Below are 72,089 nucleotides of genomic sequence, written 5' to 3'. Positions count from 1 at the left end.
AAAAAGAACCTGCAGCCACCAATAACAAGCATTGTATTCTGTTAAGGTCTAGGTATTTGTAATGTTTCAATCTTTTTTCGTGTGTGGAAATTGAAGTTTGAAGTGTCGTCAGATAAATAATGGATTATGGTCTTGGACTCTAAAGTAGCTTTACATAATATTCTATCTATTGGAATTTGGCTTTTGGATTGGTCTAGAAGTCATTGTATAACTCAATGATATTTTTTTCATATCATTGTTGTTATAGTAGACGGTGTAATGACAATAGAGTGGTCCAATTCAAGTGGGGGGAAGTAGTGGCTAGGTTATGTTTTGTTTTGTTCTTGGAAGTAAAAAACTTAAAAATGAATGAACGGTCGAGATCTACTCAAGTGGATAGTGAGAGAAGTATATATTTTCGGAATAAATTGGCAATAATATCGGAAATTTCGGATCGGATCGGATTTTAGAATTATATCTAAATCCGATCCAATTTTTTTTTCGGAATTTTCGGAAATCGGAAAATCGGCCCATGAAAACTACACCTAGAGCCAGACCAATTTCGGGTCGGATTTCGGAAAAATCGGAAATTCGGCAAAAAGAGACACCCCTAGGCTGGGTGGTGCTTACTCTTTTATTTCATATTACATTTTTTTTGGTTCCTTTAGTGATGTCCTCAAGAAATGCATATCTTGAAATAGGTGTAGGCAGTCACATTTTGTATACTTACTCACTTTTACATTTTGGTATCAGATATGGGATAATTTTTTCAAGGGCTGTCAGTATACTGGGAGAGAGCTTCTTGCTGCTGGAGCCATTGGCGTCAAAGATTTGGAAGCATGGCAATATTCGAAGAGCAACATAGTTAACATTGGAATTCCTGCATATACATTTTTACGGTGCTTTTTTCACTCAATCGAGTGTGGGTCAACCGGATTTCTCATGCGTAAGTATAGTTTTTTGTTGACTATACATATCATTTTTGCATCAAATTTTAGTGTTGTCCTTATACTGAGTTGTGAATCTCTTCCTGAGTATGTACTGTGTAGTACTTGAGCTTGGTTATTGAGGTCATTCATTCTAACGGGATTCATTCAACAACTTCTGGATTGTCTCGAATGAAAAATTAAAATCAGTTGGACTATCTTTTAAATTTTGTATCTTCCTGTAATGAACTGCTAAATAGTCATTAGCGACAGGGGAATACACCATACAGTTAGGATTTTCGACTGTCTTTGTTGTTGTTCAGAGTATTTTTGCTCTCCAGTTGGTACAATTAATGTGTGTTCTCACCATTTCTTCCTATTCGAAGAGTCGCCCGTTACTGGTGAGTCAATCGCCAAGTTATATATTGTGTTTGCCTGGTTTTGCTGATATGCCAATTACTAGATTTTGATAAAGTGGTGTGCAAAGGGTCATTGTGTTTGTTGAAAAAAATAAGTGATCATAGTAGAATGTTACAACAAGAAGGATAGAGCGGTTTGTAGTTACCACTCTTGTACATAAATCCACAAATCTGTAATAAGTGAGGCTCTCTAGGTCTACTTTGTTTTCAAGATCACAATTCTTCCTCATATATCTACCTGCTATTGCTTATTGGAATGTAACCCTTTTATGTTACATCAGGTGACAATGTTGAACTGACTAGTGTGAATCGGCCAGAGGGAAGGGTTTTTGACTGGCTTTTTGAGCCCATGTCGGTCATGAAAGAGCAGATTAAGAGTCTGCATTTGAAAGAGACAAAGGAACTATATCTGTACAAATTGTGTCTCTATTGTGGTAATGAAGAAAGAGTTAATGCTTGGAACAATGGTGGAGTTCCACCAGTTGATGAGATCAAAAGTGCTCAGTTGCATAGCATTAGTAGAAGGTATTGCAATATCTCTCTTATTTTAAGCCGAGTGGCATATGTGGTTTAGGGCTGTCTGTATTCTTAATCTGTCTTGTATTTTTCATTTCAGGTTGCAAGGCTTTTGTTCAATGCTTTCTAGATTGCCAAGCTTCAGGCGCCGGTTCCATGAAGTGGTAAAAGCATTAGTGCAAGAAGAAAAAAAGAGGGTGGATGCTGGAACCGCTGACCGTATAGGAGCAGCTGTGTAGCATTCTAATCCTTATTCATTAGATTTTTAAGTAAATTTTCTTTTCTATATTTATAGAAAAAATCTGTAATGCGAATGGTCTTCCTTCTTCCCTGTAGAAGGAAAAAACCATGAAAAAACTCTCCATTTGGTGTGTTTTGTTGGATCTTTTATGTAGGCACATGAATTTGGTTATAGGCAGAAATGTTTAAGGAGCCAGAGTGTTATACTGTTTCAGAGATCAGATAGACTCGGGATTCAGCAAACACAAGAGCAACTCATGTATCTGACCCAATAGTTTTGAAGTGAGGATGATTTTATATCGAATAGGTTATAGATTTATAGATGACTGTTGTAGTATCTTTAAAATCACTGCAGAAAATCTTTGAATTTGTCAATTGTTTGAATCTGACAATTGTTTTAGTTTATTTCATACAGCATGTTGCAGATGGAAATTTGAAGAATAATTGTCTCCATCTATGTATTGCACCTATTTATTCGTCTATTTATTGAGAGTTTGGAGTTTAGGGTATGGTATTACAGAAGCTGATGCAGTAAAGGCGCTGTTAATAACATAATATTCTCAATCGAGTTTAAGGATTGGTCAATAACATGTTTACTGTTAAAAGGGAGATGAGAAAAAAACCAAAACTTTGTTAATTTTTTAGTGTGCTTATTTGAGTACACCGTGGAGGCAGTTATGGTCTACAATTGGAGTGTGGACTAGATATTGTGACAGTGGACAGTTCTGTGTCTGTCTCACATTCACATGGCTGCTGATTACGCGAGGGTTGATCGGAAGATAATTTAAACAAATATTACTTATCCCCTTGTTGTCTGCAATCTTGCCAACACCCGTCTTTCTCAGTTCAGCAAGAAAATGGAAGCTCCTCCTGGAGTTGGTCGTTACAAAGCTTACTACCTCTTCTTAATCTCAGCTTTCATTCTTCTCTTTGTTCTTGGTTTCGTTAAAGGTACCTTCACACACTCTTCTCTCTCTCTTTCTTGATTTTTTCACTGTTTTATCTAACTTATTTTTTATACTCGTGCAGCTGCAATATTCAGCCCTTTTGTATTTCTAGTGATAGCTTTTGGTGATACTGGTGTTATCATTGGACTATGACCTTTGCATCTTTTCTGGATTGCTTGCTGCATTTCCAAGCATCATCTTTTTATGTTTCCCCTTTTATTTAAACTCTTTGTCGCGTGGAATGCTGGATGCTTTATAAATTGATTTTTGACAGATCATTTTTGAAGACCCTTTTGATTCTAACATTGCCCATGCCAATATCATTGTGGACAGTGGTGGCTTTAATTAGTAGGGACTTGTTTGGCTTGTTATGGAGACTTTCAGGGCTATTAGCAAGCGAGGTGTTAGGAAAAAATTGCTTGGTTGTTTTGCGGTTAGTAATTTTCTCTATTCTTGTTTCCATATCATGATATTCAATTTATTGACTGCTTTGTTTTGGTAATGGCTGTCCTTGATATGAAAGCAAATTTTGAAAATAATATGTTGGCTCAGCAGCTGTCAGGGACAAGAATGAGATGCAGCGGTTCCAGAAAGCACTGAGTCAATGTCTTCATGTTTTTGGGTGGTCTGCTGCAATGGAAGCATTTCCATTTCTTCAGTGGATTAATTACGGAGGGTACAAGGGAGCCATGAAATCTACGGCTAGAGATGTGGACTATGTGTTCAGAAGTTGGGTGCAGGAGCATCGACGGAGAAAGCTTTCTGCAGATGTTGGGGATCATGATGATTTTATTGATGTGATGATATCAAGTTTAATAGGTATGGAGTTCCCTGGCTACGACCACGATACCATCATCAAGGCTATGCTATGTGGCAGGTAAGCATTGCTAAACCGAACAATTGTAGACATATGTAGTGAAGTTTTGCAGATGATGGAATTACTATTGCAGTTAAGCCAATGTCCTGATCATTCAATTTCAATACAATGCTGTTATGTAGAATTATGAGTTCGGTAACTGAGCAAACTGTGCAAACCGTTTACAAGTTTCTCATCAGCATTATTGTTACTGTTCAGTCTTATCTTAGTACGGCAAGAAAGTTTGGTAACTGAGTAAACAGTACAAATCATTTACAAGTTTCTTATTATTAGCATTATTGTTACTATTCTTTCTTATCTTAGTACGACAAGAAAGTTATCTGGAGATTTTCAGTCATGGATTATTCAGTTCACTTATTGAGTTTCAGATTTTATGTAGGCTATGGTTCTAGGTGGTACGGACACAACCATGATCACCCTAACTTGGGCCCTAGCCTTGCTGCTGAATAATCGCCATGCGCTAAGAAAAGCTCAGCATGAGTTGGATGCTCAGGTTGGCAAAGAAGATCAACATGTTAATGAATGAGCTATTCATAATCTGGTTTACCTTCAAGCCATTGTAAAGGAAACTTGAAGGTTATATGCCCCTGTTCCACTGTCAGTACTTCATGAGTCCATGGAAGACTGCACAATAGGAGGTTACAGAATTCCGTCAGGCACAACTGTGATTGTGAATCTTTGGAAGCTGCCGAGAGACCCACAAGTTTGGTCAGATCCTTTGGAGTTTCAGCCAGAGAGATTTATCATGAGTCACATGGATGTAGAAGTACTAAGAGGTCAGGATTTTGAATTGATACCTTTTGGCTCAGGAAGAAGGTCCTGTCCTGGGATTTCATTTGCTCTCCAGGTTCTACATTTGACGCTGGCTCGTCTACTTTTTGCATTTGATTTGGCAACACCTTTGAATACTCCGGTTGATATGACTGAGACTGTTGGAGCTACCACATCCAAGGCAAGCCCATTAGAAGTCGTCCTCACTCCATGCCTCTCTTCCAAGCTCTATGAATGAGACAATGACCACTCTGAAGAGGAGCTTATCAGATGTACTAGTTCCTGCTAATTATATTTGTGTGATGATTTTTCATAATCTAGAAACACAAGTATTTTGTTGATGATCAAAGAACAATGAGAAATATTGGATCAAGAAGAAGAAGAAATATAGAAGATGATGAGTTGAACTATGTTTTTTAATGGCTGTCTACGTATCCTCTGAAGAAGAATCAAACTCAAAACGTAGTTCAACTATTTAATTTATAAGAACAGATTAGGTTTTCCATAATTACTTGTGAATTAAATAATTAGTGTTTAACTATAAAACGATCTCTTGTTAAGTCTTATCCAGACTCTTCTAAAAGCTCATGTTTCCTAAGTCAATAACGCTCTTTTATTGACTTACACCAAGGAAACATGTTCAAGTTCGGATCCGGTGTTGGAGTTCCGAGCTTAGTAGATCCGGATTTGGTGTTCCTAATAAGGAGTTGGTTCTCCGAGCCTATAACTCCAACTAGTTTCGAACCTCCAGCCGAGCCTACTACTCCAACTAGTTCCGAACCTCCAGTTCTCCGAGTCTACTACAATCTCTTCTTCTTATTTTACTTTCGAACTTAGGAAGTGAGTTAGTCAGGATTTGGACTTAAAGTGTGTTATGGTACTGATGCCTCTTTTTTTTTCTTCCGTGGGTGATAATTCAAACCCTCAAGGACAAAGGGTAAAAAAGTAGACGCTTGTCACGTGCGCAATCATATAAAAAGCAACGAGCAATATACCTCTATCTGCTCCTTGAAAATTATATACAAAATTGGCCATTATCGCAGTTCAAAGAACAAGTCTGGACATACGATGACCACGACTCGGACTGATCTTATAATAACCTAGACTTGAACATATAAGGACTTTTCCAAATCATCATGACTGAGACTTGGATAGATAAACTCCATCTATATAGCACACATATTTTATCTTGACACGTAAACAAACTCAAAATAGTTAGAATATTTATAAGTTTTGGATTAGGTTAATTTTTTGTAGATTTAATTTCATAACTATTCTAAACATTGTCACAAATAATAAAAAAAATTAAAAATTTCTAAACTTGCCAAATATAGTATCAAAAATGGTGAAAATAAACGGTTTATAATTAGCCAAATTTTGTAAATTGTTAACTACTTTTGGCAAGTTTGAAATTTTTTGATTTTTTTGATTATTTGTGTTAGAGACTTTAACTCTTTTTTTTTACGACCCGGACTTGTGTAGATCCGGACCAAGCCTCATAATTATGGCCCAAAATATCGCCGAGATATCCGATATCTCGCCGATATATCTCGGTAAATTGGTACACCGATATCGATATTTCCGATATATATCCATCGAATATTGAATCCCTTTTTTCCGAGATATATCGGAATTTCCGATATGAAATTTTATATCGCCGATATAATCGATATTTCCGATATAATCGATATATATCGGTTATTTTGACCATTTTTTAAATATAAATCCGATATTTTGAATATATTTGACCATATTTTAAATATATATCCGATATTATAAATAGTTTGGACTGGTCTCTAAAAAAACCGATATTTCCTATATATCCGATATTTCTGATATATCTTGGTTTTTGGATACACCGATATATTAACCGATATCGATATTTTGGGCCTTGCTCATAATAACCCGGACCTGAGCACATGCCGCACAAGATCCGGACTTTAGATTAAAAAGGAAATCACTAAATCGGCACATGTGATGTGACCCAGAACTAATTCTCTTTGTTTTCATTTTTGTACGTCCGGACATGGGCTCATATCCCATAAGCCCATAACTGTTCACTAGGAGTGGGGACAAGTCTGATTTCTTATAACAGCCAGTATTAGTAAAGAAATTGGTTTACTTCCCTTATATAGTTATACCCTTCTCTTTGTTAGTCCCACCATTCCAAATTCCTTATACTTGTTGAAGCCTAACTTAATACATCCTTTCCTGAATTCGTTTCCTGTGTCTATTTGGATAGCTATTTTTAATTGTTAACACTATATAATTCTTTTGTGAGCGTCCGTTACCACCTCAGATCTATAGTTTGCCCTATTGACAATTTCTCAAAAAGTAAATTTGATATTATCAAATTTTGAGCGCCCATCCATTGCAAATATTCTTGCTGCCGTCCACTTAAATTTTAAGGTGTTTGCTTATTTGTTTTCGAAAGTAACTTGTTTCCGCACTATCGATTAATTCCGATGAAGAGAAAACATTGAACTTGAACATTGGCTCCAACAACTTATTTTGTTTAAAGATTCAATTTATCTTTCTCTTGGAAACCACTATTAATGGGTTGTTGAAGCATTTGGTCGTCACTCAACACATCTTGTTTACTAATCAACGCTTTTCTCCTTGCATTAGATTGTCCTTCTTCAAGTTTGTACTAGAGGAAATTGAAGCATTGAGTGACAATAGCCATGTCATCCTCTTCAAGAACTTAAATAAATAGTCAGTTCCGGTCTTGACAATTGACTGCACCATAGTACAAAATATCAGGATATGGGTATTTATCGATATTCAATTTATGGATATGTATCGTGGATATATCCCCCTCTTTGGGGATATTTGACATTGTTCCACATGCAAATATCACCAATCGATAAATATCGTGGATATTGTGGATATTTCTTGATATATCATGATACATTATTTATATTTATTTGAAATATAATGGTAAATATTAAATAAAATTGTTATATATACAAAATATCGCCAAATATCACAAAATATCCTAAATATCATAAATATCGCAAATATTATTATAATCGATATTTGAAGTATATATCTCTAAACATATCATTGATATTTAAATATTTTTTTGAAATATGGATAGATATCCCCAAATATCGCGATATATCGGGATATTTTGTACTATGGGTTTCACCAATCCGTTTTGACTTTTTCAATTGTCGAGGCAGTTCCGGATACGTCAAGTTACAATGCAATTCGGATAGGCCGGGTATTGTAGTTGACAATGTAGTTTCGGATTCTTCCATCCACAAAGCAGTTTCGGGTTTGTTACTTGAGAGAGCAGTACTGAACTTGGACTTCCGGTGTTCCTTATTAGCTAGGAAGTTGAAATTCCGAACGTGGAGTTCCAGACTAGCTAGGAACTGGAGTTCCAAATTTGGACAAGTTCCGAACTTGGAGTTACTAACTAGCTAGGAAGTGGAGTTCCGAACTTAGACAAATTTCGAACGTGGAGTTCTAGGCAAGCTAGGAAGTGGTGTTCCGAACTTGAACAAGTTTCGAACGTGGAGTTCCTGACTAGCTAGGAAGTGAAATTCCGAACTTGGACAAGTTTCGAACGTGGAGTTCTTAACTAGCTAGGAAATGGAGTTTCAAATGTGGAGTTCCTGACTAGTTAAGAAGTGGAGTTCCGAAGTTGGACAAGTTCCGAACGTGAAGTTCTAGACTAGCTAAGAAGTGGAGTTTCGAACTTGGACAAATTCCGAACGTGAAGTTCCAGACTAGCTAAGAAGTGGTGTTATTTTCTCCTTATTTGCATAAATATGTATACACATATGCCCCACTTTTCTCTCCAATGACGGTCGCACATTCAACCATTAAAGGAAAATGACAAAAGTGTCGAATTATATTTTATGCAAATTCGTATTGTAAAGGTTAGAAAAACAAGGTTTTGTAGGAAAATAGGGTTTGCCCCTATGTCAATTCCTGTAAATACCTTTAGTTTTGTTAAGAAACAAAACTTTGTAGGAACGTAGGGTGTGTCCCTGTATTATTTCATGTAAAGTTCTTAGATGATCTGGTATCTAATGCATAAACCGACACTTATAAGCATAAGACATTAGAACTGCTCTTAGGAGGATAAAATCCAAGCTAAGTTAAACTTTCTCCATTACACGAAGAACAACACATGAGATCTTTCACTCATCATCCTGAGAAAGTTTTCTAAAGGTTCTAATACAACTTTAGCTAACAGATGGGATCTCTCACCCAACATCCAAAAAGTATCACAATAGAAAATTATAAAAGAAATAATGCTTTGAAAAGAAAAATATAACTTTTATAGAAAATTGATTGGCATAGATCATGCCCCCAGTATAGTGGAAGCAGATTCAAATATGTGAAAATTTTGTCTTAGAAGCTAAGAGTAATGTAACATTATTTGGAAACAATACATGTTAGCATCGAGATTCACCGCTGGAGGATCTTTCATCAACATCTTGTTCCTGGTTAACTTCAAAGATGTCCTCATAAGGATGAGTTAAAGTGGTAAAGTCCCTATCCGGTGGGGGTAATTTACTACTTTTCGAACGTGTCACCAGTATTCTGTCTCTTGGACTTATCATTACAAGAATTCTTATCGAATGACTTTTGCTCCGACTATGGTCCGTCGGACTTCTTATCATTATAATGATTAGTAGAGCTCATACCGGTTGGAGCGGAGGTGACACTGGTTATCACTCTTTTGTGAGAAGATTCTAAATCCAATTGGTCCTCTTCTAGTTCGACATACTTGTCAATCCTAGCCTGCAACTCTGTCATGTTTCCATGCTTCTTTTTCTTCAAGGATGTGTATAGACCAGAAACAAGATCTAATCCCTTCCTAAAGGCCACTATGGCGAGGGTCTCATCGACGTTGTCAACATGCAATTGAACCTCGTTGAATCTTTTGGAGAAATCCCTGATACGCTCATCTTTCTGAATCTTCATGTCAAACAGAGCATCAACGGTCTTAGTGTAAGGCCAGTTGCAACTGAATTTCGCAATGAAATTGATGGATAGCGCTTTAAACTCGTGAATGCTGCCCCTGGGTAGCTTCGTGTACTAGATGAGTGTCGAGTCTGTCAAACTTGAAGAAAAATACTGGCACAAATAATGATCTTCCTTAGAAAGACCCACCATTGCGTGACGACAACCGAGCACATGAGAGACTGGATCTCCTTTGCCATTAAATTTAGAGAAATTCGGTGGTTTATAATCATGGGGGATGTATTTGCTTATAACATGCCGTGAAAAAGGAGTTCCAATGTCTCCCTTGATTGCTGACTGAACGACTGACTCATTAATCTTGGTTGGTTTTGAACCTCGCAGTTCCTCCAGTATTTGTGCCTTGAGATGTGAAAGAGTAGTTGGTTCATGAGTTGGAGTTCTCTCATTGTTGTACCTCGGACTTGGACTCTCGTAGTTCTCATATCGATGATGACGCGGTTCAGGTTCCCAAGATCGAGTGGAGGAGTTTGCAAAACTGGATCGGCAAACTGAGGGATTTCGAGGCAATGAAGGTTCCCTTGGAACTGAAAGTCTTTGTCGTACCGAGGGTGACCGTGAGAGTTGTGGATTTCGGGCAAACACATTCGGACGACGTCCATCCCTAGTACCTCGAGAACTTGAATACCAAGAGAAGTCATTTCCGTGTGGACTCGAGTGTCGGATTGGATCCAATTCTAGATTATAATCCGAATCTGGTTGGTCGCTATGGTACCCAACGAAGTAAGGGATATGGGGCACATGGACGTAACCCTCACCATGGTTGGGACTTGGTGGCCGGAACTGCCCCTTGATTTCCATTAGCAGGCAACAACACTCTTGGAGGTGAACGACCCTCCTTCGTGCGGTAATAGTATTGGAAAAAACACAAACGAGCCTCCTATCGACCACGTTCGGCCATCACAACATCCATGATGGCTTGGTTGGTTATGGTAGATTGGGGAGTATCGTTGTTAGGCTTATCTTCCTCACGCCCCTGTCCAAAACGACGATCTCCTCTACGACCAAATTGTCCTTTGATCAGTAACATGTGGGTTATTGATATCATTATTCCCCTCATTATCTTGATTTGCATTGGCTATTATAGTAACCATTATTTTGAATCAATGTGAAGAAAAGAAATTTTTTTTAAGAACAAAAAACCTAAGAAAATTTGGTGGGTAGGAGAACCTAGAACCGAAAATTTCGACCAAGAAATCAAATCAATTCTGTATGGGTCCCCACAGACGACGCCAATTGTGTGATGATTTTTCCTAATCTAGAAACACAAGTATTTTGTTGATGATTGATTAGCTCCCAAATGTGCGTTTTATTACCCGTATATTGCTGCATTACAGTCCCTCTTACGCTTAACGAAAAGACAGCTCATAGCTTTCACTGTCTTTTTCAGGTTAAAGAGTATTTCAGAAAAACAACGTCTTAGCACCAAAAGGAGCCTTAATCACGCTTATTATGAAAACCAGTAGTTGATATGGAAAAGTGTTAAAAAAGTCAAACTCAATCGGTCAAAGTGTCACACCCCAAATTTCCAAACAATAAAAAAACACTGATATTCAATCATCTGGAAACCCAGGATGAAACGAAAACCTAATACCCTGTTATCAAACATGATATAAAAAAAACTGAAATCAAATGAAAACAAAAGGAACAACTCTTCATTCACAAATAAAAATATTACAATCATTTCAACTTGGAAGACAAGTTAGTTCCGTTTTCTTAAAACGGCATGTAGTTTCTTCCCAAGTAAGATTTCAATCCTAATATACATTTCCAAGAAACTCATATAACAGTACTCATCATCCCCATTTTTCCAAATTAACTCACAATATAAATACCACTTACCTTCCACTTATTAAATGCACTTATGATATCTTATTTAAATATGAGTTTGATAAACTTTACATTTACATGCCAGCACGTCGTCTTAAGCTAGGATATTTACATCCCTGCATACAAGATTAACGGATCCTACCCTCCTGCAAAAACAGAGTTAGACATCACAATAAAAGGATTTATCTCAACCAGTTAAATTTCCATTCATAATCAAAACTTCATTTAAGACATTGAAGTCTAATTAATACCACATAGTTCATCCCGCATATTAGGAAATACCATTTATCATTACACTAACAGGTCATTCATGATACATTCAATGAATACCTGATTGGGTCATTCTCGCTACATTCAAGGAATACTTGCCATATTCAAAGAATACCCCTCATAACACCAACAGGTCATTTATGACACATTCAATGAATACCTTGGGTCATTCCCGCTACATTCAAGGAATACCCATCATAACACCAATAGATCATTCATGACATATTCAATGAATATATTTTTAAACAACCACTATCCCGTATATCACGTACCTAATTTAATACTAATATTGTACACATATAGTTATTACTAAAACTAATATATAATATATAATATGGTGGCTGCATCTTTACATAAGGTTGCCTACGTATCCAATCTTTCAAGATTAAAATCAAGCCTTATGTAGCTCTTAACAAATAAATATCAATATTCTTATATGTACCTTTAAAGAAAACAATAATTTATACTATATAGAATCACATACAATAAGTTTCAAATACTCCCACAATCATATATGTAAAGTTTCATACCCAGAGATGCACTATGAACCTTTAAATCCAAAAAACTCAAAAATGGATATTTCTCTACTTTTGATTCTCCAAAAACGATCTTATGAATCATGTCGGTTCCAAATAAAACCAGTTTAAAAGTAGGCTACAAATACTATATAAAACACCCAAAAAAAGATTTAAGAAACTCTTAGTTCATTACTAGACATATTTCCCAAAACAGGTTCATGCACCTAAAGGTAACACAACAGTTTTCTAGCCAACTTATCAATGCTATAGTTTTTTCTACATTCAACCAAATGACATGTAACTTAATTATTTAGAAATTAAGGTTTGTAGAATTACTTTTTCATGTATAACTCGAAGTCTCAACCTCAGCCCATCTAAAAGAAAACTTAAGTCGAAAACGGTAGAAATCCTAATTTTTAACAAATTAGATTTCTAATGGACTATTTTCTGAATGACACAACTCTTTCCACAGATATCCAAATGTATCAAGGCTTTTTGCGTTAAAAAGCTAACACATAGAACTTACTTTCTTATGTTTTACAAAAATATTCAATCGCATTCTAAATGTACGAAAACGAGGCTCGAACACAGTGCATAGAAACTGATTTCTGACACACTGTTTTCTGTTAGTCAAACTTCCAGACCTCATAATTAATTCCACGGGCCTCGGAATGTGATGAGGCCAATTGGAATAGAAAGAAGACTTTCAGATCTTATTTTCTTATGTTTTCATAAAAATATAGTTCAAACTATAACTAAATCAAAATTGAGTTCGAAATCAGACCAGCGACAACACTCTGTATTTAATCATGAAATAGAGAAAAAATATATTCATGTATCTCAGTCAAACATCTCCACTTTTGACCACATATCCTTCAATTGAATAGTAATTTACTTCACCTGTAGCTATATCACTAGATTTTGAACCCGGGCATACGCCCGGGATCTATTAAGTATTTTGTGTGCTGAAAAGGCTTTACAAAATGTTTCACACAAAATTTCGAATAAGAATATATTTTTATTGAAAATAAACTGAAATCGTTAATGACCAGCGATTATGATGCATAAATACTTGGAAAGTGAATAGGCTATCCGGCAAATTTTAGAATCAGAATATATTTTTATTGAAAATAAACCGAAATACGTTAATGAGCAGCGATTATGGTACATAAGTACTTTAAAACTAATGGGTCAAATTGAGATAGCCTCTTCATTTTGTGGTTTAGAATATTAATCTGTAATTTTCAAATAAAATTATTTTAAACTTGATCTAGCTTGTATAATAGTTTTATTAGATTTATGGTGATTTAGCGGTAAATCATCACCGTTTAGCTTACGTATTAATGTGTACAAATCACTAAAACAGATTGATTGTTTTCATATCCTCAAAGAATACACTACTCCCACTTAAAAAGATTTATCACATGAGCGTGTCCTACGAATGGGTGTCGTTATATTAAATTATTCTAAAAAATATTAGCAACTATGTATAGCTATGAGATATGAAAATTATATTAATTACTCATTTAAATTTCTTGCACCACTCTCTATAAAAAGAAAACATCAAACCTTGATAAAACTCATCCACTTCTTTTTATTGTTAGGTTTAATAATAGAAATTTGATTGAAGTTTTGTGAGAATGCTCAATGTGGCGAAGATAATATTGAAGCTACTTACGTGAAAAAAAAAAAAAAAAAAAGGGCACTCCTTGTCACATGCCCCATTCTTCTCATCCACACTACATTCACTTTTGTGCATATCTTAGAAGATACACGTGGTCTAACTACCCTGTGACACCTCGATCTATATCTTTTACATATTCGAATTGGTGCCTATTTATAACAAGGATAGACACCTCAAAAATCTAACTTCCCTTTTTTCAATTTTTTTTTCTTCACCACTCCATCTTTAATGGCCCTCACTCGAAGTTTCGTGCCCGAGCAAAATTTTATGGAAAATTTCCAAAATGGTCTTTTTCATTCCTTTTTTGACACAGAAATATTACGTCGAGGATGGTACCCTCTTTTACATCATAAGAAGACATTTTATTCCAGAGAATTGGTCTTGTTGTTCTATAAAAGCGGTTATTTCCAAAACGGGCAATTCTTTGTCCGTGCTAACGGATGCGAGCGTGAATTGACTATGGAAATCATCTCTGAGGTACTTCAAATTCCTATTACAAACCAAGGAGTACACCTTCAGGATTCACCTTTCGACAATATCAGACATCTGATGTTTGCAACTATCCTTTACGGCGAATACAACCAAAAAAACCGTATTGTTTATCAGTGATCTTTGCAAAAGAACCAATTATCTGTGATCCAATGGGTAGCTCATAATGTGCTCGGCACGTCTAAGACTTCGAAATAACCAAACCCCTCCTCCATCTACTATGGGTCTTATAGAGTAACTGCAATGATTTTTGCATTATTAAATTTCTCTGGAACGCAATCGCACATGCCAGGAAAAAGGCAGCTCCTTTACCAACCATTGTGACACTTATCATGATATGTTGGGGTTTTTCTAGTACTTCTCCTCATACACCTCTTCGAACAGCTAATATTCTTACCATTCACTCAGTATGTAGGAACGGATTCTAGAACCCCGACGTTGCAAAGAACCATGTCGGTCGCGAGAAACCGGCGAAGATTGTTCGCCGACAACATCTTCACTGAAAATGCATTATCTGGCGTATTTAATCCCATGGAAGGCCGCCGTTTAATTCAACAAGGACTGATGACATTATTCAAACGTCAGAACATTATCATCACCAGTCTTCTTGAATTTCAGGACCTGTGGACAATAAACGAAGAGGAACAAGCTTGCACAGCCACAACCAGTTCTTGGCAAATCACACTCTCATAATGGAGAACCACGCCGAGATTTACCAGACAGAAAGCAAAATGTTGCAACGGGCATTTGTAACGGATTAATGGCATAGAAAATCTTATAAATGGATCCCTCCCACAAAAGGATCCTCGCTGTTACTTGGGCCCATGACACCATTTAAATTTTGCAATTTTATGTTCTTTGTCATTTTCTTTTTAGTTTTTAATTATAGTGAAATTTTCCTATGGTAATTTGTTTTTACTTAATCATTCTCATCTTATTCTAATATTTATTAATATTTGTCTACAGGTGGCATTTTTCTTTGTACGTCTTCTACTATGGCAGCCCTAAAGATAATTCCAGAACAATCCTTCCATTCGTTGCTGAATTCTCCTGCGTATGGACATCTCTTCAGAGATTTCATCACATGAGTTGGTTGGAACTCCCTTATTCTACACCCGGAGCAAACGTATTCCCCAAGTTTGGCAACTTATTTTTACGATCACATGGAAGATCTACCTGCTATACAGGGTTTCCCTTTGAATGGATTTACAATCCGTATTGGTAACACCCGACACTCTTTTTACGAGCCAACAGTTGTTATGGCTCTAGACCTTCCTCCTCTTCAGCCAAACCTCCTATTCAATACATGATAGAGAATGACTTTAATGACTATTCTAGGGAAGATTTTGCTGCCCGGTATGGCGATGACATTGCCTACGTCGATGAACGCGATGCGAAGGCTGGCGATGGCGGGACTTCACTATTCCACTAGCCGATTATGACCATGAATGTTGGAGCGCCATGTTATTTATTCTTCTAAACATCATGGGGGATTGACATTTTTTCCTTTGCATCAAAGTCGACTTGTAAGACATTCCATGCCTTGGCCCAAAGAACATACCGCCTTTGACATTACAAACCTAGTAATTGAGAATCTTAAAGAGGGCTCGGTCTTTTCGGCAAAGACTATATCACCCCGCCGATTCTGCATGCGGGGATAGTGAGGGCGTACTTCCCGCTTTTTGTAGCCACCTTCGGATTTGGGTAAAGGTCAACTCTATGTGTCCAACAAACAAGATAATTCATTCTTTGTGATTTAGGACATGGCGACGCCCTGCAAGGTATCTAAAGAAAGTTCGTTCTTTCCCTAATGATGATAAAATGATAGCTCATTTGGACAATGCAAAGAAGATGAAGTGGAGTGAAGTCTGGAAAGCTATGATAGATTGGCGTGATGCAAAGGAATGACATTTCTACAGAGACGAAGCAAGGATGGACCATCCCCTAGTTCAAGGTTGGGGCAATGTAAGTTGATGCATGTACATATTTGTTTTATGTTTTGATGTGAAATAAATAAATAACCTAACAATGTGCTACTCTAACAGTGTGCTTCTACTTTTATGATGTATAATATATAGTGTGTTACAATAAATTTCTGTGGAAGATGTCAGCTATATTTTTGCTCAAGCCTCTCAGGTATACTCTTTCTTCCTCTTAACACTTTGAGGACACAACGTTTGACTGTTTGGGGGTGGTGAGAACCTGTCGCAAAAATTAGGTAGGTATAGTTGTATATAGTTTACTTGATGTCTAAATAAACGTATTTAGTGACAAATTCTCGTTTCCCTTTCTATGATGAAAAATATTTAGAAATCTCACCCTAGCATCAGAATTAGGACTTGTTCTTAGAAACTTAATTTATCATTATGCAATAGTTTTACATCTTTTCATTAGCATTCATGCTTGACTATCATTAAATGTGTACGTGATAAGTTTTCGGGACCCACGGTTAGACAACTTAGTTTCTATATCCTGTAAGAATCTAACCAAAAGCATCAAAATGTGTGATATATGAGTAATGACACAGAGGAGTAGTTCTTATGAATAGAGAAGTTCACACGTCTACCTACTTGATCACTACCCAAATCTTAGGCGAGAATTTAGGCCTTATTTGGATCGATATAGCCAAAAATTCACACCTGTAAAAAAAAAATTACCGCTAATCACTCCACTGAACCTTTCATTAATCCTTTCCACTTTACCAAAAAATCATTACCCATCTATTAACCACAAATAAATAAGCTTACCTAGATGATGAGTATGAGAAATAGGATGAAGTCGCGAGAAAAATGAAGATAAAAATCTTGTCACAAATCAAAATGGAGTTACTGTCTTAGAAGAAAAGAAAAAAAAAAAAAATAGAAATATGTTTCAAAAATCAAAAGAAATATCAAGGTTAGAATTCCAAAAATCAAATAAAAGGGAATACAAAAGCTTGAAAAATCCAAGTATGGAAACCCATGTTAGAAAGAAAGAAAGAAAATAAGGATTCTCTAGTATAAATATCTCGAAGACCTTATTCTCTCATACTTATCATTTTTGAATTTTCCATTCCAGTTTCTTCTACACTACCTCCTAAGCCCCATAACACCTAATAAAGACCTCTAGCTCAATTAGGAGTAGGATAGTGTGATAATAAGTAGTAGTCGTGACTTCTCGACCTCGGCTCCTCTGACTGTCATTGAGTATGTGAGGAAACGTGTATCCACTGCACACTAGAGATAGCAAAACTTGAGTGGAAAAATAAGAGAGAAATTGTGTTTCGACACATACCTGTGAGAACCTATTTAAGGACGCTATCCAAAGGATCGAAGCGGCCCCTTTCGTACATTTCATTATAAGATCACTGCATGCATGCTCATATATAGATGTTTTGATTATTGTATGTATATTAACTTGAAATTCGAAAGAATTAAATCCTTGTTTCCCTCGCTAATGAGATGTCTAGATACCTGAGATTAATTAAAGAAACAAGCCTTTATTCTTGAAGTCGTTGTAGTATAAACGAAGTTTGTGAATATCTTCTCGGAAAACTCTCACGAGGCTATAACTCGTCCACTAGGGAATTCCTAGTGGTTCAAGGCCTTGTTGCATACGGTCAATGCAACCGCACTCTGTGAAATGAAATTTAGCTTAGGACAATACATTTTTGACCACTTATCATTTTAATGTCTCTTCTTTGCTTGAGGACAAGCAAAATGCTGTTTGGGGGTGGTGTGATAAACACCCAAAACTGTAATATTAAACCCAGAGAGACATAGCATTTTGGTCATTTATGTGTTTAATAATCATGTAATAATTATATTTTCGTACTTTTGTAGGTTTCCGCATTTAAAATGAATATAATGATAAAATATATATGTATCGAAGTACGGGAATACTGGAATATTTGAAGTTTCCCACTCAACCCCAGTGAAGCCCAACAAAGCCTGACTAGAGCCAAAGTTTCCAAAAGAACAAAACTAGTGCAGAACGGGTCCACATATAAAGAAGCAACAAACTTCCGAAGCTCACATATGATAAATCTAGATGCCGACGTTGGCTAGTGAAACTGCCATAGCAACCTGGGCGACGAACTCTATGCAAAGACAGAAAGTAGTAAAAACGCCAAAATCAGTGCCGCCACTGGACACACTAAGAGGACCCACTCTACGGGCCCAAAAGGCATAACGAGTCAGCATAGGCAGGTGGCAAGTGATGGTCTTAATTTGGTGCCACCTTGCAATAGGAGAAGACACGTACCAATTCAAAACAGGTGGTTTGAATTGAAATTGGCTAAAAGACAAAACACAAAAGGACAAAACATTAAATGAAAGTTTTGTTTTGTAACAAAACTTTGGATCAAATTAATTCACATGGAGACAAAACTTGGAGACAAAACTTTGTTATGTCTCAAAGTTATGTCTCAAAACTTTGTAACAAAACATTATTCAAAGTTTTGAATGTCTCAATTAGCAAACAGACGAAACCCAATTAAAGGCTTCACGAGAGATCAGCCTATATATATGTAAGGGGGGTCTTCATTATTTGGTCTTCAGCATTTTCATGCTTTAGCATCCGCTTAGCAGTTAGTTAGTTTTATTTCAACACTTACATTTCGTCATTTTCATTCCAGCAGTGTAAATACTGTAAGTCATTTTACCCTTAATAACAGTCATTTCTTTTCTAGTTTAATTCCTGTCTTGCATTTATTTACTTAATGTATACAACAAGTTTTATTATTCCTTCAATGACCATGAGCTAATCCCCCCCCTCAAGGGGTGGGTTATGCTGCTCGTGTGAGAATCCGGATTGACTCTTTAATATTCTAGAATCACTGCTTAGGAATTAGGCATAGATTAGACATCCGGTCCCAAAATGACTGAGACTGTATAAATTTGGAGTGCTGATGCTCCAAAACAGTCTCGTGCGCGACTCTATGGTGTCAGACAGCTCTCCAATTTGTCTAGCTGATGTGGAATCGAGCCAGGAGCTGAAATGATATTCCAGAGATGAAATATTAGTTCAATTCCTTATGCTAGTGCGATGCGGCTCAGAGATGTGGGCATGCGCTAGGGATCAATACTCGACGTCGTCTCCAAACACGAGACGAATTAGAGATGTAGTGATGTGGTAATATAAACTGTTGAAAAATGATTCTTGCATGAATATGACTAACTCTCTCCCTGTTTCTCTATCTTTGTTTACTTACATATAAATCACCGTAGTATTTTACATTATTTGCATTACCGTTAATTTAATTAAAACCAACTAAAAAACCTAAAATCTTACTCACCAAAAATTGTAATTCCAGTTGTGAACCTTTCCGAGCCCTAAGGTTTGGACGATCCCTTACTCGACCTATCATACCAAATCCACGTGAGTAAGGTAACTTGACTAAAACGGACTTTGGACTTTGGACTTTGATCTTCGGACTTCGGACTGTGGACCTCGGACTTAATAAAAAAAACCAATAAATGTACAATTAAAAGTTTTTATCAATGTGTTTGCGGAAGCCAAGGTCGAAGGATATCTCCAGTGAAACCTTGAACAATTTCTACTTAAGGTTTCGAAACACCTGAAGATCGAGAAGGTTTTTTCTTTTCATAAGAAACTGATCGAATCAAATTTCTTTGTAAGTAGTCGAATATATAGAGAAGGAAATAAAATGTTTACTCGTAAAAGCTTTTTTTCTTGGCTTTAATTTAGCTTTCCTTTTTGGGTAGGAAGAGTTTCAATCCGGAAGGACTACTTTGGTTGTTTTTAGTAGTACTAAGTAGGACTCTTAAAGTATTTTTAGCACAAAAACCGAGAAAAACAGGACCACCACTTAAGCTTTTACAACTTTGCTTAAAAACTGAGCTATTTTGTATTATAGACTAGTCATGACCCGTGCCTGCGACACTCTACTTTTACAAAAGTTCATACAACATTTTTGCACTATACAATATCACGCTAAACAACTAAGCATCTAAAAAAAAAAAAAAAAAAATCTTCAGGATCTCCTTATGCAATTGATATTTTCACGGTTTTAACAAATTAAGTTCTTTAAGGTGAGTTCAAATACAGTGCAAGAGAATTCATCGCCCGTTCCAATAACACTGAATAATATTGCACCTAGGGCAACTCCGTATCAAAGTAGTTATATTGGAAATGGTTCATTCTAAAGGTTTCACCCGTAGTAAAAATAGTTCAAGAAGAATTACTAAATTTCCTTGGATAGAATGGTCGGGGGAGTTTCAAACCAAGACATTGTACACTACCATTCCATAGGGAAGGCGCCCATTACAACTTTATTTTAGTAAATTATGAGCAAATTAATGCCCTAAAAGAAATAAAGAAAGAAAAACAAACAAACAAAACAAAACAATTTTAGAAGGAACGATTAAGTTAAAGTGTTTTTTTTTGTAGTTGGATTATTGCCACTATAGAAGAACAAACAAAATACAATTCATTTTTCTTTGGTTGATTAGAGCCTAAAATCTCCTAATAAACATACTGATATAGGTAAAAACACAATACTAGATTTCTCTAACTTATTCTTATGTTATAAATTATTTATTTCCTACTTTTACATATATATATATTCATGCAATATATAGAGTACGGAATCGTTCCACTCTTAATTAACTCTCTAGACTTAAACGAATTCAACTAATCAAACACAAGAAAACAGTGGTGAGAGCAATATTTATGGATGTGAATTTATATTATGAAACTAAATATATGAATTTAACTTATACTAATTTAATTAAGGCAATTGAATATGACTTGAATAAAATATGGAGAAGAATAGAGATTGAAACATTTTTAAAAATTAAGATGCTAGCACAAAAAGTTTGTTGATCCCTAATCAATTATAAAAGGTTCAAATACCTTTCTCCTAATCATAGCTCTAATCATAGCTAATTAGCATGAGAGAAATTTTGTTTTCCATTCTCAAGGCAAAACTCATTATTGTCTAGTTTAGATTAAACTCTTCTTATTTTTAAGTCAAGCAAAACCTAAACTTGAAGTTCTAACCAACAATTCTATACTAACAAATCAAGTCCTCATCAAAGCTTCATTCAAACCCTATCTAATAGAGGTTTATCTTTGATTAATGGGACTATCATGAATAAAAGAATGAGAAGAAGACATAATAGAAAGAGAAGCAATTGAATTGAATAATAAGAATAACTTGAATGTATTTTAATGGAGGTTTTATAGAGGCTATAATTATAAACTCTAATTACTTAATTAAACTAAAGAGAAGAGGTAGGATAGAGCTAATATTAACCCTAATTAAACTAAACTAAGTGGGGGAGAGAGAGAGAGCTAAATTATTCTAACTAATGGGAGGGAGCGAGAATAGAGTTTTGCTTTAATCCTCTTTATATAGGAAAGAGTTAGGTTTACAATTTCGTGCATGTGCTTTGGAGCTGTGTTTTGGGCCACTAAATCAAGCCCAAAACCTAATTACATAAGTCCAAAAAGGGTTTTCTTGATAGAATTTACTGTAACACCATTTTCGTCCCATTTTTCTACTCTGATTGGGTCAATATTTGAACCATTAGAAATCTCTTTCGAGCCGGTCGTTTTAACATATAATAGGCCTAATTCAGAGGTATGAGTCCAAAGATACGGCCTGCGGAAGTTTTATTAACTTTTATGTTCTTTTTTTGCCCGCGTTGACTTTGATTTTTCAGCTTTGACTAGTCTTTAAAAAGTTTTTCCCCTTGAAACTTGGGCTTTAACCATAAAACTTCTCTAGCAAGCAATTTGACTATTTTCTCTTGCAAAAGTAACATATTTTTCACATAATTGATGTCAAGACCTAAAATATACAAAAACACGTAAACATTAATTACCAACTCTTATTTATTATAAATATAATTGGCCTAAATGTAATACTATTAAAGGGTTGAAACTACAATTTTGGGCTCTTATCACATACTATTAGTCTTTTGGACAGAGAAAAACAAAGAGAAGAAGAAAATCAAATTACACTATGGAGTAAAAGCAAGACAACCAACTACTGAATTTCACTTTCACAATTAGGAGTCATTATTGACGGTTCAATTACCTTCCTAAAAAGAATGTGTAGTGGTGGATATTGAGATTCCTACATGGGAGGTTTGTTGGCGGTATTGATATTTGTGATGCCAAATATATTTGGTACGGTTTTAATCAGGCCAGACTATAACTAGGGGTGGAATTCGAGCTAATCGAGCTGAGCATCACTAAGCTTGGCTCGGCTCATTTATTTAAACAAGCTTTAATATAGGCTCAAGCTTGGCTCATATATTATATGAACGAGCTTGAGCTAAGCTTAAATGAGAAACTTACCACTAGAGAAGATGAACCAAAGAACGTAAGAAACTTTAAGCATTTAATATAGACTTAAAATAAAGTTATGGAAGAACTATCATTTAGGTTTCTAAATCAATAAAGATTAGCGAAAAAATAAAGACTCTTAAATAAAGTTATGGAAGAGCTATCCTTTGGGTTCGGGTTTCTAAATCAATAAAGATTAGTGAAAAAAATAAATCAATAAAGATTGCTTCCTAGATTGTCTCCTAAATTGTAGGATTTTAATTTTAAGAAAGTCTAACTACACAGATCCCGAGGAAATTAGGACCACCACTTAAGCTCTTATAACTTTGCTGAAAAACTAAGTTGTTTTGTATTATAGATATTTGTAATAGTCAGGCCAATGGACTAGTCTTATGGGCCAAGAACAATGGTTTTGGTGATTTCTGGATGGAGAGTTCCTCTCTAACTTTATTATCTAATTAAGGATTCAAAGTTTCATTAAAAAAGAAGAAGAAGCATAAGCGGAGTCAGTCACAAAGCCTACTAGGTAGATATTCCCCTTTTAGGAGGAAGGATATGGTATATGTAACATTTCTCTAATCTCATAAAATTAATTTTTTCTTTCAATGGAAATATAAAGCTAGGGTGGTGGTATATGAACCTGCACAACACCCACTTAAAAGTGCTTGTTTTGTTTGGACAAGATTGCCCATGTATATGGTTGATCACACCCATGTCCATTCACTCAACTCATCTCATGTTTTAATTTTTCAAGTAATAGACATTTTTTATGCTAACAAAGATAACTAAATATGATTTTGATATAACTCTCAATCTAAACAAATGTTCATCATAATATAAATTTTATAATTAATTAATCATGTAATGAGTTAATTTTGTATAAATGGATTCTTGTTTTGTTGGATAAATTGAATTCTTGGAAGTCATTGAGCAAACAATTGTCTTCTTTGGTGATTTCCATTAAGATTAGTAGTTATGTTCTATCCACCAAATAGTGTATGGGTTCTTTTTGTTGTTGAAGAATTAAACCTATTTTGAAAATTTGGCTAGGAAATATGGTGGGTCCAGTCTAGTCCTAGCCAAATATAGTAGGTCATACAAGTAAGCTAGGAAAAATAGTAGTTTTTTAAAAAATATGGTGGGTTTATTGATAAAGTGGGTGCAATTATTGATAAAGTGGGTGCAAATTTTTTGGCTGGTGGGTTTAGTGCATAAATGAGTTTAGTAAGTAAGGGCATCTTCAATAGAGAGTGTAAAAATCCACCTCCACATAGGCTCCACATAGGTGCCAACCTCCCAAGTAAATAAGGACTATATTTACACCTTGTGGTCTTCCAATGGTAGGTGGAAGAAAATGTGTAAAACAGATAGCGACGAACTTAAATTGTTGTTGTTTATTTAAAAATAAAAAGAGTAATAGACTTGGCTCGTCGCAATGCTATTAAATAAATGTTGAAACGTGTGTTAAAGTGACGTCTGTGACTTCCACTTTCACTTAAACCCATAGCGACAGACCAGATCCATGGCAAAGCCATTAAATAATCTTGAGACGTTATTTCAAGTGACGTCCGAATTTTTTTTCTTTGGGATATATGTTGGAGTGTCGCCCGAGCTATTTTATCAGCTAATAGACCTACGATTTGGTTTAACACCCATATTAGATAGAGTTTTTTGACACTTAGAGTGTAAAGTTTCCACTCTATACGGTTTACACCCCCATTAAAAATGCTCTAATAAGGTGAGTGTGGATAAAACTATTACTGAGGTAAGCCAAAGTGGGAAACAACAAATAGTGACACCAACTTACGGTCAATACACTAACCTTTCAAGACAAGATTCCTTATACCCGTTCCCACTTCACATTAACCAACTTAACAAAAAAAATATTTATACTCACCTAACCAAAATACCAACTTAACAAAAAAAAAATTATACTCACCTAAGTACCTAACCAAAATATTTTTCATCTATATATATATATATATATATATATATATAAAATATATTAAAGACACTTTATGAATTTGGAATGCGTAGCTGAAAAATGGTCATAGTTCCGAGAGAACGAGGACTTATAGATAAGGTTGATTATCACATATCAACAATAAACAAACATATGGATTCATTTCATACGTATCTAGCAATTAGCTTTTGCGGTGTCTTTGCCTTATTTTTCCTCTGTAGTACACAATGGAAAAGGAGCAGGAGTGCAAATACAAGAGAAGCTCCTGAAGTGATTGGTGCATGGCCTATCATAGGTCACTTGCCTATGTTATTCAAACCCCGAATCCCCCATTTAGTACTTGGGAGCATTGGCTGATAAGTACGGGCCTGCGTTCACTATCCGGCTTGGTGTCCATAAAGCATTGGTGGTGAGTAGTTGTGAGGTAGCCAAAGAGTGTTTCACTACCAATAACAAAGTCTTTGCTACCCGTCCTAGTAAAGTTGCAGCAAAGATAATGGGCTACAACAATGCCTTATTTCCATTTGGACCATACGGATTATATTGGCGTGAAGCACGCAAAATAGCTATACATGAACTTCTCTCAGACCAACGACTTCAGTCGCTGAGACACGTTCGGATCTCTGAGGTGAGCACATCCATAAAAGAGTTGTACCAATTGTGGCAGGAAAATTGCAACGAAGCAAATGAATCCGTTTTAGTGGAGATGAAACAATGGTTTAGCGACTTGACACTAAATGTGGTAGTTAGAATGGTTGCTAGAAAGCGCTATTTTGGTGCTAGCGCTAAAACGGACGATGATGAGGGGAAGCGGTTGCAAAAGGGGCTTAAAGATTTCTTTCATTTGATAGGGTTGTTTGTACTGTCTGATGCACTTCCATATCTTGGGTGGTTAGACTTTCAAGGTCATGAGAAAGCCATGAAGACAACTGCAAAGGAACTTGACAGCATATTGGGAAGATGGCTGGAAGAACATCGACAAGATAAATTCAATGGTGGAACAAAGTCGGAGCCAGATTTCATGGATGTGATGCTGTCTATCCTTGAAAACAAAAATTTATTTGGTTACGAGGCTGATGAGGTTAACAAGGCCATGTGCTTGGTAAGTCTAAATTATATGAGCACAGGTTATTACTGACAATTGCCCCATCATTATTACTGACATTTGGTTGGGCAACCGGCTTTTATTTGCAGGCTATGATCTTGGGTGGGGCTGATACGACAATGGTCTCTCTAACATGGACTCTTTCTTTACTATTGAACAATCCTCACAGTTTGAAGAAGGCGCAAGATGAAATTGACACACATATTGGAAAAGAAAGAAAAGTGCATGAATCAGACATAGATAAACTTGTATACCTCCAAGCAATTGTTAAGGAAACACTGCGTCTCTACCCGGCAGCCCCACTACCCGCACAACACGAGGCCCTAGAGGATTGCACTGTGGCTGGCTACCACGTCCCTGCTGGCACCCGTTTAATAACAAATATTCGGAAGATTCAACAAGATCCGCGCCTATGGTCTAATCCTTGCGATTTCCTTCCAGAGAGATTTCTTACCACCCAAGCAAATGTGGATTTTAGAGGTCAACATTTCGAGTTCATTCCTTTTGGAACTGGCAGACGAATGTGTCCAGGAATCTCGTTTGGGCTTCAAGTGGTGCACTTGACAATAGCACGCATGCTACAAAGCTTCGATTTTAAAACTCCATTAGATGCTTCTGTGGACATGACTGAAAGTGCAGGACTAACAAATATCAAAGCGACGCCTCTTGAAGTTCTGATCACCCCACGACTACCGCCAAATTTATATTAAGGGTACGGTGTGCTTTGCTACGTATTGGAGAATAAGATGATCTCTTGATCTGTTTTACTCTCTTATGATTTCTTTCTTTTTGTTCATTCTATAAAGTACCGTCAATGTCTTAGAATAAGGGGTGGCTCAAGGCAATCGTGTCCTAAACAAAGTTCGAATATAGGGCCTTCTAGTATTAATATATACCAATAAAATTGTTACATCTTGTCAGTACCCTCCACTCTCAACCACTCGTGGCAGACCACATGTCCAGACTACAAGCAGGTCGTGCATACGACTTAAGGTCAGGTCGTCCAAATGACCTAGAAAACATAATCACGCAAGGCGGTCAACAAACATCATTAATGATGGATCATTGCCAGTAGCGGAAGGAGTAAAAGCAATCATCAAGACAACACAAAAGGGGGATCTACGCCTATAAAAGGAGGCATCTTCTCCATTCTCAAAGAGGTTCACATTCTCTCCATCTCCAACTCAATCACTCAAAATGAACTATGTCTGACTTGATTCAAGTTCATCAGAGAACTGAATACGTAGGTAACTCAGAGCACCGACCTGAGTTTAGTCAAAACATCTTATACAAACTCTATTCTCCAAGATTGTAAGGTCATGACTAAAATGTACCTCTACAGCCCCACAGTGGCGCCGTCTGCCGGTTCGTCTTCTTGAGAAAAAACATCCACACTATTTTTTCAAGCCCACAAAACTTGGTAAAACCACTATGGAAGAACAGTCAGCATTCTTCCATTCAACTATCAATGGCAGAAAGCGAAAAGTCAGCGTTCAAAGAGATAAGTCTACATTCAACTATCTTTCATTTATACTAATCTTTAATCTTTTGATCAATTCGGATAATCTGTGCACACTTCTATGTTGCAAGATATACTTCATATTTACAAATCACTTGCAGTCGATCCAGTACCAACCCGAGGGCTGCAACTACCACCATGTCACACGCTTCCTTTACGGCGAATCGGTGACAATATAGATCTATGAATCCAGCTTATAGGTCTCTCCTTACCAGGTCAACTAAGGTGTTGGTTCAACCACTCTCAAACAGAAATTTCAGAGCATGCTAATATCAATGAGGAGAAGCACACACCAACACAACCCATCACAGAGCTATATCAAAACCTTAGCCAGATCTCATGCAAAGACCTCCGCCAGGTCGTCCATCAGCCTTCCATCAACCAGGTCGTCATCAGTCATGCCATCCTCAGCAAGCTCATCCTCAGCTAGGTCGTCCTCCTCCAGGTCGTCCTCAGCCAGGTCATCCATCAGCTCAGGTCGGACAAAAACAGAAAAAGGTGAATTTGGGGACCTCGAAAATGGCTACCATAGAGCAAAGCTCGGTAATGACAGCGTGCGCGCCGGCGAGATCTTTTCGAATTGGGCTCACACGCGTGATTCTGACAACTATAGCCAAAGTTATGGCCAAAATAATAAAACACATCCAAACTTACTCCAATTAGCTAAAGATCAGCTCAGGTGCTCATCCTCAGCTCAGGTCATCCTTAAGATAGGTTGTCTTCAAGTCAACTCATCCTCAGAACAGCTCATCTTCATATCAGCTCATCCTCAACTCGGGTCGTCCTCAAGACAGGCCATCCTCAGGTCAGCTCATCCTCAGAACAACTCATCCTCAGATCATCTCATCCTCAGCTCAGGTCGTCCTCAACACAGGCCGTCCTCAAGTCAGCTCATCCTCATATCAACTCATCCTCAGCTCAGCTCATCCTTAACCAAGTCGTCCTCAGCCAGGTCATCTTCAAGTCAGCTCATCCTCAAATCAGCCCATCCTCTGATATGATCAGGTCGTCTTTAGCTCAGGTCTTCCTCATGTCAGGTCATCCTCAGATCAAGTCATCCTCAAGTCAGGTCAGAATAGGTCTACAACCTGGAAGAAGCAACCAATATTCCAACTATCAATTCAACTTGAACACAATCACTTTCAGTTCAGCTTGTACACAGGTTGTCATCAGTTCACTGGAGCTTGAACGAACATCAATATTCCAGGTCGTCCTAGATTGACCACACCGCAAAGCTCGCGTTGATGATGTCAATCAATCTAAAAAAGCTTACTCGCCATGGAGTTATACCACACATAAAAAGTTGCCAGCATATCCATCATCAATTGAAATAACAAATTAAGGAGAAACAATACTTTGTCGAATCAAGGAATCAACAATTCCAAACCGAGAAGCATCCAAGTGTTCCCGAGTCAGATATAACAATTCAGAGCACGCAGTTCCCTCCTCGACAGTTCGCATATACTACAAACCAGTGAGTCACTCGAATGCGAAATGGAAGCTCACTCCCTTACAGTTTATTGCAAGCCAATCAAGCTGGGGGCTAGCCATAGCCATCTCCGAACTAGGACAAGTTATTTCACTGGGGCTAAACAACATTAACACCCACAAAGGGTTGCTTCTACTAGGAATTGGGGGCTAGTGATAAGCACGCCATCTAAAGGTTAACGATCAATCATAGTAAAGCCCCCAAAAGGCTTACTAATCAGCCAGCTCAAATGGCATCTACGACAATAATAGTACTCCCAAAAGGCTAGCTATCAACCAATCAGCTTGACGCCCTGCTAAGAATCAAGTTCGAACCACACACTACGATGTCAGACCGCAATCAAGGACGCTAAATGGGAAACAACCATAGTGATGCCCCCAAAAGGCTAGCTATCAACCATATTGATGCCCCCAAAAGGCGTACAATCAACTTAACACCAACGCTAGGGTTAAGCTTGATTCAACTATAATTACCACTCAAATGTTAATTATCAGTCAAATCCAATCCACGGTACCCCTAAAAGGACCACAAATCAACTTAAGGCCTCTGATAGGGTTAAGCTTGATTCAACTATAATTACCACTCAAAGGCTAATTATCAGTCAAAACCAATCTATGGTCTACGCACTATGCACACTACAAGCTACGACATACGATTTATGATCTACGCATTACAAGCTATGATCTGCGCACTACGACGTAGGACTTACCACATCAACTCCCAACAAAGCTCTAAGCAACAAACGACATCCAGCCTAAAAACACAAAAAATTCAATTCGCAGCAATCTCCATTTTCAACCAAGTAAGACATGCGGTCTCCTTTATTATCTTTCTTTACACCACTATTCTACAAACAGTGATATAAAAAAAAGGGGCTATGTCAGTACCCTCTACTCTCAACCACTCATGGCAGACTACAAGCAGGTCGTGCATACAACCTAAGGTCAGGTTGTCTAAACGACCTTGGAAACGTAACCGCTGCAAGCTGGTCAACAACATCATTAATGACAGATTATTACTTCGTAACGGAAGGAGTAAAATCAATCATCAAGACAACACAAAAGGGGGATCTACGCCTATAAAAGGAGGAGTCTTCTCCATTCTTAAAGAGGCTAACATTCTCTCCATCTTCAACTCAATCACTTAAAATGAACTACGTCTGACTTGATTCCAGTTCATCAGAGAACTGGATACGTAGGCACTTCAGAGCACCGACCTGAGTTCAGTCAAAACATCTTATACAAACCCTATTCTCCAAGATTGTAAGGTCATGACTAAAATGTACCTCCACACATCTTATGGATTTGTTTACGTTATTTCATATGAATGTAAACCTCAATATTTTTAACAAAGAATTTAGAAGATAACAATTATTGTAAAAATTGATCACAACATTTTTTTTTTTTTTCTTCAATAGTTATCTCATAAACTTTTTTCTAATATATATATTAGAAAGTAGACCCGTGCATATGCACCGACTCTTTTAAAAACTTGCTCAACAATCATAACTATACATATATAAATTTTCTAACAAATCGTGATTCATGTTTTCGTTGCTAACTCGTTTTAATTTCCTAACAAATTATTTTAATCAAGTCTTAAAAACCCGTTTTAATTTATCAACAAATTGTTTTAATTAAGTTTTAAAAAACTGTTTTAATTTAGAAGTGTGATTCCTATTTTTAATATGAGAAAGATTCACGTTTTAATTAGAAGTGCTAGATTTTTCTTTTTCAATAGGGAAGGAATTCAAATTATAATAGGAAAATAATTTCTTCTATTATAATGGGAATTCTTATAACAAATCGTGATTCCCGTTTTAATTGGAAATATATGCTAGAATTTATCTTTTTAATATGAGAGGAATTCCCATTTTAATAGGAGCTGATGACGTGGAATTTTAAGAAAGCTAGAAAAATATCCCTTGTGGGAGCTTTAATATATACAAGGTTTTTTACCCGACCTTGTTTTTAGAGTTCTTCTTATAAGTGTTTTTTATTACGTGGTCGTAGGAATTTCATTCTTAAAAACTTAGTTGTACATAGTGATTTCCTTCTTGAAAATAATGTTGGAGTTATCCCTCATATGAGGAGAAACTGAAGTTTAGTCGCATGATGAAGGAGGCCGAGCGCCATCTTCGGTTTGGTCTACACCTTGACCAGCGCCCATGCCTTGCTCGACCTCCAGGCACTTGAGGCAGCACGCCTTCGATTTGTTCTTGCTTTCGGCAGTGACCAGCGCTCATGCCAAGTCGACCTCCGTGCACACTTCACGCAGCGCCCGCACTCATGCCTTTTTTCAGAAGAATTCTATTTTTGTGGAACCGTGAGTTTACAATACAAGTTGGGGTTTTTGGCAAAACCTAACTAAGTCAGAAGACATGAAAATACACAGCACAAGAGAGAGAAACCCAATCTTGAAAGCAATCAAGATTGAGAGATAACATTTATAGAGAAACAACCCTGTAAAGAGAGAGGAGTGATCTAGTAAGGTGAGAGGAGTGATTGTAATCTTTCTTCCCACTTTATAAAATGATTAACTCTTGTGGAAGTAGGCACCATTGGCTGAACCACGATATATCTTTGTATTGTGGTTTGCTTTTACTGTTTTACATTATTATCTGTTGTTAATAGTTGTTTAGCAAGTTGAGCATGTTAGTTTAGTTGTAGGGAATATTTAGATTGTTGATTGGAGTGGTTATTGTTCAAATACAAGTTATCTGTGTAGTGGGGGAATCAATTAGTATCAGAGTTTAACCCCAACAAGTGGTATCAGAGCCATGTTTTATTAGCCTAGGGTGTTATCCAAATCTTGGTCGGAAGGTGTTTAACAAAACTCCTGAGAGAAGATTTGAGTTTAAATAACTTGGAGAGATGGATAATTCCGTGAACACTCGCATGACGAGTCTGAATAGGAAGAACTACACCATTTGGAAAGCCAAGATGGAAGACTTGCTTTATTGCAAGGACTTGACACAACCCATTGAGAATGGAGGAGAAAGACCAGAAATAGTTGATGCGGCTCAGTGGAGCAAGCTTGAGAGAAAACAAGTGGGTACATTCGATAGTGGATTGACGACAGTGTCTTTCACCATGTATCCCAAGAGACTACAACTTTTAGCTTGTGGAAGAAACTCGAAAACCTCTATGAGAGGAAGTCGGGCGAAAACAAAGTGCTAGTCATTAAGAAGTTTGCCAACACGAAGTACCAAGAAGGTTCTTCAATGTCTAAGCATCTTAATGAAGTACAGAATACCATCAATCAGATGTATTTGATGAAGATTAATTTGGGAGACGAAGTTGAGGCTTTGTTTCTTTTAGGCTCTCTACCCGAAAGTTGGGAGACGTTAGCAGTCTCTCTACACGGAGCAGCCAAGGATGGAATCGTTACCATGGAGATGGCTACCGCGTCTGTATTGAATGAGGAGACTAGGAGGAGTTCAAAAGGCAGCTCCTCTCACTCAAAGATCAAAGATCCTTGTCACAGAGAAATGGGGGAGAGGTAGAAACAAAAAACCATCTCGTTCTAGAGGTGATGACAGAAGTAAATCTAGGGATGAAGCTAAAACTCCTAAGGCAGATAGGCAATATTACTATTGTGCCACCAAGGGTCACTTCAGATATGAGTGCAGAACACTGAAGAGGGATGAGAAGAATAACTGTGTACATGAAGACATGGTGCAGAGGAACAGAAACACAGGCAGAGATACTACCGTACTAGTCGACGATCTAGTGGGAAATGTGTCAGATTGTGATGTGTACTGTCTTAGTACCTCATGCCAGGATATAGAGTGGGTGATAGATAAATGAGCATCCTATCACGTCACACCGCACAGAGAATTCTTCATTACTTACAGTTGTGGTGAATATGGGTAACAGTGGTGTCTCAAAGATTATAGGCATTGGAGATGTTCATGTAGAAACCAATGTCGGCTATACCTTGACACTCAAGGATGTAAGACATGTCCCTGACATACGGCTAAGCCTAATTTCGGCTAGGAAGTTAGATGACGATGACTTTGTAAACTTCGTTTGGTAACGGGGTATGGAAACTGAACAGAGGTTCCATTGTAGCAGCCAGAGGGAAGAAAACTTGCTCTCTTTACAAAACACAGGCTAGTTTGTGTAAAGCAGAAGTGAATGCGGCAGAAGAAGAAGCTTCCTCCGAACGGTGGCACAAGAGATTGTGTCATATGGGCATAAAAATATGGAAGTTTTTGCTAAGCAAAAGGCCTTGCCAGACATTAAAGGTACACATTTAAATATATGTACTCACTGTTTGGTAGGAAAGCAACACAGGGTGTCTTTCCAAAGATTCCCATCTCACAGAAAGAAAAATGTCCTTGAACTAGTGCACACAGACTTATGTAGTCCTATAAAAGTGAAGTCCCACGGGGGAGCTTTATACTTCGTGACCTTCATTGATGATGCGTCAAGAAAGGTATGGGCATACAGTCTGAAGACCAAGGATGAAGTACTTGGGGAGTTTGAGAAATTCCATAGCATGGGGGAAAGAGAGACAGGGAAGTTATTAAAGTGTATTCACTTAGATAATGGGGGTGAGTACATAGGGCCGTTTGAAGAGTATTGCCAGAGTCATAGGATTCATCATGAGCAGACCGTTCCCAAGACATCGTAACAGAATGGGATAGCAGAGAGAATGAAAAGTACCATTGTAAAGAGGATGAGATGCATGCTGTCTCACTCTAAGCTACGTAAAACCTACTGGGTAGAAGAAATGCGTACAGCCGTGCATGTGATCAATCTATCACCGTCAAAACCTCTAAATAGTGAGTATCCAGAGAGAGTATGGTCAGGTAGAGATGTTGATTATGGATACTTGAGGGTATTTGGATGTAGGGTAATTGTGCATATTCCGAAGGATGAGAGATCCAAGCTTGATGACAAAGCCAAGCGGTGTATTTTTCTAGGTTATGGAGATGAAAAGTTTGGTTACAAACTCTATGATCCGATTAAGAAGGAGGTAATCCGAAGTCGAGATGTTGTGTTCCTGGAAGACCAAACCATAGCAGACTTTGAGGAGGGTGATAAGCTACAGACTTTCACCAATGATCTTGTTGATTCATAACATGAAGTTCCTACTGTGGAACGTGTAGAAGGCATTGAGAATGCAGAGAACCATTAGTTTGAAGCTCATGATGAGAATCATATTGCTCATGATGGGATAGAACCTATTGGTATAGAAGATGCATATGAAGTGCATTAACCACCACCAGATCAAGCAAAAGTGCATCCTCCTGAGGCACCAGCAGATGGGGCAAGGAGGTCAGACAGAGAGAGACTAGCTTCATCCAGGTATCCACCACATATGTATGTTTTACTATCTGATGGTGGAGAACCTATGTACTATCAAGAGGCACTTGAAGGTACAGACAAAGAGAAGTGGGTGAAGGACATACATGACGAGATGGATTCTTTGCATAAGAATCACACTTATGAGTTAGTTGAAAAACCGCAAGGACAAAAAATTCTCAAAAATAAGTGGATCTACAAGGTCAAGCATGAGGAGAACAATTCACACCCAAGGTACATAGCTCGCCTTGTTGTAAAGGGATTCGGTCAAAGGAAAGGGATTGACTTTGATGAGATTTTCTCTCCTGTAATGAAGATAACTTCTATCCGGGTGGTATTAGGTATGACCGCAAGTATGAACCTAGAGGTTGAGCAACTAGATGTTAAAACAACTTTTCTTCATGGAGACCTTGAAGAAGATGTCTACATAGACCAGCCAGAGGGGTTTGAGGTCAAAGGCAAGGAGCACCTTATATGCAAGCTAATAAAGAGCTTGTATGAGTTGAAGCAGTTACCGAGACAATGGTACATAAAGTTTGATTCCTTTGTGGCGAAGTAAGGATACAAGAAGTCTGCTTTCGATCATTGTGTGTTTGTTCAGAGATTTCCAGATGAGGATTTCATAGTGCTCTTGTTGTATATGGATGATATGTGGATAGTTGGCCCAAACATCAACAAGATATCCAAGCTGAAGAAAGACTTGAGTAAGTCCTTTGAGATGAAGGATTTGGGTCAAGCAAAGCAGATACTTGGGATGCGGATCACTCATGATAGAATGAGTGGAAAGTTTTGGCTTTCTCAAGAGAGCTACATTGAGAAAGTGTTGAAGAGATTCAACATGGATCAAGCAAAGCCAGTCAGTTGTCCGCTTGGTGGCCAGTTCCGCATGACCAAAGAGATGTGTCCAAAGGGTGAGCATGAGCAGAGTCAGATGGAAAAGATTCCTTATGCATATGCAGTGGGTAGCTTGATGTACGCAATGGTATGTACAAGACCGGATATTTCTTTCGCAGTTGGTGTTGTAAGCCGATTTCTGTCAAATCCAGGTAAGGAGAATTAGGAAGGTGTTAAGTGGATATTGAGATATCTCAAAGGCACTTCCAAATCATGTTTGTGCTTTGGTGGAAGTAAGCCCTTACTTGAAGGCTACACTGATGCAGACATGGCAGGTGATGTTGACTCGATAAAGTCCACCTCCAGTTATCTGGTTACTTTTGCAGAGGGAGCAGTTTCTTGGCAATCTAAGTTGCAAAAGTGTGTTGCTCTCTCCACTACAGAAGCCGAGTATATTGCAGCCACTGAGTGTTGCAAAGAGATGTTATGGATGAAGAGGTTCTTCGACGAACTAGGGCTAAAGCAAAAACAGTTTGTAGTTCTATGTGACAGTCAGAGCGCCATCCATTTAAGCAAGAATCCGAGTTTCCATTCTAGATCTAAGCACATACATGTGTGTTATCATTGGATTATAGAAGTACTCGAAGACAAGCATTTGTGTATTGAGAAGATCCATACCGACAAGAACGGGTCGGATATGATGACCAAAGTCTTACTGAAAGATAAGTTTGATGTTTGTTGTGCTACCGTCGGAATGGTAGTAGACTCCTCCTGTTGATTTGGAAATTGCATGGAGATATCCCCCCTCACTGTTCGGGAGGGGGAGATTGTTCGAGTTATCCCTCACATGAGGAGAAACTGAAGTTCAGTCTACATGAAGGAGGCTGAGCACGCCACGCGCTCAATTTGGTCTTGCACAAAGCGCGGCCCGCGCCTATGCCTTGCTTGACCCCCATGCACTTAAGGGCGCCACGCGCTTAGTTTGTTCTTGTTTGAGGCGTGACCCGTGCTCATGCTTTGGTCGACCTCCAAGAACTTCAGCGCGACCCGCGCTCGACTTGGCCTTGGCCAAGGCGCACCCCGCGCTCATGTCTATTTCCAGAAGAATTCTATTTTTGTGGAACCGCAAGTTTGCAATACAAGTTGGGGGTTTTGGCAAAACCTAACTAAGTCAGAAGACACGAAAATACACAGCACAAAAGAGAGAAACCCAATCTTGAAAGCAATCAAAATTGAGAGATAACATTTACAGATAAACAACCCTGTAAAGAGAGAGGAGTGATCTAGTAAGGTGAGAGACTACAAGGAGTTGTAATCTTCCTTCCCACTTTATAAAAGGATTAACTCTTGTAGAAGTAGGCACCATTGGCCGAACCACGGTATATCTTTGTGTTGTGGTTTACTTTTACTACTTTATATTATTATATGTTGTTAATAGTTGTTTAGCGAGTTGGGCATGTTAGTTTGGTTGTAGGGAATATTTAGATTGTTGATTGGAGTGGTTATTGTTCAAATACAAGTTATCTGTGTAGTGGGAGAATCGATTGGTATCGGTGTTTAACCCCAACAAATAAAATAATCATTCAAAACAATTTCTAGCAACAATGGAAATCAGCCTTGACTACTTGTAGCTAAAAGACAGAGAGAAACTCGAGTCCATGGTTGACATTTTCTTTAGACATTCGCTCCAAATTTGTCTAACTACATATTAAATAAATACCACATGAAAAAGAAGAACACATAACCAACTAACCATATATAAACATTGTTACGCTATGCATCCTAGATTTCTATGTGCGGGAGTTTGTAGTTCTTCCATATACGACCAAGATTGCTCCATGTAGGACTTGTCATATACAATTAAAGTGATTATCCATACATCGACTGCAATAGAGTATACATCTTTGCACGTTAAGTTATTGGACTGTAATAGAGGTTATATACATAGGCCAATTAGCGAATTGAATGAGATAGCACTACTAAAAAAAGGGCTTGTTGTGCCGATTTTTAAGTGACACAACAAGTATAATGTGTCGGGTTTTTCTGATTTACAAAGCGACACAAGTAGTGGCGACACAACAGGTTTCTATCAAACCGACACAATAAATATAGTACTTGTGTCGGTTTTTAAGTATAAACTAACACAACAGGTATACTATTTGTGTCGGTTTTAGCCTTGCACAACTGTAAATTTGCTCTAGGGAAAGCACAAACCGACACAAGAAATAGAGTTATTGTGTCGGTTCTTCTTTAAACCACACAAAATTGGATCCCTTCTTGTGTCGGTTTTAGTGGATCACCTGTTGTTTCGAAAAAAAAAATGTATAACAACTACCTGTATAAAATCATTGTCATCCACATCGATATAACACAAACTAATAATCTCAAAAACAATTTCATTTCATTACTAAATAATTCCATTATCCAACATCAATTTACAACCAACCAACCAACTATCCAAAATACAAAACGAAAACCCACAAAATAAAACCTAATCAACCTAGTCTAATCTAACACCATGTGAGAAAATGATTTCACGTCTAGCTTTTATCCATCCATCTAGCCATCATAGCCACGTTCTATTAAGTTCAATCTACAAAAAAAAAAAAAAAAACAAAACAAAAGTAGTTAGGTACGGTTCAATATATCGTAAAGTGACAAGATTTCCACAACTCTTGTTAATACCGTGATGGACAAGATGAGATCTGACTTCTCTCTTTGTTAACTCGCAGAGATTTCCACAACTTTTGCATGGGCAGCGTAAGAAACTATCCTCATCCTTTGCAATACTGATCAAAGTTTCTACCCCATTATTGTATTCCCTAGTGAACCTGTCCTTTGACATCCAAGACTTATCCATTTTGAAAGCTAAGGCAATAAATAATTTTGCGAAACAATGGAAAAGTAACACTTTACTGCAACAATCTAGAACTCAACTTCCCAAAACAAAATAAGGCTACTTAACATGCCCAATCAAGAACTCAACTTCCCAAAACAAAATAAACCATCAATTGCAAGTTAAACAAAATGAGGTTATTTAAAAAAAAAAACCTTTAACAGCAAGGCCGAGAGTCTGGAAGATGAAATCTTGATTTTTTTGCGAAGATGAGAGATGTCGAAGACCATAAGACAGAATGAAGGAGTAGCAGGAAGAAACAAGAGGAGAGGAAGATGAAAGCTTTTTTTTTTTTTTGTGAAAGAAACGGCGGGGAGAGAGAGAGTCTGTTCTTTTTTATTTCTTTTTGGGATTGAAAAGTTTCACTGAAGCGCGAAATGTTGACATGTCGATTTGATGAAGTTGAGAAAACACTATACCCAAAGTGTTAACCCAAGCGACACAACAGCTTGCGCTATACTGTCGGTTTTAGTAGAACTGACACAATTGAAAAACTTGTAGTGTCTCTTTTCGATGAAGTGACACAACAAACCTGATCCTAAGGCAAACAAACCTCAACTTGTTGTGTCGGTTTTCCCACATCACCAACACCAAAAATCGACACAACAACCCCTTTTTTTAGTAATGTAGATAAGAGAGTACTTCAGTAACCGCTTTGATAGAGATCTTTATTAGGGCCTTTCGTATCTACTGTAAAGCTTTTTGTATTGTGTGGTGTATAGGACTGTACTAATAACATTGTAGGGAGAGTCTGTACTGAGCATAAACCATACTTCATTGATTTATATAGAGATACTAAGATATTAGAGTTGATGAGACTGACATTCTAGTATATCAATTCATGAAGCATTTGAGGAAGCCATTATGGTGTGGTATTAATATCCCGAACATGTCTTTATATCAATGAGATTAATAAAAAAACGTGCATGCTGGAGTTGCAAAAAAGGAAAAGTGTACGTTCAAGCATGGTATGTAAAATCTCATGGCAGAACTGATGTTCGAAATCCAATACCGTGTGGACTTAGAAATGACGTAGCTAACTGGTGGGATTTGGAAAGTTAAGTTGTTAATGGAGATTACCAACTATAGATCATATTCCACATAGTGGATCTGGCCTGGCCAACTATAATAGTATTCCTTATAGTGGTGGAAGCAATAATAGTAGTCTTTACAGTGCTAGAAACTGCCTCGGCTGCACAGAGAGTACTAATTGTCTTAGTAGCTTGTGAACGCTCCAGTTCAGGGATAACATATGGACTTATACACAAAGGTTGGCAGCTGATCGAGGGGGTGGAAGAGGCAACAACAGCTATGATTGGAGGGGACGGAAATAGGGAGCTATACCAATCTGTCCCCATTAAGATAGTTTGCACTTGGACAATCTACTACTCCAATCTAAAATCTAAACTTTAACTACAACCAACAATCACAACCTAAACTATGAATATAACTATCACAAACAAGCAATAGAAATATAGAGAAAGTAAAATATACCACAACACAAAGATGTACCGTGGTTCGGCCAATGATGCCTACTTCCACAAGAGCTAATCCTTTTATAAGTATGAGAAGGAAGATTACAATAACTTCTCTTAAGTCTCTCCACCTTACTAGATCTATCTTATCTTCTTACAAGTTTTTCTCTTTGCAAGGGCTTTCTCTAAATTTTGATTGCTTTCAAAATTGGGTTTCTATTCAAGACTAGGTTTTCCAAAACCTAACTTTTGTTTTTATAGTAATCTAAAATTTCGGTGCGCCTGTGAAATTTCATGTTTACTGTAGAAAAATAAGAACCTGACATGTTTAGGCATGAGCGCGGGTGCGCTCTTGGCAAGGCCAATTCTAGCGCGCGTGCACCCTATTATATTTCTAGTCCCAAACTCCAGTAGACATGTTTCGTAAGAGGCTGAAAAAAAACTATCTTCTTTTTCATGGCAAGGGCGCGGGCGCGCCTTGGGCACGACCAATCTGAGCGCGTGTGTGCTCTAGCTTCTTCACACTAACAGTACCTATTTTTCTCCTTCTTCCTCATCCTCATGTGAGGGATAACACCAACAATCTCCCCCTCTCGAGCCATGAGGGGGAATACTTCCATGTATTCCCAAATCAATAGGAGGAGTGTGCTACCATTCCGACGGTAGCACAACAAACATCAAACTTACATTTCGGTAAAACTTTGGTCATCATATCAGACCCATTCTTGTCAGTATGGATCTTCTCAATACACAATTGCTTGTCTTCGATAACTTCTCTAATCCAATGATAACGCACATATATGTGCTTGGATATAGAATGAAAACTCATATTCTTGCTTAAATGGATGGTACTCTGACTATCACACAAAACTACAAACTGGTTATACTTTAGCCCTAGTTCATTGAAAAACCTCTTCATCTATAGCATCTCTTTGCAATATTTAGTGATTGCAATATACTCGGCTTTTGTAGTGGAGAGGGCAACACATTTTTGCAACTTAGATTGCCAAGAAACTGCTCCCCCTGCAAAAGTAAACAGATAACTGGAGGTGGACTTCATCGAGTCAATATCACCTGCCATGTCTGCATCTGTGTAGCCTTCAAGCAAGGTCTTACTCCCACCATAACACAAACACGCTTTGGAAGTTCCCATGAGATATCTCAATATCCACTTAACACCTTCCCAATGCTCTTTATCTGGATTTGACAGAAATCGGCTTATAACACCAACGACGAAAGCAATATCCGAACTTGTACACATCATTGCATACATCAAGATGCCCATTGCGTATGCATAATGAATCTTTTCCATTTAATTCTGCTCATGCTCACCTTTTGGACACATACCTTTGGTCATGCGGAATTGGCCACCAAGCGGACAACTGACTGGCTTCACCTAATCTATGTTGAATCTCTTCAACACCTTCTCAATGTTGCTTTCTTGTGAAAGCCACAACTTCACACTCTTTCTGTCACGAGTGATCCGTATACCAAGTATCTGCTTTGCTTGACCCAAATATTTCATCTCAAAGGACTTACTCAAGTCTTCCTTCAGCTTGGATACCTTGTTGATGTTTTGGCCAACTATCAACATATCATCCACATACAACAAGAGCACCATGAAATCCCCATCTGAAAATTTCTGAACAATCACACAATGATTGGAAGTGGACTTCATCTAGTCATGCTTCACCATTAAGGACTCAAACTTCATGTACCACTATCTCGGTGCTTGATTCAACACGTACAAACTCTTTCTTAGTTTGCATACTAGGTGCTTCTTCCATTTGACCTCAAACCCTCTAGCTGGTCTATGCAGACATCTTCTTCAAGATCTCTATGAAGAAAATCTGTCTTGACATCTAGTTTGTCAACCTCTAGGTTCATACTCGTGGTCAGACCCAATACCACCCTGATAGAAGTCATCTTAACTACAGAAGAGAAAATTTCATCAAGGTCAATACCTTTCCTTTGACCGAATCCTTTCACAACAAGGCGAGCTTTATGCTTTGGGTGTGGATTATTATTCTCATGCTTGACTTTGAAGATCCACTTATTCTTGAAAACTTTTCTTCCTTTCGGTTTCTCAACTAAGTCATAAGTGTGATTGTTATGCAAAGAACCCATCTCATCTTGCATGACCTTCAACCACTTTTCCTTATCTGTACCTTCAAGAGTCTCTTGATAGTACATAGGTTTTCCACCATCGGATAGTAAAACATACGTATGTGGTGGGTACCTAGTTGAAGCCTGTCTTTCTCTCTCAGATCTCCTTATCTCTTCTTCTTGTGGCTCAGGAGGATGCACTTTTGCTTGCTCAGGTGGTGGTTCATGCACTTCATCTGCATTTTTTATATCAATAGGTTCTATCCCATCATGACAATAGGATCATCATCATGAGCTTCAAGCCCATGATTTTATACATTCTCAATGCCTTTTGCACGTTTCACAGTAGGAACTTCTGGCTCTAAATCAACAAGATCATCTATGAAAGCTTCTAGCTTCTCACCATTTTCAAAGTCTACTATTGTTTGGCCTTCCAAGAACACAACATCTCAACTTCGGATTACCTTCTTGTTGATCGGATCATAAAGTTTGTTGCCAAACTTTTCATCCCCATAACCCAGAAAAATGCACTGCTTGGCTTTGTCATCAAGCTTGGATCTCTCATCTTTGGGAATATGAACAAATACTCTACACCCAAATACCTTAAAGTATATATAATCAACATCAATGCCTGACCATACTCTCTCTAGATAATCACTATTCAGAGGCTTCGAAAGCGATAGGTTGATCACATGTACGACTGTGCGCATTGTTTATACCCAGTAACTCCTTGGTAACTTAGAGTGAGACAACATGCATCTCATCCTCTCTATAATAGTACGGTTCATCCTCTCGGCTATACCATTATGTTGCGGTGTCTTGGGAATGATCTGCTCATGACGAATCCCATGACTCTTGTATTACTCTTCAAATGGCCTAATGTATTCTCTCCCATTATCTGAACGAATACACTTCAAAGGTTTCCCTATCTCTCTTTCCACCATGCTATGGAAAGTCTTGAACACGCTATATTTTATCGATGGTCTTCAGACTATATGCCCATATATTTCTTGACGCATCATCAATGAAAGTCAAGAAGTACAAAGCTCCCCAGTGGGACTTCACTTTCATAGGACCACATAAATCTGTGTGTACTAGCTCAAGGACATTCTCCTTTCGGTAAGAAGGGAATCTTTGGAAAGACACCTTGTGTTGTTTTCCAACCAAACAATGAGTACATATATTTAAATGCGTACTTTTAATGTTTGGCAAGGCCTTTTGCTTGTCAAGAACTTCAATGCATTTTTCTCCCATATGACACAGTCTCTTATGCCATAGTTCAAAGGAAGCTTCTTTTTGTGCCGCATTTAACTCTGCTTTACACAAACTAGCCTATGTCTTGTAAAGCGAGCAAGTTTTCTTCACTTTGGCTACTACAATGGAACTTTTGCTCAGCATCCATACCCTATTACCAAACGAGTTTTGAAAGCCATCATCATCTAACTTCCCAACGTAAATTAGGCTTAGCCGAATGTCAAAGACATGTCTTACATCCTTGAGTGTCAAGGTGTAGCCGACATTGGTTTCTACATGAACATCCCCAATGCATATAATCTTAGAGACTCCGCTGTTACCCATCTTCACATCACCAAATTCACCATATATGTTGGTAGTGAAGAAACTCTTATGCGGCATGACGTGATAGGATGCTCTTGTATCTATCACCCACTTTGTATCCTGGCATGAGGTACTAACACAACACTCACTACAATCTGACATAATTCCCACTATACCATCGTCTACTAGTGCGGTAGTATCTCGGCCTGTGCTTCCGTTCCTCTTTACCATATCTTCATGTACACACTTATTCTTTTCATCATTCTTCAGTGTTCTACACTCGTACCTGAAGTGACCCTTGGTGGCACAATAGTAACATTGTCTCTCTGCCTTAAGAGTTCTAACTTCACCCCTAGATTTGTTTCTGTCATTACCTCTAGAATGAGATAGTTTTCTACTCTTACCTCTCTCTCTTTTCTCTGTGACAAGGATCTCTGAGTAAGAGGAGCTGCTTCATGAACCCCTCCTTGTCTCCTCATTCAACAATGCCCTGATAGCCATCTCCATGGAAATGATTCCATCCTTAGCGGCTCCGTCAAGAGAAACTGCTAAAGTCTCCCAATTGTCGGGTAGAGAGTTTAATAGTAACAAAGCCTCAACTTCGTCACCCATATCAATCTTCATCAAATGCAACTGATTGATGGTATTATGTACTTCATTAAGATGCTCAAACATTAAAGAACATTCTTTGTACTTCGTGTTAGCAAACTTTTTAATTAGTACTTTGTTGCCAACCGACTTCCTCTCATAGAGGTCTTCGAGTTTCTTCCACAAGCCAAAAACGGTAGTCTCTTGGGATACATGGTGGAAGACACTGTCATCAATCCACTGTCGAATGTACCCAACAATTTTTCTATCAAGCTTGCTCCACTCTGCCGCAACAATTGCATCTGGTTTTACTCCTCCATTCTCAAAGGTTGTGCCAAGTCCTTGTAATAGAGCAAGTCTTCTATCTTGGCTTTCCAAATAGTGTAGTTAGTTCTATTCAGACTAGTTATGCGAGTGTTTAAAGAATGATCCAGCTTAACAAGCTATTTCAACTCAAATCTCCTCTCAGGAATTTTATCAAACACCTTCTGGGCAAGATTTGGATAACTATATTCTGTGATTAATCTAACCACAGCTCGATACCACTTGTTGGGGAAAATGATACCAATCTATCCCCACTAAGATAGCTTGTACTTGGACAATCTACTACTCCAATCTAAAATCTAAACTTTAATTACAATCAACCACAACCTAAACTATGAATATAACTATCACAAACAAGCAATAGAAATATAGATAAAATAAAACATACCACAACACAAAGATGTATCGTGGTTCGGCTAATGATGTCTACTTCCATAAGAGCTAGTTAATCTTTTTATAAGTATAGGAAGGAAGATTACAATCACTCCTCTCAAGTCTATCCACCTTACTAGATCTTTCTTCTTTCTTTACAATTTTTTTTCTCAATTGGTTGCTCTCAAAATTGGGTTTCTATTCAAGACTTGGTTTTCCAAAACCTAACTTTTGTTTTTATAGTAATCTGAAATTTCGGCGTGTCTGCGAAATTACGTGCTTACTATAGAAAACTCATAACCTGGCATGTTTAGGCATGAATGCACACGCCCTCTTATATTTCCAGTTCCCAAACTCTAGCTAGTAGACATGTTTCGTGAGAGGCTGAAAAAAAACTATCTTCTTTTTCATGGCAAAAGCGCGGGCGCACCTTGGGCATGACCAATCTGAGTGCGTGCGCGTTCTGGCTTCTTCACACGAACAATACATTTTTTTTCTCCTTCTTCCTCATCCTCATGTGAGGGATAACACCAACACTTTAGGCCATTTTATTTATCCTAGTCGTGAATGTCTCTTTCACCCTATCTAGGTCCATGTCTTGTATACTGTTTCACCTTCAATCAGATTTAAAACTATCAAAAAAAGAGAAAAAGAAAAAACACATATATGTACCTTGACAGGGTTGAATTTGATGATATTGACAGTGAAATATTGATGTGTTGTTCACACTTAAAAAAGTTACATAGGAGAAAGAATTGTTTTCTTGAGACATACCTTAGTTGATTAAGTATTAGACTTAAACATGCGTATTACTGCTGTGTTGCCATATTTTGGGTCTAATTCCATAAAAGAGATCAACTATAACAGTATAACAATATAAAAAGAACAGAGAAAGAGAACCTGAGAAACGATATGATTCGTAGCAATTCAACAGTTGTCGATACTTAGTAGAAATAAGATCTTGTGTTTGAGTTGATTTAGCAAGATTTCCTTTCTAAAGTGGTATAGTATTTCCTTGCTAGAGTTGTACAGGAAATTGCCTATCATATTGAAAGAGTTAACATGGAGAGGGGAGGATTGCACTTGCACTCAAATAGCCACGAAAGAAACAGACCATCCACACGTAAGTTGTACCAGTAAGGAGTAGATGAAAGATCTACTGAAACAGTAAAAGGTTTCTTGTCGTAACTTGTTACATAAGTACAAATACAAGCACATTGTGCTGATAGTGAGCTAAAACAGAGTTATCTACTATCTATATACTAAAGCAGAGACCTCTAATAGAGGATTTTCTCTCTCCTATGTGGCACTCTAATATAAGAGTTAGTTTGTTTTTTTTTTTCCTCTTATGTGAAACTCTAATATGAAAGATAATATTTTCTAATAGCCTACAATCCCACGTACATAGAACCTTTTTAGAGAGTTTGAGTGTATTTCTAATTCTTATATTTGGAGAGTTGGAGTGTATTTCCACTTATTATATATTTGATCAAATAAACAAAATTGCTAAAAAATAGGTGATTTATAAAAGGTAATTTTCTATTACGAATCAAACATTTTTAGTGTTCCAATTCTTATATATTTGATCAAATAAAAAAAATTGCTAAAAATATGTGATTTGTAGAAACTAATTCCCTATTACAAATCATACAATTTTAATAAAGCACCGACTTATTTCGAATATATCCTTAACACGGCCTCAAAACATAGTTAAAAACAATTATACAAAAAATAACATCACAAAATATATAATAGAAAATTTAAAAAAAAAAATATAACGGCAAAACAATAATGATAAATATTTTAAAAAATATATAATACTGAATGAAACTAACGTAAAAAAACAATTAATGGGGAGCCGAAAACTGGATGCAAATGCATCAAACTATAACCTCAAATAATATTTAACAGAAAATCGGAAACTGGATGCAAATGCAAGTATTAAACAAATCTTAAAAAGTAATTAATAGAAAATTGGAATATGAATACAACTGCATTAAACTAACCTCAAAGAATAATTAACAGAAAATCAAAACTTTGATACAAATATAATTAACGGGAAATCGAAAATCAGAAACTAGATGCAAATGCAATTTTATGAAATAATAAACGAGAAATCAGAAACTTGATGAAAATGCATTAAACTAATCTAACAAAATAATTAATGGGAAATCAGAAACTGGATGCAAATGCATTGAACTGACCTCAAAGAACAATTAACAGGAAATTGGAAATTAGATGCAAATGTATTGAACTAATCGAAAAGAATAATTAACGAGAAATCAGAAACTGGATGCAACTACATTGAACTGATCTCAAAAAATAAATAACGAGAATTGAAAATTGGATGCAACTGCATTGAACTAACCTCAAAATATAAATAATGAAAAATCAGAAACTATATACAAATATATTGAACTAACCTCAAAACATAGTTGGGTTATATTGTGGTAATATCTCGATAAGTATAGTTTTGCATTTAAAATAGTGTTTATCTTATCTCTTTCCGTATGATTGGGAACTCCTTGCTATTCAAGTAGCTTCAATATATATGAACTTCACCTTATTAGGCAATCTCACAAAACTTCAATCAAACTTCTATTATTAAACAACAAAATAAAGTTGAAGGATTTTATCAAATGCGAGTTTTTTTTTTAATGGAGAGTGAGATTTTCACGTTATAAGAAATTTGGTTGAGTGATTAATATAATATTAATATATAATAGTTATGCATATTTACAAATATTTTTCAGAATAATTAATATAACAACACCCGTTCATAGATAATCTTTGAATATTCCACATAGTGAGTCATGCATAATTTAAATAATAATTAATGAAAAATCAGGAACTGGATAATCTTCGATGATTACACATAGTAAATCAAGCATAATTTACTTTTTATGTCATGTTTGTAAGGACACTACAGATGAATCAGTCGAAGTTGGTATTACACACCACATTGGATAATTAAAAGAAAATCGGAAACTGGATTCAAATACATAATAGAGCTCAAAGAGTAATTAACGGAAAATCGGAAATTTTATGCAAATGCAATAAACTAAACTTAAAAAGTAATTAACTAAAAATCGGAAACTGGGTGCAATTGCATTAAACTGACGTTAGATAATAACTAACGGGAAATTAGAAATTGGATGAAAATTCCTGAAAAATAATTAACGGAAAATTGGAAACGGTATGCAAATACATCAAACAAACCTCATATAATAATTAATGGAAAATCAGAAACTGGATGCAAATGCATTGAACTAAACTCAAAAAATAATTAACAGAAAATCTAAAACCGAATGCAACTGTATTGAACTAACCTCATAGAATAATTTGTGGGAAATCGGAAACTAAATACAATTACATTGAAATAATCTCAAAGAATAATTAACGAAAAATCAAAAACTGGATATAATTGCATCGAACTAACCTCAAAGCATAAATAATCAGAAACTAAATGCAGATGCATTGAACTAACCTTAAAGAGTTATTAACGGGAAATCGAAAACTGAATCCAAATACAATGAACTAATATCAAAGATTAATTAATTAAACATTGAAAAATGGATGAAACTGCATTGAACTAATCTAAATGAATAATTAATGGGAAATTATAAATTTGATGTAACTGCATTGAACTAACCTTAAAAAATAATTAACGGAAAATCGGAAACTTGATGCAAATGCATTGAACTAACTTTAAAGAACAATTAACATAAAATCGAAAATTGAATGCAACTGCATTGAACTAACCTCAAAGAATAATTAATGGAAAACTAAAAATTGGATGCAACTGCATTAAACTAAAATCAGAGATTAATTAACAGGAAATCAGAAATTGGATGCAAATGCATTGAAATAGCCTAAAAAATAGTTAACTGGAAATCAGGAGTCGGATGTAACTGCATCGCGCTGACCTCAAAGCATAAATGTCTGCTTTTTTAGCCTTCTCACATGAGTAATTAGGAACCCAAAACGAAAGTGAGTTTAAAAAAACAGACTCTTACATGTATGCAAACTGTATAGAAATTGTAAACTATCGAACTAACCTAGAAAAACAATTACCGGGAAATCATAAACTGGATGCAGATGTATTGAACTAATCTCAAAGAGTAATTAATGGGAGATTGGAACCTGGATGCAAACCTCAAATAATAATTAATTGGAAATCGGAAACTTGATGCAACTCCATTGAACTAACCTCAAAGAATAATTAATGAGAATTTGGAAACTAGATGTAACGTACTACATTAAACTAACCTCAAAGAATAATTAATGGAAAATCAGAAACTTGATGCAAATGCATTGAACTAATAACCCTAAAACATATTTGTATTATATGTAGGGGGAATAAATGTCTCGACAAATATAGTTTTATATTTTAAGTAGTGTTTATCATAATTCTTTTATTGTGATTGAGAATGTTTTGCTATTCAAGTAGCTTCAATATTATCTTCGCCACATTGGGCATTCTCACAAAACTTCAATCAAACTTCTATTGTTAAACCTAACAATAAAAAGAAGTCGGTAAGTTTTATCAAGGTTTGATGCTTCCTTTTTATAAAGCTATGCATAGTGGTGCAAGAAATTTAAATGAGTAATTAATATAATTTTCATATCTCATAGCTATGCATAGTTGCTAATATTTTTTAGAATAATTTAATATAACGGCACCCGTTTGTAAAACACGTTCATATGACAAATCTGTTCAAGTGGGAGTAGAGTATTATTTGAGGATATAGAAATAATCAATCTGTTTTAGTGATTTGTACACATTATTACGTAAGCTGAGCGGTGATGATTTACTGCTAAATTACAATAAATCTAATAAAACTATTATACAAGCTAGATTGAGTTTAAGATAATTCTATTTGAAAATTACGGATTAATATCCTAAACCACAAAGTGAAGAAGCTATCTCAATTTGATCCCTTAGTTTCCAAATACTTATGCACCATAATCACGCCCATTAACGTTATTTGGTTTATTTTTAATAAAAATATATTGTGATTCAAAAATTTGCTGCTAAATCACCATAAATCTAAAAAAACTATTATACAAGCTAGATCGAGTTTAAGATAATTCTATTTAAAAATTACGGATTAATATCCTAAACCACAAAGTGAAGAGGCTATCTCAATTTGATATCTTAGTTTCCAAGTACTTATGCACCATTATCGATGCTCATTAATGTATTTCGGTTTATTTTCAATAATAACTTATTCTGATTCGAAAATTTGCCGCTAAATCACCATAAATCTAAAAAAACTATTATACAAGCTAGATCGAGTTTAAGATAATTATATTTGAAAATTATGGATTAATATCATAAACCACAAACTGAAGAGGCTATCTCAATTTGATCCCTTAGTTTCCAAGTATTTATGCACCATAATCGCTGTTCATTAACTTATTTCAGTTTTTTTTCAATAAAAATATATTCTGATTCAAAAATTTGTGTAAAACATTTTGTGAAAACCTTTTCAGCACACAAAGTATTTAATAGATCCGGGGCGTATACCCGGGTCCAAAATCTAGTTTCGAACTAAAACAAAGTGTATTGCAAGTAGTTAGTACGTGTTATTTCTCACCACCAATAATAAACTAACAAAAAGATGCAAATTCAGCGAAACTCTGCTGGGATTTCAAAGTAACAAAATTTATTTAGTTTGTTGGGCTGGAAGCACTTCCAAATTTTAATATTCCACTACCTCAAACAAAAGTTGTTAATTTAGTATGAGTGTTTGAGTACACGTGGAGGCAGTTAAGGTGTACAATTGGATTGTAGATTAGTGGCAGTGGACAGTTGTGCTTGTCTCACATCATCGATATCTCACATTCACTGGTTCACATAATCACATGGCTTCTGATTACGCGGGGGTAGATAGTTTTCAAAAGATAATTTAAACTAGTATATTACTTGTCCCCTCGTTGTCTGCAATCTTGCCAACTTGTTTACTAGTCTCACTAGTGAGTAGTGACTAGAGTACTAGACCATCAGCATGAAAATGGAAGCTTCTCATGGAGTCGTTCGTTACATAGCTTACTTCCTCTTTTTCATCCCAGTTTTCATTCTTCTCTTTGTTCTTGGTTTCGTTAAAGGTACCTTCACACACTCATCTCTTTCTCTCTTTCTTGATTTTTTCACTGTTTTATCTAACTTATTTTTTTATACTTGTGCAGCTGCAATATTCAGCCCTTTTGTATTTCTAGTGATAGCTTTTGGTGATACTGGTGTTATCATTGGACTATGGCCTTTACATCTTTTCTGGACAGCTTACTGCATTTCCAAGTATCATCTATTTATGTTTCCCCTTTTATTTGAACTCTTTGTCTTTGCTTCATATCACTTCATTGAACTACTTACTACTGTGTTGAATGATGGTTGTTTTATTTATTTGATTTTTGATAGATCGAAAAATTTGGTCCATTTTGAAGACCCTTTTGATTTTAACACTGCCCATACCAATAGCATTGTGGACAGTGGTGGGTTTAGTTGGGACTGTGATAATGGGTATTGGGTATGCTTTTGTTTGGCCTGTTATGGAGACTTTCAGGGCTATTAGCAAGCCAGGTGTTCGGAATAAATTGCTTGGTTGTCTCGCGGTTAGTAATTTCTCTGTTCTTGTTTCCGTTATCATGATGTTCAATTTATTGACTGCTTTGTTTTGGTAATGGTTGTCCTTGATATAAAAGCAAAATTTGAAAAATATTGATGCGCAATGTGTTTTGAGGTCTGTGGTTGTATTGTGGTATACGGTCCCACTACCAAATTCACAATCGAAATAATGTAAACTCGATCAAAACTTTTGCTATTACGGTACTACCAAGCCGTAGAATTTTTTTTATCATACTAAAGCACCACGCTGTAATTTTTAAGTGTGATAAAAAAGTTAGGGATTTGGCAATGCCCTAACTTTTTCAAGTTTGATATTTGGCATTCGTTTTCAGTAATTGCTCAAACAAATAGTGGCAAAATGTTAGAGTGCTATAGTTTTGAAATTGACTCGTATATAGGATGGTACTTGGAGCAATGTATGGGGGGCGTGCACTATCGTACGTGACTTTGGGGATTTTTCCTTCCATTCTTACTTCTCAGTGATGGATGAGCTGCTTGAGGCAAAAGAGGATGAAAAGCGCATAGAACTCAAGTACAATTTCTAACAAACACCAATTATTGAAGGCACACACGTAGTATGTTATCTGTATGCCATTCTTGGATAAATCAAATACTTTATGCCCAGGAACACTGGCTTCAAATGGGAGGAAAAACAAAGGCCTTTGAATAAAACCACATTGGATTAGCAGATCCATAATATTTTTTACATTTTGAGTTAGGTACATTTTCATTGGATGATTGAGGTATGAGTAATATGATTAGAAATCATCACATTAGACACTTAAAGTATCCATATTTCTTGTTGAGATGTTTAGTCCCACATGGGAAATGTAAGCCACACATAACATATCAGTATTGGGGTCTCTCCACTTATCACCAATTAGTTTTAAGCTGTATGCCCTCTTTAATACTTCTATTGCCCAGCAATGAGGAAGAGTTACATATGTGTGGTCAAGCTCCGAAGTCTGAACTGGATTTAACACCTTCCAGGATTTAATATGTTATTTTGTTCTTATAGGATATTTCAAGTGCCAGGGTGCATAGTTGCAGCAGTCTTAGGAGTTGTGCTTGATATTCCGTTGATTACCCTTATAGTTATATATAAAGCCCCCATTATGCTATTTAAAGGATGGCACAGGCTAGTGGAAGATCTTGTTGGAAGGTCAGGCCCATTTTTGGAGACTGTTTGCGTCCCCTTTGCTGGATTGTTGATAGTGCTGTGGCCGTTTGCAGTTGTATTGGCTGTTTTAGTTGGAATCATGTCAAGTTTAGGTTTTGGATGTTATGCTGCTGTTGTGGCATATCAGGTATTGTTTGATCTTATGACCCTTGAAGGATTACTATTCTCTCTGTTTCTGCTATCTGGGAAACTGGGACGTTAAGTTGCTTTGGTTATCTCTTCAACTTCACTAATGTATAAATTCATTCCGTGTAAAAAAAAGATGTTTGGTTGAGAGGGAAGTTTTGTTTTGTACTTACCATTTTTCTGTGTCAGGAAAGTTCTACAAAGAAAGGACTACTCTATGTTATCGCTAGTGTATCACTATTTGATGAGTACACCAACGATTTCCTCTACCTACGAGAAGGGTCCTGCTTTCCGAGGTATGTAAGTTATAAAGTTCTACACTGCTTTAGTTGTGACCTTAATTTCCTTAGTTAAATGTTCCGTAATTTCGTCATTAAATGCAAACATGTTTAAACTTGGTAGATGATGCAGAACAAACCTACTTCGTTCTTCATTAGTAGATCCAAGTATGATAAACACTGACTTTTTGGGCAGCCAGACCAACATTTAAGGATACACTAGATGATGACGATTCACAATTACTACCAAGAAAGGGGTTGCACGAGCAGCTTGAAGCTCTTCATGCCAAGCAAATTCTAATGGCGGGCCCTTCTGAGAAAATCAAAGCTGTGAAAGCTGTAGTGGTATGATTATTGTTAAACACGCTTGACCAATATACTTTATTTCCTGCACTTCTCTTGCTTCTATACAATATTGAAAGTAACATTAATAATTTCAAGTATTTCTTTTACATCATCTTCTGCTTCCTACATTATGCCAGTTCTTGCTTCTCTCACAGTGATACATTCTTGTCAGATATGGGATAATTTCTTTAAAGGATGTGAACTTTCTGGAGAAGAACTTATTAGAGAAGCAGCAATTGGGATACGGGATCTGGAGGCATGGCAACGAGCAAAGAACAAGATTGTTAACATTGGAATTCCTGCATATACATTTGTGCAGTGCTTTCTCAGATCTATTAGGAGTGGTTCTATTGGCTTTCTCATGCGTATGAAGAACTTCTTGCTGCTACTTTTATTTTTATTTTCAGTGAAGGGAAATATGGAGAATGTTGCATGTGAACAAGTTATGTTTCTTATAATTCTCTAGTCGTTAGATTAGAGTGACCGCTTTTAAAGAGCCCACATCATGCTAATTTTCACATCTTAATTTATCTATAATGCTTTTGGGAAGCACTGCAAATAGTTTCAAACACAGTAATAGGTGTTAGGTAGGATTTGTGATTTCTTTTGAGTGGTAACTCCGAGTAGTCACCGTGGGAGCTGATGTGCACTATATTTGCATAAACATTTTTTTATGTCCCTTAGTTTTTACACTACATTACAACATCTATCTGGAAAGGTCTTAGTTTGTTTGAAGTTGCAGTTAACTACTTTGTCTTGTTGATGTGTATCAGGTGATAATGTTGAAGTTACAAACTTGAATAGGCCCGAGGGAAGGGTGTTTGATTGGCTGTATGATCCAATGTGTGTCATGAAAGAGCAGATCAAGAGTTTAAATTTACTCGAATCAGAGGAATTGTATCTTTGCAAACTTAGTTTGTACTCTGCTGATGCTCAGAGAGTAGAAGCTTGGCAAAATGGTGGCGTTCCTCCAAATGACGAGATTAGAAGAGCACAACTCGAAGCCATAAGTAGAAGGTATTCTGAACTTGTATTTTTTTCTCTCTAGTTCTATAGTAATTTCACACTGGGATCACGTACCTGTTGTGAGAGGAGTCGGATTATTGCTTTTCCTTTGTTTCATACAAAAGGAATCGTCTTTCTTGAATTTTGGCTATTTAGGTGTGGCTCAAAATACTGAAATTAACAAGGAATTCTTTCTCGTTTCATCTTCTTTCTGTTTTAGATGGAGAATTAGAGTTTCATTAATTCCGATCCTCGAGGCCTTTTCATTGTCTACTTCTACTAATTTGTTATATAACTTAATCAGGTTACAAGCCTTTTGCTTGACTCTCTCAAGACTCCCAACCTTCCGACGTCGTTATATTGAGGTGGTGAAAGCGTTGGTGGAAGAAGCACAAAAGCAATGGAGAGAGCTTGACGATAGAGGCAGTATAGATGCGGCTTTGTAGTATCTCTCTTTTACATAAAATTTTCTTTGGCCTGCTTGACATTCAGATTTTAATGGCTTTGTAGTATCTTCTTGAACATATATATATATATATATATATATATCTGTTGCCTACTTGATCACCTGACTATAATATTAATTACCTCTTGTATTAGGAAAGTTCACAATCTTTTTCTTTTCTCTCCTCCGATGTGTTACAAGGTTGTCAAGGCAGATCACTGTCATCCAGATTCCAGAGGCGTGTATATATATAAATTTCATACCTTCAGATTTAATAGCATGTATTTGCCAACCCATGGATCTTTCATATCAAAATTGTGGTGTTGTCCCCCAAGCCAAATGTAGTTAACTCCTCTGGTCATGTGTCCATGGATCGAGATCAAACATTGGAGGCCAGAAGTTACCTCTCCCACCCCCATCCTCGTCACAAGCAAAGACTAACATTTTCACTGTTGGTTTCAATGGTGATAAAATTGTGTGTTTATTCTCACTTGTTCATGATTGAGTTTTATTTGACTTATTCCCTTCATTTCTACCATTCAAATATTTTGGTTTAATTTAAGTTCTTTAATTCTTTATCTATTATTTTTAATTCTGTCGATCTGTGATATTTTATATTGTGGATTTTAATAGGTGCGCGTCGATTCTTACAATTCACCTCTAGATCTGGCTAGCTTAAAATTAGGAAATATAGTGATACACTCATAAACAGTTTCTCCTTTTGTAATTTTGTTGCTACCTTCAGCGTTCAGATGGATGAATGACTAGAAAACATTGATACCTATTAAAGTTTAATATTACAAGTCGGCAAAGATGCCTTCTGATCAGTATGCATTTGGCAATTTTATTAGTACTGTTATTAAGTTGAGACAATGGGGAAGTGTATTATTGATCAGTTTGAGTATGTAGTCGAATCCAATTTGATGGATCTTTTACTGCAATTTGTGCAAGTATAAAGCTTACCAGGGGATTATACTGACACCTTAAAAAAGTCGAAATGAGAAAACAGATTTAATGTTTTAACGTTGTTAAAAATTGCAACCGTCATTCGAGTAGGTACAGCCATGGACACAATCTCACGTTGCGTGATATACTGTAAGTTAATGGAAAATTCTGCGACTTCTCTGCATATTGGTCTAACCCTTGTGAGCTCTAGCCAGAGATGTTTCTCACTGCTAAGAAATTGTTTTGGCTACTCTTTTATCTCAAACCAGGATGACTTCTAGCTTAGTAATCCAGTTAGTAACGCAAGCTATGGAGTTTGATTATCAGTAAATCAGTAGCTGAAAATGGACATCAAGTATTCACTGTATTCCAGAGAATAGATGATTGAATGTATCTGTTTTAGATTAGTAAATCAGTAGCTAGAAACCTTGTTTTTAGATGTATCTGTTTAACTTAATTATATGCTTGTAGGCAATTATTTACAGGCAATGATGCCTTGAGATTAGTGAGATTTTGGCAATTTTGTTAGTCTTTTTGTTATGAAGTTCGGCTACTTGGTCAAAATACAGGATGGATTATGGCATAATTCAGCCCAAGTATTTGGACAGACTGGGAACGAGTTCAAAAAGTAATGTAGCTAAAACATTGTTGAAAGATCGAGTTTGTCATTTATCTTTAGTGAAGGTAGGTGAAAACCATTTTTTAATAACGATTGGTGATGTACCTAGGTTGTATTTGAGAAGTATTTTAGAGAGCACTTCAGCTCTTCCTCTAATTCCCCATGCAACCAATGGTTCTTCTCCAGCTACAAGCCCGTTTTGTGGCTTTTTGCCTTAGTTTTTTCTCAGATTATGGTGGAGAAGATTTAAAAGGTTAAAAATAGAAGCACCAGAACTCGCTGGTGCATGGCCCGTAATAGGCCACCTCCATCTGCTAGGGGTCCTGATCCCTTCTATCGATTCCTTGGAGCCATGTCCGATAAATATGGACCGGCTTTCAGCATTCGCTTTGGAAGGAGCTGCATGCTAGTAGTGAGTGGTTGGGAACTAGCAAAGGAATGTCTTACTACGAACGACAGGATTCTTGCTAGTCGTCCACACGCCATTGGAGCGAAGTACATGGGTTACAACTATGCGGTCTTCTCGCTCACCCCTTATGGACCATTGTGGCGTGAAATCCGCAAGATTGCTACACTGGAGCTTCTATCAAATCGCCAACTAGAGAAGCTGAAACATGTGCGAACAACTGAGGTGGACATTTGCATCAAAGACTTATACAAACTTATTTGTAAGAGTAACAAAGGAGTTGAAGTACGACCAGTTATAGTAGAGATGAAGAAATGGTTTGAAGACCTTACATTCAATGTAGTGGTCATGATGATGACTGGGAAACGATATGTTGGCTCAGCAGGGGTCGGGGACAAGAATGAGATGCAGCGGTTCCAGAAAGCACTGAGTCAATGTCTTTATCTTTTTGGGTGGTCTGCTGCCATGGAAGCATTTCCATTTCTTCAGTGGATTAATTATGGAGGGTACAAGGGAGCCATGAAATCTACTGCTAGAGATCTCGACTCTGTGTTCAGAAGTTGGGTGCAGGAGCATCGACAGAGAAAACTTTCAGCAGATGTTGGGGATCATGAAGATTTTATTGATGTGATGATATCCAGTTTAGAAGGTATGGAGTTCCCTGGCTACGACCACGATACCATCATCAAGGCTACGTGCCAGGTAAGCATTGCTAAACCAAACAATTTTGGACAAATTTACTTAAGTTTTGCAGATGGAATTACGATTGCAGTAAAATCAACATCACGATCATTCAATTTCGATACAATGTTGTTATGTAGAAATTTAAGTTTGGTAACTGAGCAAACAGTAAAAATCAATTTACAAGTTTTTTATTAGCATTATTGTTAGCTTTCTTATCTTAGTACGACAAGAAAGTTCTCTGGATATTTTCTGTCATGGAATATTCAGTTTACTTGATGGGTTTCAGATTTTATGTAGGCTATGGTTCTAGGTGGTACGGACACAACCATGATCACCCTAACTTGGGCCCTATCTTTGCTGCTGAATAATCGCCATGTGCTAAGAAAAGCTCAGGATGAGTTGGATGCTCACGTTGGCAAAGAAAGGCATGTTAACGAATCAGATATTCATAATCTGTTTTATCTTCAAGCCATTGTGAAGGAAACTTTAAGGTTATACCCCCCTGTTCCACTGTCAGTACCTCATGAGTCCATGGAAGACTGCACAATAGGTGGTTACAGAATCCCATCAGGCACAACTGTGATAGTGAACCTTTGGAAGCTACACCGAGACCCACAAGTGTGGTCAGATCCTTTAGAGTTTCAACCAGAGAGATTTATCGCGAGTCACATGGATGTAGACGTAAGAGGTCAGCATTTTGAATTGATACCTTTTGGCTCAGGAAGAAGGTCCTGTCCTGGGATTTTATTTGCTCTTCAGGTTCTACATTTGACGCTGGCTCGTCTACTTCATGCATTTGATTTGGCAACACCTTTGGATACACCGGTTGATATGACTGAGACTGTTGGAGCTACTATATCCAAAGCCAGCCCATTAGAAGTCGTCCTCACTCCACGCCTCTCTTCCAAGCTCTATGATTGAGACAATTACTACTCTGAAGAGGAACTTATCATACGTACCAGTTCGTGCTAATTATGATCATATTGCCACTGATTTGTGTGGGCCATTTAATTAGCAGCCTTGATGTCTTATTTGATGTCTTATTTGAGAACGGTATTGTTGGGAACAGACAAAAACTCAAAGACATAATGACCTAAAAATACAATGTATTTTGTTGTTTTTTACATTAAATATAATGTATTTTTTTTCTTGTCTAAAAATATATTGTACTTTCAATTTTTTACGATCAATACCATCCGTTCGACTGCACGACATGTGAATTAGCCGTTAAAAAAGGTTATTTGAGCTCCATCCCCTTCTCACTTTATTTGTATGACCAAAATACCCCCGAATGCAAATCGAATTTTCATTATGCACCAGAATAGAAAACTAGTATCTCCTCTCACAAAATGAAATTTTACTGCCACAAATGGAAACACTAAAAAGTAGCTGAACGGCCTAACTCTTTAATAGACTCCTTTAGCAATCCATCAATATGATAAAAACAAGATGTGTTTCTTAGAAGAAATTAATTGGTGATCTTGATTCCAGGATTTGAAAACCAAGCTTTTGATCACAAAAATTTATCTACTGTTGTGCTAGTAAACACTTAGAACACTGATCCAAATCAAGATTGCCACAAAAATGACAATGTGATTGAGGCTTCACTGTATTGTACAGAGACCTTAAAGATGGATCATCCCGATGGCGATTCGAGCGTAATTTTCAATGAAGGAATTGAAGCAATGGGGTCAACAACAACAAATTCTAATATCTCCAACAAAGTCATCCCTAAGAATCAATTGCTCATCGCCTTTTTCAATTCACAATTCACAGAGGCGTAATCGAATTCGGGAAATACCCATAAATGATATCAATATTCAACACCCTCCTTTCATTTAGATGGAAGAACACTACTAATTTGAATCATAAGAGCCTTGCAAATTCTTTATCGGAGGAATATAAGCTCCAATCCCCTTCAGTGTACTACCCTGATCAGTAAAATTACCCAATGCCCTCATCTTATAAACTTAAAAATCCAGACAAAATTGTTGAAAATTTCATAAATGAGAAAGCAAAAGAGAAAGTTGTTTGAATTTTGCACAATTGAATCAATTTGTGGTCACGAATCACTATGAAACAAAATATCATCACACTTTTGTAGTTGCAATCTTGTATTTTTATGTTATGGCATTTTAGTCATATTAGAAAAGAAGTGCTCAAATAGGAAAAGAGAGTTGGGGATGCAACTCAAGTAACTTTTTTTTAACGGCTAATTCACATGCCGTCCAATCAAATTTGACGGATTGTATTGATGGTAAAAAAATGAAAGTATAATATATTTTTAGTCAAGAAAAAAAATACATTGTATTTAATGTAATAAACAACAAAGTACATTGTATTTTTAGATCATTACGTCAAAACTCAAAATGCAACATTTGTGTTCAATAAGAGATTTCTTAAGCATTGTTTGACCAATATTCTGGTTCCATGAACATTCATGGTCCAATATATATATATTTAAAGGATTAATAGGGTTAGGCATACCCTTACTTACATTAGAAGATTATAATCTTACATAAACTTCTCCTCTTATATTATTTGTGTTTATCTCACTTAACACACTAACGAGATAAACATCTTAAGCATGGTCCAATATTTACATCTTAGTATCTTTGAAATGTAGTAGTAATCACTGAGATAACTTTTGAACGGTGTTCTAGTGGTTCTTAGTTCCATTTTTTTTTTTGGCTAAAGAGTAATAGTACGTATCAATAACATCTGTAACAAATATATGATGTTACAGATTTCATGACAAAATATCACATACTAACTAGAATTTTGCTACATATAATAACAGCACTAGCTAGGAAATAAATCTATAATAGGCATAGTGCTCTTAGTCCTACTTTCATATGTGATCATTTTTTATGCTTCAATGATTCCATCACAAGTATCATAGATGTTATTGACACCAAGAGTGGAATGTAGGTTAGCAAAGTTTTTTCAAGAGATGTACAGGGGTCACCTACTATACAGTACAATGGAAATTCCAAGCAGTGCACATACTTACAAGACAAAGATTAGAGTGTTTGGACAATCTAAATGATTTGGTCTACGCAGTTGGAAGAAAGCCCTAAAATGTTGAAACATTTTTGGACAACTGAGGTGGACATTTGCATCAAAGACTTGAACAAACTTTGTATTAGTAACCAAGGAGGTCAAGTACAACCAGTTATAGTAGAGATGAAGAAATGGTTTGAAGACCTTAATATTCAATTTAGTGGTCATGATTGTAGGGGGATTTCCCGCTACTGTCCGGGTGACACGTGGTGAGGAAATACCTCAAGGCTACGTATCCTCATTACGAGATGAGGACTACCGGATCAGGTATGGTGTAAGCAACCTCGTGCTCATCACGTGACCTTAATGTCATGTGACGAACCGCCTCCAAATAAGAGTGTTCTCCAAGCCGCTAGGAAACATGAGAAGGCCGTCCTCAATGATAAGGAAAGAATCAAGGAGGCATATCGTGAGAATTGCCCCTTAGGGATAACTTTCTATTTAGAGAAGGGTTATCACAATCAAGGAGGGAACTCGCACCAAGATTCGGACTTCCTAATAGAGTGACTCTTAATAGAAAGCAGAGTCCCAAGAGGGAAGTAAGGGAACTCACAAACGGTGGTGATTATCATGAACTACGCGCATTGGGTTTGATTCTTCTAAGTTATAGGAGATACGTAGGCAGCTGTATATTGGTTCAACCCAAGTTCCATCATCATCCTTTTCTCATTCTAATCACACCTATCCTCCCTGCATCACACGGTCCAGTAGGGGATCGTGGGATACTCAGAAAACCCCCTGCAATGATGATGGCCGGAAAATGATATGTTAGCACAGCAGGAGTCGGAAACAAGAATGACAAGCTAGCGACGGTTCTAGAAATCACTAAGTCAATGTTTTATCTTTTTGGGTGGTGGTCTGCTGGGAAGCATTTCCATTTCCTCAATGGATTAATTATGGAGGGTACAAGGGATCCATGAAATCTCCTACTAGAGATCTCGACTCTGTGTTCAGAAGTTGGGTGCATTGTTCTTCAGTGGATTAATGTTTGACTATTCTTAATCCTATTTTCATATCTTACTATCTTTGAGAATTATTTACAATGAAATGTCAAGTGTTCATCAAGAGAACTTCAAAACATCATGTTGGAATATCGTCGGCCCGGTGCACTGATTTGGAAAACACCTACCATATTCCAACATGTGTGATTATCATTGATGCTTTAATTTGATTTTATCTTCAAAATCACTGACGTTATTGACATCGTGGAATGTAAATTAGCAAAACTTTATTAAGAGCTGTACAGGGGTCACCTATAACCTACTATACAATGGAAATTCCAAGCATAACACACGTTATATAAGATAACGATTAGAGCATCCGGTCAATCAAATCAAAAGTTGGAAGAAAGCTGGTGAAATATAATCGCACGTAAAAATTACCAATGATGCTAGATGGACCCACTTATTTGACTAACTATTTGGATCTATTGATGTGTCAAAAGTCACAATTATTGATTTACATAGAGATACATATCCGTATATATTACAATGAAAGCCAACGTTATCCAAATACTCTTTTCTTATGGCTTTTGGCACACTTACCATTTTTGTTAGGCACTTCGGCGGTCAATCCAGTCATACCACTATACCATTGAATATTTATAAATAATTAGTTTGTAGAAAATGAAGATGAAGGTGCAGCAGCAAAACTTTGAATAATCAGTCGCTGAAAATAGTGATGTTCCTCTTTCTTGAATGAGGAATCAAAACGTTGAAATAAAGTTGAAATGAACCATACAATTAGTGAAGTCCTAGTTCGATATTTCTATGACAAGTATGTTTTGTCTTTTTCTTAGAGCATCATCAACGCGTTGTTATTTTTGATTTTCAATGTGACAGTTGACAATGTTTATAGCAATTTTAATCACCAACGCGTTGTCAAATTATCGTTTATATTATAAGAATTGTCAAAACTTGAGTCAAATTGGTTAAGAAAATAGAAATGGTGTGCATGGAAAAACTTGACCCGTCCTAAGAGTGGGACGGGACTACTTTAGCCGTCCAAATTTTTTTTGTTTTTTTTTATTAAAAAATTCAAATAGTTCGATTTTGTACCTTTGGGCTTTATTACCATTGGGCTTTTGCACTGTTGGGCCTGAACGATTTTAGAAGATTTACAAAAATTATACCGTTGGGCTTTTGTACCGTTGGGCCTGAACGATTTGAGAAGATTTGCAAAAAATTGTGTACCGTGTCGCTTTTGTAATCCGTTGGGCCTGAAACATGTATTTGGGTGGTATTAGATTATGTTTTAAGCGCACTAATTTATTTAAATTTTATGTTGTAATCTATTTTTATTGTTTACGTGTATGTTTTTCTTTAAATAAAATTGTATTTTGTTTTAATGAAAGTATATTTTCTTGAAAAAATGTGTTTGTTTATAAGTTGAAATTAAAAACAAATCAACTCAACTAGAAATGAAAAACATTACAACTTAATTTGAAATAAAAACACAAAAACATCTTATAAAATTCTACGGACTTAAAACACATGCAAAACAATTAAAGACAATACACTAGGGAATTAAACAAAATACAAATATTACATTGAAGGATTGCATTGATCGCGACAAAGCCACACCTAGGGCAGAAATCATCGCTTCCTTGCAAAATGACATACAAGGTATGTCAACCTTTTGAATGATAGATGTTGATATTTGAGGGACAATCATCAACATCACACTTTTTAGAAGTTTGTCTTCTAATGTTCCATCATCATTGATAGTTATGACCACTATCATTATGCCGTTGCATTCGAGGGGTTTGGGCATTTGATGTTAATGTATGGACATGAAGTAAGCGTAATGACCAACTTCCTTACACCATTTGACAAATCTCAAGTGTAGAAATGTGGACAATATTTGATCCCCCATATTGGTAGTTGAAGTTGAAATATTAGAGAATGAAAATGAGAAAGTTGAAGTGAGGAATGAAAATGACTTTGAATATATATGCAAAGGCCCAATGGATAGAAATATATCCGTTGGGAATAAATGCCAACGGATATAAATTGATCCCCCCTTGGGAATAATGCCAACGGATATAAATTGATTGGAAGAATAATAAATTGAGGCCCATGGGCTTATTAGTCACGTTCACATGGGCTTGATTGTTCACATGAGAATTTCTTTGTCTACATAATAAAAAGCATGTATAGATTCTAAGTAATAATTAACGTAATGTCTTAAATTTAAATTAACGTAATGTAATAATTAATTTAATGCATAAAAAAAATTGGACATAGCCTCCTTTGTTTAATCAACATAATTCATATACCTAAACCTCGTTAAGATTCTCAAAACACATTTCAAACCCTAAAAAAATAACAACAACCAACAACCAACAACAAAAACAATGACATAACTAAATTATTACAAAATAGTGCAATATAACACTATGAAGCACCGCCTGCGACGGCCACTCCCTCTCCGTTTTAAGCCTCTCTTATTAGAACCTTTGTTTTGTTGCATGATATCGGTAGCAATTCTCGAAACATCAACACAATGCAATTAAAATATAAAATTGAATATATATTAAAAAAAAAAAAATGAAAATGTAAAACATATAATAAAATTACCAAGGCTTCCAATTCGTTTTGTCATCTCAAATCCCATCCCACGGCTCAGTTTGCTCTTTGCTTTAGTTCTTAAATCCTAAATAGCCATATCTTGTTGAGTGTGCTCAATTAAACTAGCTCGAAGCCCCTGGTTGATTTGCCTTTCATCGTTTCTGCATTGTGTCAATATTGTATATAAGTTAAATATACATAGTGTGTTTAAATTAACATAATGAAATAGAAATATACCTCATTAAAGCGTTGTAGATCAGTACAAGCACGGACGCTCCAAGTGAAATGTGGTCTCCATTCCCCGAGAACTAACAGCGGTATGACCATGGGTCATATGGATCACTAGGTGGGGGTGTATAACCATGATATACTCGGATGTTCTTGTGGAACTTGGGTTAAGGAATTGGACGTCTCGCCTAAAACTCTTCGACTAGTTCGACATCCATGTTTGCACCTCTATCTGATGGACCCTTGAGATAGGCTTTCCCTAGAAATTTTCCCAATAAGTCTCATAATCAAGACTGGAGTTCACATCAACATAATCTGTAAAACACGCCACGCACTCTCAACGCGATACCGTTCAATCAAATTCTCACGAAACATTCATGGCACGCGTATATGGGTGGGGGGGAGCAGGAATATATGTATATCCAATGGTTTGCATAGTCACCCTATCTCCAAGGAACCAAGCTGCGTATATCGGGGCTTGCAATTTGAATCTTTTAACGACATTAGAGTACTATCTTCGACGGATATGCATATTCTCAAATTGAGAACCTTGCCACGGACTCAAACAATAGATTTCATACTTTTCGTCTCTCTATTTGGATCCTAGCGGCTTGAAGATCATTATGGACCTCATCTTTTAATCTAGCATGACAAAAACAGCCCATCCCCCGAGGCGAGGCCATAAGTCCTTATCCCAATCCTCTTTCGATTATAGGGTTTAAGCAAGCCAAATACTCATACCACCGGTTGTCACACCCAATTTGACGAGAATTGGAAAAACATTATTTGTCCCCGACTCTTGATCTCCAGGGTGTGACGACTCTCCACTTCCAAAACCCATAAACAGTTTAAAATATGCGGATAATTAAAACCAATAAAAATTTCAATTATACATAAGTCCTCTTCATTACAAAATTCCCAATTAAGATTAGGTTACAAATCTCTTTTCAATAACTCTTTAATTAAAATATACAAATGAGAATACAAAAACATTGTCTAGGCGAAAAGCTATATCACCTCAAGGAAAAACAAAAGCGATCAGGAGATGTAACGCTTAATGCAAACCACAAGCAGCCCAACCTTCTTCAACACTAAACCTGTCAAAACTTATCAACTATGTTCATTGGATGAACACACCCGATAAGCAAACATGCAAATCGGGTCGGCATTATAAACAATCTTTGGTGTGAGTAGCCCTAAAATATAAATATACTTATACATATATATACACAATCCACAAGGCAGTTAGTTCCTCCACCGAGGCGCCTTAACTTTCAACGACTAATATAACATACTCAAGTACAATAACTAAGGCAGGTATTTCCTCCACTGAGGCGCCTTAACTTCCCACTACTAAACACAACATATTATCGCGATCATAAATAAGGCATGTAGTTCCTCCATCGAGGCTTTAGGTTCTAACTAAACAAATAACCAACCAAACATATTACCATAATTAGATTATTTCGGGCTTTCTTTGTGTGTCCCTAAAATCACGTCGTATCTATGTCTTACCTAGTTTCCCGGCTACCACAATCGCTACCCAACGCTTGAACATGTACATCCACATGCCTCCCTTTACATAATGAGCCACTCCGTGCGTAACCACCTGGCGGGATGCCGCGGCACACTGAGTAAATCCTCACACGGAAGCCAAATCTATGTAAGACCGCCACTATTCGGCATAAAATATTGCATCATCGATTTCTATTTTGCGAACGGAATATATCAAGCCACTATTCGGCTTCACGATTGCCCAACACATGGGTCAATCACATCTTATATATACACCCAACACATGGGTCAATCATATCACATAAGCCCACACAAGGCAAATCTCATGAGTTGTGGTAGTCGGGTTCTAGGATTTTCGTTCGTAATTTATTCGGGTGTCAAACGTTTATGACTCATAAGCATTTCTACTATCTGCGTGCGGTCAATTACCTTATTGCACTAAGCCACAATACATAGACATATCTCAGTTACCTCATAACCATTTTCATTCTTTCACGTGCCAATATATTATTGCACTACACCACACTCCCGTGGGCAAATATTCACCAATACTATATTAGCATCTCACATATAAAATAATGGAGTGTATATACATTTTTCCATGGTATTGCAATAATATAACTATCTCAACATATTATATTATGTCACAATGCTTCAACGTATCGCATACATTTTTATTATAACGTATTAGGAATATAATATCTCCTAACATCTCAATATCGTCACGTGTCAAAAATACATAACATCAAGGTCAAATCTTTCTTAGATATTGACAACCACATATATACTAGCTTCCACAGCATTTTATTATTATATGTGTCCATATAATATACACATAAAGCGATCACAAATAAAAAATCCACGGTCCACAATCAAAGCCCAATATATATATATGCTTTACACACTACTCACGTCAAATCTAAATTAGATAATGACAAACCAAGTTATATAATATCGACAACATTTTATTTCTATATTTATCCATATAGTCCAATATGTGAAAAAACTAGAAAAGTCAACATTCACAGTCAACGGTCAAAGTCAAACGGTCAAATGTCAAAGTCAACGGTCGACGGTCAAAGCCAAAGTCAACACGTCATGGTCAAAGTCAAAGTCAACACATCATGGTCAAAATCAAAGTCAACCCATCATGGTCAAAGTCAACACATCATGGTCAAAGCCAGAGTCAACACATCATGGTCAAAGTCAACACATCATGGTCAAAGTCAACACATCATGGTCAAAATCAAAGTCAACCCATCATGGTCAAAGTCAACACATCATGATCAAAATCAAAGTCAACCCATCATGGTCAAAGTCAACACATCATGGTCAACGTCAAAATCAACACGTCATGGTTGAAGTTATCGTTATCAAAGTCAAACTATCGTTTAAGGTGTTCACAACAGGTTCGTGGTCATAATCATGGTTCAAGTGGCTAAAGGCAAAAGTGTATGGCTCATGAGCTCATGACTAAGGTCATGGTTAGGCCCAACCGGTCTAGCCCAAACCTTTGAACCCGTGAAGTCTAAAACATTGGAAGACCCATATAGATCTATTTTAAGTCTTATGGATCGGTCCCAAGCAATATTATAAATTGGCCAAAGCAGGTTAAGTGATCGGGCCCAAAGGAAACTAATTAAACCGGTCCAACACACAAATGGTTCGCCCATCAATTTAAGCTAACCGGTCCACAAATTAAAACAAAACCGGCCCAAATAGCTAATAGAATTTGGCCCATACAACTAAAACAAACCGCCCAAAAAACTTAAACATTTCGCCCAAGCAACAAATGAAATTAGGACCGGCCCAAAAGTTAAACCGACCTGTGCCCAAGCCCAAGCCGTCAGCGGTCTTCTTCACCCATTCTCCTCCACCACCACCAAAATCCGGCCACCACAAACTCCGATCGCCCACCCATTTCAAACACACGGTTTTGATCCTCCTAGAAACCCCTACCACTTTAACAAAGATAATAACTCTAATTCTTAAATTCAACATATCGCCCAAAACTAGATCTGAGAATATTCCGACCGCCATTAATGGCTTCCACCAAGCTCTAATCGACAGCCTCACACAACCCTCACACACCCAAAACCAACCATCAACCCAATCATCCACAATCAAAAACGAAAAAAACCCAACACTAATAGTTACATAAACTATTACTGGCGATTTCTTGGTTGTGTCTTTGGCAGCCCTGGACGCCCTCTACCGAGCTCCAACAGCACTTCCGCCAACCCCCAACCAAACCTCAACAACCAACATCAAAACAATCAACAAACAAAAACGATTTCGGAAACAAAACGATTTCAGAGCTCGCGCCATGGTGATGAAGCGGTCGCGAGCTTTACGACCACACCCAATCCATCGACATTCTAACCACCGATTTCAACCAACCCATCCCATCACGGTTTACTTGATCCGCGATACGGACGGACGGGAGCGCCATTGGCGCTCACCAGCTTTCTTTGTTCAAAGCTTAACGGTTTACCCAATTTAACGGTTCGATGATTAAATTCAAATCGAAATTCAATAAAGTTTAATAAAACGGATGACCGAATTCCAATACCACGGATAATGAGCGAGTATCAATACCGCGAGAAAAACATAAATTCGGTGAAATAGCAAAATAACTACTCACCTGAACAGCTCCTACGAATTTCTCGAAGTAGGGAGCCGTCGCTCCACCTCCGAAATCCGGCTTTAAGCTCTGCCTCCATTTTTAATATATTCTATTCTCCGGGAACCCTATTTTCTAGAAAAAATGTGTTTATATACTTGGGTCCGAAACCCAAGCCCAACACCGACTCGGGCCCAAAACCAGGCCCACGTATCCCGAGTCCAATCAGACGAATTTTGAAAATAAATAAATAAATAATTAATAATTAGATAAAAAATGTATTTTAAAAATACGGGCGTTACACCAGTACTGAAATAATCAAATGAAAGTGTATCTAATTAATTTAAATTATATAATATTTAACTAACAAAATAAAAGCTTATATCTTAAAAGTTAAATCCTATTGAATTACCTGTAGTATCCAAGTAATTCCGTTGCATTGCTTCCCCATTTGATTTGTTTGTACAAACAAATCAAGCCCTGTATATAAATGTGCCATGAAAGCACCTCCCCAATCAAAATCTTCCAAGCTATCAAGGTCTACCAAAGGCGTTAACCAACTAGCTTTGAACCCCAGATTTTCTGTTGTAAAACCAACTTGGCCCAAAAAATATAACAAAAAATCGATAAACTCATCCTCCTCCGCAGAGTTTGGGTCCAAATATAGGCGTCAACTTCATGTTCTAAACAATATTCAATACTCAATCGGTGCATGAATTTTTCTCGATTAATGTCTGGGTTCAAAATGTATCGCCATCCATATTTCTCGAAACAAGTATACCTTCAACATCAAACAACGAAGGCAAGTAGAGTCTTCAACCTTTCAAAATCATCTTCGATACTTGAATCAAACAAAAATAGCTTCTTCTCGGCCACACTTAAACCCGTTAGCATTGTAAAGTCAAGTGGTGTGATACCAATCTCACCACATGGAAGGTGAAAAGTGTGCATGGTGTGCCACCATCGTTCCGCCAATGCAAATATCGATTGGACGATCGGTCCGAATCTTTCATTACCGCGATATCAATGGACCAAAAGGTGTTCCCAAAATTCGAGCTTTTACGTGCTCCATTTCCTCCCCTCTTTCCACTAGATGACTCAAGAAGTCTTTAATACTCGGCATTGCACATCTCCATCTCGTCGAACTCATTTTCTATACGTTGAGGCATTTAATCAAACAGTTAGTATACGTTAAATTTTAAACACGATTTTAAATCAAAATCAATTGAACAACGTTCATAAACTCATACTTACTCCGTCAGTGTTATATAAACACGAAACATGCATGTCTGGATCGGGATCCAATGTCGGATGATCAACAATACTCAATCTCTGTGGAAAATTGAAATCATTTTCCGATACGAGTTCACTCTCATTTTCCGGAGGATTTGAACTCCCCGAGCCACGTATAATAGTCTTCTTACGTCCAGCTCGACGACGTTGATCCATTGCAAAAAACAAAAACAAATTTGGTTGAAAATCGAATTTTTATTGGGTGATTGAAGGTTTGGATTTTGAGTTATGTTGGTGAGTTCTTGCGGGGCAAATGTTACTGGAACATTGTTCGCGCGTTTTCAAATAAAATGGGCTAATAGAGTGCACGGGACAACTACTCCCGTTTCAAAATAATTTGGAGTGGGACGGGACAACTTGACCCGTTTAAATTTTTTTAACAAAATTTAACCAACCCGCATTGTTTCAACCCTTCGTTTTAGAAATTTTTGCTTCCTAAAAATGATGATGTGTCACAACGAAATTTAAAAACGTGTTGATGATGCTCTTAAGAGTTTGTAAAGCTCCGCACTAATGGACAGAGAAAAGACTAGAACTCGTAACCTTCTAAGCTAAGGATGCACACCAATCAACTGAATTAAGTCATTGGGTCGCGGGCGCGTCTTTTTCATTGCTGTTGTCAATAATAAGTGTAGAGTGTGGACTTTCAGTCTTGAACAACGTTAAGCAAACACACGAGAAGAAATTGGTCCCAAGTCCTATTTCGAGTGAAAATAATTATCACAATTGGTTTTTTTTTTTTTTTTTTTTTAAATCGCTCTCAAAGACTATTTTCGAGTGAAAATAATCGATAAAGACAAATAGTCCGAATTTGAAATAAATATTTTTCGATTTTTTTTTGTCGTTTTGCTATGAATAATGAGTATTCATACTTTATGTTGATATATGAACAATAATTAATGATTGTTCATATCAAAAATAGGTGAACATACTTTATACAATATATTAATGTATGAACAATGATTGTTTATACCATATTGATGCCTAAACAATCATTGTTTATATTTCAATAGGTGTTCTTACTGATTGTCCATACCCAAAATAGGTATGAACAATATGTGTTCAACTGAGAGCTCAATTTTTAAAAAAAAATTGCCCTAAGTCCACTTGAATTTTAATTTTGCCTTAAGTCCAAAAACACGGCTCGACGACGCCGCTATGTACATTTAAATTTTAATATGTAAAATACTATGTAAATTTATATTTTCATATGTAAATTTAAATTTAAATTTTCATATGGTGGTGTCAGCCCAGCTTGTCTTTGAGCAAAAATTATTAACAAAAATGTGTCATTGAGCGAAATAAATAAGTAAAAAATGATGAGTGTGATGACATCTGTCTGGTTTTGGACTTATGGCGAAATTATTATTGGGCTATGTTCTTGGGCCGTAATCTCTAAATAATCTGCCTACATTTCTTAGAGTTTATGCAGACTATGTTGTTGGGTGGGACGGATTAAGGGTGTCAATGGGTACCCGTTTAACCAAAATCGGAACCGAAACTATAGAAAAAATCATGGTTACGGTTCCTAATTTTAGAAACTATTGAAAAATGGGTACTAAAAAACCAAACCATATAGAACTGGAACCGAATGGTTTTTTAAACAAAAGAACCGGACCATAACCGGATGTATCGTACTTTTAACATAAAAATATCTAAATAAAATATATAAAAACTCAAAACGTTCATTTTATATATTACTAAATTATATTTATTAGTGTAATATGTATTTTTCTAGTATTTAATGTTATAAATAATATAAAAATATAACTTACAACTTTAAATATATGGTTTTACTAATTTTATTATTGAATGACATAATTACTTATATCAATAGTTGAAAACCGACTCGTTCATGCGGTATTTTTGTGTTTTTAGTACACATTTTTTTAATAAGACCAATAAAAAATGTGTGTAAATAGTGAATTTCTTAAAACCCGGAACCGGAAATACCCGCTAGAAACCAGTGGTTATGGTAAAGTTTCACAATTTTAAGAACCGAAACAAAAATCGGAACTGCAAAATTAAATAGTCTTAGTTCTTACAACACTAAGAACCGGACCATTGACCGCCCTAGGACGGATACCACAATGTTCACCTTGACATGACCCTCTCATTACTACTGCACAACCGGCATATTTTGAAGAGGGCCCAAGCTGAAATTGACACTCATGTTGGAAAAGATACACAAGTAGATGAATCAGATATAGTGAAACTTGTGTACCTCCAAGCAATTGTCAAGGAAACATTGCTTCTCTACCCAGCTGCTCCACTATCCACACCACATGAGTCCATTAAGGACTGCACCATCGCTAGCTACCACACCCCAGTTGATAACAAATATATGGAATATTCAACGAGACCCATGCATATGGTGCAATCCTAGTGAGTTTCAACCAGAAATGTTTCTCACTGATCAAGCAAATGTTGACGTTAGGGGCCAACATTTTGAACTCATTCCTTGTGGGTCTGGTAGACGATCCTGCCTAGGAATCTCGCTTGTGCTACTTATGGTGCACTTGGCATTAGCACATTTGCTACAAGGCTTTGATTTCGAAACACCATTGGATGCATTTGTCGACATGACTAAGAGTGCATGAATAACTAATCTCAAAGTAACACCTCTTAATGTCCTAATTACACCCCGTCTCCATTCAAGCCGATATTAGCATGCATTTGGTTGGTTCAAGTTATAATCGTCAATTGGTTGTGTACCTCTCTTTTTATGGGAGATGTTGCAAGTTCGAATCCCACCAAGTATTGGTTGTGATTTCTTTCTTTTGTAATTATGTGATGGGTTTTCAGGCCAGGTGAGCTTTCGAGCTAGAGACAGGG

At 36.8% G+C, this 72,089-nt stretch overlaps 6 protein-coding genes across 8 annotated transcripts in view; all 6 read left to right on the top strand.

Annotated features, from left to right (window-relative positions):
- The window catches only part of LOC147501503 (putative membrane protein At3g27390), a 5,053-nt gene extending 2,669 nt beyond the window's left edge, over positions 1-2,384 (top strand). The window contains exons 8-10 of the mRNA XM_086606566.1: positions 733-925; positions 1,606-1,849; positions 1,941-2,384. Of these exons, the coding sequence (XP_086462692.1) occupies positions 733-925; positions 1,606-1,849; positions 1,941-2,079 (576 nt within the window). The 3' untranslated portion in view covers positions 2,080-2,384. The remainder of the gene's footprint in view (positions 1-732; positions 926-1,605; positions 1,850-1,940) is intronic.
- A 505-nt stretch (positions 2,385-2,889) lies between these two features.
- On the top strand, positions 2,890-5,095 carry LOC147501501 (strychnine-10-hydroxylase-like). 3 transcript variants are annotated; one of them, XM_086606567.1, is made up of 4 exons: positions 2,890-3,031; positions 3,110-3,460; positions 3,583-3,904; positions 4,273-5,095. In XM_086606567.1, the coding sequence occupies exons 3-4, from the start codon at positions 3,603-3,605 to the stop codon at positions 4,352-4,354; spliced, it is 384 nt and encodes a 127-aa protein (XP_086462693.1). In that variant the 5' UTR covers positions 2,890-3,031; positions 3,110-3,460; positions 3,583-3,602; the 3' UTR covers positions 4,355-5,095. The 3 variants fall into 3 exon arrangements, with proteins under 3 accessions (XP_086462693.1, XP_086462696.1, XP_086462694.1); XM_086606570.1 differs by having other exon boundaries at positions 3,019-3,460; positions 4,284-5,095; XM_086606568.1 differs by lacking the exon at positions 2,890-3,031 and having other exon boundaries at positions 3,319-3,460; positions 3,580-3,904.
- LOC147501502 (vinorine hydroxylase-like) lies at positions 4,521-4,913 on the top strand. Its single transcript, XM_086604323.1, has one exon. It carries the CDS (start codon positions 4,521-4,523, stop codon positions 4,911-4,913), a length of 393 nt encoding a protein of 130 aa, XP_086460449.1.
- Positions 5,096-24,802: 19,707 nt separating the features above from the next.
- On the top strand, positions 24,803-26,750 carry LOC147501500 (strychnine-10-hydroxylase-like). The gene is made up of 2 exons (XM_086603802.1): positions 24,803-25,827; positions 25,920-26,750. The coding sequence occupies exons 1-2, from the start codon at positions 25,222-25,224 to the stop codon at positions 26,538-26,540; spliced, it is 1,227 nt and encodes a 408-aa protein (XP_086459928.1). The 5' UTR covers positions 24,803-25,221; the 3' UTR covers positions 26,541-26,750.
- Positions 26,751-50,188: 23,438 nt separating this feature from the next.
- Positions 50,189-54,468, top strand: LOC147501499 (putative membrane protein At3g27390). Its single transcript, XM_086606565.1, has 10 exons — positions 50,189-50,413; positions 50,495-50,603; positions 50,722-50,917; positions 51,329-51,462; positions 51,949-52,237; positions 52,426-52,532; positions 52,715-52,859; positions 53,032-53,224; positions 53,633-53,876; positions 54,169-54,468. Exons 1-10 carry the CDS (start codon positions 50,314-50,316, stop codon positions 54,308-54,310), a joined length of 1,659 nt encoding a protein of 552 aa, XP_086462691.1. The 5' UTR covers positions 50,189-50,313; the 3' UTR covers positions 54,311-54,468.
- Positions 54,469-56,188: 1,720 nt separating this feature from the next.
- On the top strand, positions 56,189-58,099 carry LOC147501498 (cytochrome P450 CYP82D47-like). Its single transcript, XM_086606564.1, has 2 exons — positions 56,189-56,981; positions 57,261-58,099. Exons 1-2 carry the CDS (start codon positions 56,226-56,228, stop codon positions 57,882-57,884), a joined length of 1,380 nt encoding a protein of 459 aa, XP_086462690.1. The 5' UTR covers positions 56,189-56,225; the 3' UTR covers positions 57,885-58,099.
- The last annotated feature ends 13,990 nt before the right edge of the window (positions 58,100-72,089 follow it).

The sequence above is a fragment of the Coptis chinensis genome, chromosome 4 (assembly GCF_015680905.1).
Source record: "Coptis chinensis isolate HL-2020 chromosome 4, ASM1568090v1, whole genome shotgun sequence".
Taxonomy (NCBI): Eukaryota; Viridiplantae; Streptophyta; class Magnoliopsida; order Ranunculales; family Ranunculaceae; genus Coptis; species Coptis chinensis.
Note: the sequence above shows the minus strand (reverse complement) of the source record. Positions and strands in the feature narration are given on the sequence as shown.

What these genes read in the sequence shown, in the direction of transcription:
- LOC147501501 (XM_086606567.1), top strand. Translation starts at nt 3,603, where the DNA reads ATGCAGCGGTTCCAGAAAGCACTGAGTCAATGTCTTCATGTTTTTGGG. An exon ending in AAGGCTATGCTATGTGGCAG is followed by an intron (nt 3,905 to 4,272) that starts GTAAGCATTGCT and finishes ATTGAGTTTCAG; the next exon opens with ATTTTATGTAGGCTATGGTT.
- LOC147501502 (XM_086604323.1), top strand. Translation starts at nt 4,521, where the DNA reads ATGGAAGACTGCACAATAGGAGGTTACAGAATTCCGTCAGGCACAACT.
- LOC147501500 (XM_086603802.1), top strand. Translation starts at nt 25,222, where the DNA reads ATGGGCTACAACAATGCCTTATTTCCATTTGGACCATACGGATTATAT. An exon ending in TTAACAAGGCCATGTGCTTG is followed by an intron (nt 25,828 to 25,919) that starts GTAAGTCTAAAT and finishes TTTTATTTGCAG; the next exon opens with GCTATGATCTTGGGTGGGGC.
- LOC147501499 (XM_086606565.1), top strand. Translation starts at nt 50,314, where the DNA reads ATGAAAATGGAAGCTTCTCATGGAGTCGTTCGTTACATAGCTTACTTC. An exon ending in GAAAAGCGCATAGAACTCAA is followed by an intron (nt 51,463 to 51,948) that starts GTACAATTTCTA and finishes TTGTTCTTATAG; the next exon opens with GATATTTCAAGTGCCAGGGT. An exon ending in CTGCTGTTGTGGCATATCAG is followed by an intron (nt 52,238 to 52,425) that starts GTATTGTTTGAT and finishes TTTCTGTGTCAG; the next exon opens with GAAAGTTCTACAAAGAAAGG.
- LOC147501498 (XM_086606564.1), top strand. Translation starts at nt 56,226, where the DNA reads ATGTCCGATAAATATGGACCGGCTTTCAGCATTCGCTTTGGAAGGAGC. An exon ending in TCATCAAGGCTACGTGCCAG is followed by an intron (nt 56,982 to 57,260) that starts GTAAGCATTGCT and finishes GATTTTATGTAG; the next exon opens with GCTATGGTTCTAGGTGGTAC.